General features: G+C 52.2%; 2 protein-coding genes across 2 annotated transcripts; both read right to left on the minus strand.

The window, feature by feature from the left end:
• Positions 1-9,010: 9,010 nt before the first annotated feature.
• Positions 9,011-13,708, minus strand: CBX2 (chromobox 2). Its single transcript, XM_065416252.1, has 6 exons — positions 13,637-13,708; positions 13,479-13,522; positions 12,428-12,493; positions 11,670-11,723; positions 10,910-10,979; positions 9,011-10,378 (listed from the first exon to the last, which is right to left on the minus strand). Exons 1-6 carry the CDS (start codon positions 13,706-13,708, stop codon positions 9,011-9,013), a joined length of 1,674 nt encoding a protein of 557 aa, XP_065272324.1.
• An 18,453-nt stretch (positions 13,709-32,161) lies between these two features.
• ENPP7 (ectonucleotide pyrophosphatase/phosphodiesterase 7) lies at positions 32,162-42,014 on the minus strand. Its single transcript, XM_065416175.1, has 5 exons — positions 41,774-42,014; positions 39,617-39,762; positions 36,715-37,335; positions 35,433-35,670; positions 32,162-32,250 (listed from the first exon to the last, which is right to left on the minus strand). The coding sequence occupies exons 1-5, from the start codon at positions 42,012-42,014 to the stop codon at positions 32,162-32,164; spliced, it is 1,335 nt and encodes a 444-aa protein (XP_065272247.1).
• Between the last annotated feature and the right edge of the window lie 28,255 nt (positions 42,015-70,269).

A 70,269-nucleotide genomic window follows, 5' to 3' on the forward strand; every position in this document is an offset into this window, starting at 1 on the left:
GAACCTGGGCATTTAAACCCGGGGTGGTTTGCTGCCCCCTGCCGGTGTCTGCGGCGCACCCTGGCCGCCGAATCGCCCTGCGCGCCGCGGCCTGTCCCAAGAGCGCGTTTGCTTGGCTTTACCGCGCAGCGCAGCGCTGTGCTACCGAACCGGAGCCAGCCCAGCCCAGCCCAGCCCAGGCGCACGGGCCCGGCCAGGCAGCAGCTGTTTGTTCCCGGGGCTGAGCAGGGGCAGCCCTTGGGTTTGCCTGAGTTACACCATTGCGTGTTGATCACAAGGTCAACCTGACCCTGGCCCGCTTCCCCCCGTGGTGTGGCCGGGGCGATGGTCCAGCCGGCGCCGCCTGCAGGTGAGCACTGTGCCAGGGGCTGGGGTGATGCTTTCTCCTAACGAGCCCACGTTTCGGGCTCTGTCTGGACGGGAAGCGGCTCCCGTTGCCAGCGCCTGCCAAGCGCGCGCCGCTTGGTTATTGTTCTGGTGCTGGTTTGCGTTCCGGGGTGTCAGAGTGGGGCTGCCGGGCTGCCTCATTCCTGCGCGCCAAGTGCCACCACCTCGGTATCTCGCGCGGCGGGCGCTGCCGAGCGCTGTTGCGGAGGCCTGGGTGGGACCAGGGAGCAGGACCTTGCAGGGCCTGCAGCAGAGATGCTGCACATACCGGCGGCCTTGCACGGGAGATGGAGGCTGCCGGAGCTGGGGGATCGCTCCATGACCTCGCTGGTCAGGAGTCCGCCCGTCTCACCATCACTGCGTTGGGCGCCTGGCAGGCATTGGTCTGCCTCTCTGGGTGCCTGTAAACCCGGGTCTCAAGGGCCTGGCGGCTCCTCTCCAGCCCCTCGCAGGCAATCCAGGCACAAGGCAGCGGGGTTTCCAGCTCAGTGGGAGCTGGGAGCCCAGAGCTCACGGCTCCTGGAGGGCGGAGGACATCAAGCACACGGCACACGGAAAGCTGACTGTGCAAACAAGCCCCCGAACGCCTCACCGGACCCCTTTGCCAGGGCGCTGATACAGGACGCAGCCTGCCGATTTGCCTGGTGAAAGACCCGGGGCTCGCTCAACCCCGGTTTGTACCCCAGCCTCCCCTCCCCTCCCCCCTCGCTTTCGCGGGGCTTGGGGTCTGGCTTTGAACGTCCCATGTCTGGGTCCCGGAACGCACAAGACAGACTGAAAACCTCCCCGCGGGGCACCCAGAAATCTGTCCTTTGTATTCAAATCTTCATGTACTGCGGGCCCAAAGAAAAGCAGGGGCTGGGCTGGGCTTTTTAGCTGTGTCCTCATTAACCTCCCTTTGCTGCTCCGCTGAGTGAAAGGAGCGAAAACCTTTATTATTGTAGCTGTCAGCATCTGTGCGCAGTGGCGGAGAGGTAGAAAGGGCCACACAATGCGGCTTTTCTCCTGGAGGTCCCAGCAGGAGACTCGCCTTTCAGACACGTTTACTGGCCTGGGAAGGGGGGCGCTGGGCACTTGGGGGGTTAGATTTGGGCAGGGGAAGAGCCAGGCACCGCCGGGAGATGCCCGGGGAGGGGGCAGAAGGACGGAGAAGGGAGGCCCTGCTCTTGCCGGGGCGCTCACGTACAAAGGTCACCTGCAAAGGATTCCAACCAGGCGGCGTGACTCGAAGCCTTCAGCCAGCTCCGGGTGGGCCCCGGGTCTTTCCTCCTCCGGAGTCTTCTCGCTGCGGGCCAGAGAGTCCAAAACAGGAGCGACTGGGACTGTTTCCTTCCTGCGTTGCCGAGTCAAATCCTGGCCCTGGAAACGTCAAAGGAACAGCAAGAAACCGGAGTTACCAACCCCCTTCCCGCCTGGGAGCTCGCTGCGACTCCCAGCAAAACAGCCGGGGCCCGGAGCTGCCCGCGGAGCCCCCGCCAGCTGGGGGGAGAGGACTCCCCGCCTTGACTCCGCCAAGGCTGAAGCGCGGTGGGGAGCGAACTCAGTCCACGCCGGCCCGCGAACGGGAGCCCAGGCTGCCTGGAGAGGTCACATCCCGGGCAGAGACACCCCCGCCCGGACAGTCTCTTTGCGCAGGCCGGAGGGAGCAGCCGCGGGCCCCAGGCTCTTGCTGACCCGGGCTCCCGGCTGGTTTCATTTTCGCTTGGCTGCTGCGCCCGGCGCAAGGTCCGCGCTGCCGCGGCGGGGTATTTTAAGAGGTGTTCTGGCGCAGCGCGTGCAAGAGAAGGCCCCGTGTGCGCCCGGTGCCAGCGAGGGGCAGCCCCCGGCTCCCACCAGGGTTACCCCCACTCCGGGGACGTAGCGGGCTCTCTCTCTCCGCCCTTGCGCTGCATTAGTGTCTCTTCTCCGGCAGCCCCGCCCTCCCCGGGCAGCCAAGCGCCCGCCCGCCCGCCCGCCCCCGGGGGCAGCCGGCTGAGCCGCCCCGTGCACAGGCTGCAGGAAGGCGCACGCGGGGCGCGCCCCTCTGGCTGCTCCGCAGGTGGGAGATGCGCGGGCCAGGCTCCCCCAACGCCCCGGAGAGGGAACGAAACTTGGGGGAGCCGCGGAATCCCGCGGCACTGCCGCGGCCCAGGGCTGGGGCAGCGGGGTGCTGCTGGCTCTCCCTGGGCCCCGGAGCACTGTCCAGTGCCGCTCAGCCCTTGGCCCCAGCCCTTTGCGCCGCCAGCGCAGCGTACGCGGGGCCAGGCGCAGGAGCAGCCAGGCGGGGGGCTCAGAGACCAGCCGCTTCCTCCCGCGGGGCGAGCGCGGTCTTCCGCTGGAAGCCCAGGCCCCGCCAGCCCAGCGAGCCGGCCGCGTTTGCTGCGGCTGGGAAAAGGGGCCGGGGCGGTTCCGCCCCCAGGACGCGCATTGCGTTTTCTAACAGCTGACGAGTAATCTCAGGGCGCCCCCTGCCCCAGAAGGGCTGGGAACGGCGAGGGCAAAGTGCCTTTGTGCTCCAGGAAGCTTCCCCGCTCAGGTGAGCGAACAGCTCCTGCAGGAAGAGCTTACAAAGCATTACCCAGGCTGTCCCGTGACAGGCAGGGCCCCTGCGATTAGCTCTCCCCTGCTCCAGCAAAAACAGGGTTTGATACTTGTAAGTATAAAAACCCCTCCTTGGAAGAGGGAAACACCTTCCAGGAGCAAAGCTTCCAGCCGCCTTCCTACAGCAGCTGTACCTGCTCTCACCTTTCTTGTCGGGTCCCCTTTAAGAGCACAGGGGGTCTTGGGAGGCAGTCTGGGGTCTGAGTCTCTCTTGCTCTCCTAAGAAGCCCCACAGTGCTGCCGCTGCCCCTAGTCAAGGTTGGTCAAAGAGACGGGCAAAGGTGGGTGGTGGTTGGGGTTTTAATCAGAGACAAGGGATCAGAACAAGGCTTGGGATGATGCATAGGGGACATACCAAAATCGTGGACAGCCGCCTCTTCTCGTGCATTTGGCACGCTGGATAACTGAGGGGGGACGGGCCTCTCCACCGGAATTCATGGAGTAGCAGCTTTACTAGCAAAGGCCATACTCCTGGGGCTAAGAGTTGCTGATAAAGGGATGTAAAGCTGTACATTGGTTGGAGCCCAACTTGCCCTGCTCCTTTGGTTGACAAAGCACGTGTCCCTGATACCCTCTATTGTGCAGGGTGCCAAGCCAACCTTTGTGGGCCCCTCCCCTTGAACTCCAGAAAGGGCTGTGCCATCTTAGACCAGCTCTACATTTTAGCCCCAGCTGCATTAGGGATGATGCAGCATGAGTGGGAGGCTGGTGGAAGGTGCTTTGTCCCATGCTGCTGCAGGTTGCTTTTCCTGCTACAGCCCTCCCCCACCTCCCCCACAGAACATCACCTCTAGTGCCCAGTGACCTAACACAGATTCAGGGACAGCTAAACTCCAGGAAAGCTGATTCCCCCCTTCCCTCTCTTTGCAGAACTCCTTATCTTCCTCCACATCCTAATCAGGGTGGTTTGTTCCCCACTAAAGAGGGTATAATGCTTAGCTCAGTCCGGGGGATTTGCCTGGGAGAAGTTGGAGCAAGGCGACTGACTTCCAATTCTTGTGTTCTAGTCCTAGTCTGCGACTGACTCCGTCTGTAACCTGGACAGGGAAAGGTCCATATAATACGATGTCTCTCGGCTGTGCCAGGAAGCTTAATGTCTGAAAAAGGTGGTGAGACAGTCACCTGAAAAGTACAATTACACACTCCATCACCCCACGCTGCACAGTAGTTTGAAAAGTTTAAAAAAATATTTATTGATATACTAACATGAATGAAACCATTATACAAAGTTGTCTGACACACCAACTTCTAGTGTTTTCCTGCAAAATAAATTAAAAGCAGCCTATTGGTCTGGAGCCTACACTAGCATTAGTGTCCAAAAATACTAGAAAACATCACAAAATGCAAGGGAGCCAACTCTAGGGTCACCAAGGGAACCCCAACCACTGCCGTGAACACACTGCAAGCTCAATGGGCAGGCATTGTCTTCAGGGAGGCAGCCCTTATTTAACGTGGGCTGGGCTGCTGTCTTGTTTCCAACAAAGAACTCAAGCATTCCCCAGGTAATAACATATCCAACGCTTGTTCTCTAAAAAGCAAACTGCTGTAGTTTAAAGCAATCAGAAGTGGCATACAGGAATGATTTGGCTTTTTAATAATAAAAAATAATAAATGCAAATCAGGCAGTAATTGGCACAGTTACAAGAACAATTGTTTTCACACACACCTCCTCGGTTTCTTTTAGTAAAACCTTTTATTTTTAGGTCTAGAGTCCTTCACATCTATGTCAGTCTCAGAACCAAAACAAAAAGAAGAAGCTCCCAAGAACTCCAGTTTTTTGGTACAAAATATATATATAAAAATATACTAAACTCCTAAGGAAGATGACTGAATTGTCCACTTTTTCCAGTCCAATGAAAAACCCCTATACTTCACCAGATTATGCCAGGATAAAATACTGTTCAATATACAAATACTGCAGTACTATTCCCTTGAGAAACCCCTTAAGACTAAAAATAGTGACAAACCTTTAATTGGTTGTTTGACATGCAACTAAAACACAAACTCATAGCAGCAAATTTTTTAAAAAGGTAGACTTTGAAGACTAATTTTATTGGTAAACACAGTTAGCACCAGCTTTTTAAACTTCAGTCCACAAAAGATTAAATTAAAACGCACAATTTGCCTTTGAGAGGCTGACTTCAAAGTTAAACTTTCACTCAGACACACACACACACACACACACACACTTTGTTAAGGGGAGTCAACACATTTAATGCCAGATTAAAGGGGGGAGGAAGAATGAGATGAAAGTAAGGTGTTTCCAGATTATCACTTTCACAGTCTTTATAACTTTGGGATTGAAACAGCTGGTTAACAGAAAGGCACAAAATGTTAGCATTGGCAAAGCAGGTTCCCACTTCTACAGGAGGGGGAAAAAACCCAGTTTTATAAGTGGCTGGTGCTGAAAAAAAGCCAGTTTCCATTTGTATTAAGTTTCCAGGGCAAAAGTCAAGAATCCCAAGAAAACATCACCCAGACTCTGAAAGGCAAGAATGCCTTTGAGTGGGACCAAGCCACCAAATGTGAATTAGAACTGGAATTCTGAACAGGGACATCTTACGTAGAGCTTGTCTAGGCTGGAGGACTTTGCACCGTAAGTACACAGATAGTGGTTTGCACTGGTTGTAAACTAAGATAGGCATGCAGCACCAGTGCAAACCAGTACCCACAGTCCAAGCCCCGTCCTACACCAGTGCAACCCTCTTGACGCCCCAAAGTACAAACATAGGCACTGACACTATAGGAGTAGGGATGGAGAAGCAGTTTTCTATCGTCTTAATACAGTCCTATCAACTGGCCCCTCCCCAGACCAGCATCAAATGCCATTTTTCACTGGCCATCCCAGGAGGTTGTTTACACAGATCCATCACCAGCCTTATTCTAAGGATTTCTGGGTTCATCCCTGTGGAAGCAGTTTCTTCCCTCTCCGTGTTCAGATGCCAACCTCAGAAAGGAGGGTGCAGTTCCCTTTGGACACACACCAGCTGCTACCATCACCAAAGCAGGTGTACCTGGGGGTCCACATAAATGCTGGGTGCATCCTGCTGAGGAGGAAGGGTCTTCTCCCCTGCCCCCTCACCCATGTCCTTGCTTTTCACAGGACCCTGGACTAACCCAGCTTTGCATAAGGGCAAGACAGCTGTCAGTGACCTGTACCATGGGCAAGGCTGGGACAGCACATTCCAAAAGGCACATTGTAAGTTACTTTAGTTTGGATTTGCAAAGGCCAACTAGTAAATATTTGGTGTGTGTGGAAGACAGCCAGACACAGCCTTTAAGATATCCAGACCCCTCTTGTTCATTACTGAAGGAAAGGATCTTCCAGCATTCCCATGTCTGGGGCTTCAGAACACATGTGGTAAAGGCCACCACAGGGGTACAGGCTTCTGAACCCACAAGCTATTTTTTTCTTGAAGTTCTCAAAGTCATAGTAGTTAGTTTGGCTGCATTTGAATTATGAGGTCAACTGAATAACAGACGCTACTTTTTGGCACCAGGGAGCTCCAAAGAAAACTCTCCTTACAAACCCTCCTCGCAGACAAAACTGGTCTGACCCACATGACCCCTTGTCCCATGCACTTGAGGAGGACAAATCCACCTGGGTAATGTTCAAGGCAGGAACCATTGCATAAGATTAAAGGCTTGTCAGCTCAAACTGGACCCAAGCTTAGGTTTGTTAAAAACGAAACCTAAACCAATTAAGGTTTGTGAATTAAATACAAAATCCAGTGGAACCTTCCCTGGCAACCCAGACACCGCAGTACCAACAGCAATAGATTATCAAACCTCCCTGACATTCGCTACCCACCTGAGAGACCAGCATAGCAGCCAGCCCAGGCCCAAAGGAACTAGCATTTTAAATGCCTGACCACATCAGAGCAGTAAAACAGACTTTAAGAAATATACGTGTGCCTATATTCACCTAATGGAGCTTCAGCCTTTGGCTCTTTACGAGTTGACAGCAACTCTTTAGTAGCCCAGCCGCTACTGACATTGCAGGTGCTCCAGACTGTGGCTGAGTAAGATGCATGTCACTGGGGCAGGGATGTAGTAGATGAACCCATCCACTTTGAAGCGGCACCTAAACACACTGACCCGCCAGCCCAGACAGTCATCGGCCACCCTGCTGCCGAGATCGTTCAAGGGCTGCCTTTTGCAGGCCTGTCCTTAGAGCACGTGAAGGTACCAGGCTGCCCCTGCCACACACCCAGGAGAGTTCCAGATCACTACAGTCGCAAAGGCTGCATTCAAACCGAGTTCAGCAAGAGCCTCCTTGTCTGCCTGAAGGGGGCTCCATCCAGAGCCTGCCAAAGGCTGTCCCTGGGGAACTGCTGCTTGAGAGGCAGTGAGGTGAGCGCTGTCCTCACCCCAGCCACATTGGGTCCCACCCTAGGAGGCTTTGAGCACCCTCAGTTTCCACTGAAATCCATGTGAATTGAAGGCACTTGGCAGCACCCAGCGTGAGCCTCGCATGCACTGCCTCCACAGCGCTCAAAGCCTGCTGGCAACGGGAGCTCGGCAGGAATTTGGATCCCACAAATGCTGTGTTTTAACCCTCACTCATTCCTAGTGGTAGCATCAAGACAAGGCTAATGGCACATCAGAGCCTCAAGCTGCCCGCTCTCCCATGCCTCATGGCACCTACAAACCTCACACCAGGGAGACAAGTTTTCTCCCTTGTGCTGGAGCCTCACAACGGGTCTCTTGTAGCAGGTGGCTTTAGGCCCTGGGCTGCAAAACATACACACAGCCCGAAGGACGCGTGTGCATGCAGCAAGTTAAATCCTGCCACAAGTATTTCCATGCACCATGTGATTTAATGCTCCCAAATATGCTGTGTGGGGGTGTCTGGAGACGCTCCGCCAGGACCAGTGGCTGATGGATGCAAGGTGAACTGTTAATGGGACAAGGAGGCGGCCTGGATTTGGAGAGCACTAAATCGTCCAGACTGGTTCCCATCCCTGACTTCTCTTCTTTCACGCACACAGAGAAATTCACAGCAGCAGCTCACACGACTGATCAGCCGCCAGCTCATGCTGTGCACCCCAAACGTGCCACATTTGGTGTGAATGCAGGCTGTGACGCCCATTCCCACCACAGCGGGGCTGGGTTTGCCAGCAGCAGCAACAGTTTGAGTCTGATGGCCCCTTGCCCCCCACCTCCCTTCTGAACAAGGGAGGATTTTGTATAAAAATGTAAACAATATTTCCATTTCATTTGCAAAACATCACAAGAGAACTAGCCGTCACTTCACACTCATCACTGGGAGCAACCTAGCCCAGGAGGGTAGCTGGGCTTAAACGAGTGTCCCCTGAAAACCTCCACATCTCCAGGCAACCCCCCGCCCCGCAGCATGTGGAACACGGCTGTCTGATTTGGATTGAGTTTGACTGTCCCAGGAGCTTGTGCTAATGCCTAGAAGGAAAAACAAACAAACAAAAAAAACCCTCACTTTTTCTTAAGGAAAAGCTTTAGCCTGTTATGTGGCATGACCCCATAGCCCTCTCCCCAACGGTCAAGGTACTTGCATGTTCTGGTGTTGCAGGTACCTGGTGTTCTGACATTTCAAGTTGTACAGCAAAGAAATCCAACCACAGAGAAACCTGGCTTACCAGTCACTTGCTAAGCACTTTTCAGCAGCCAGCCAGCCAACCTTAATCCCCACCGAAGAACCACAGCATTAGCCTTACTCTGGTGCCATCTGCTATAGTGGTCAGAAAAACAGAATGGCCTTTGGTAGCTGTTAACAGGTTTCACTGTATCCTACTCCTCCCAGCCCTCAGAGAAAATCTCTATTGGCTCCAGGAAGCCTCCACAGATGACCGGCAATGGCAGAACACTTTGTTGGGGGAAGCCGGGGTGCTGTTTAATAGCCAATTGCTTATAGGGGCAGGGACACCTGATTTTTGCCTCCCCAAATCTCATTGCCATCTGGCATTCACTTGAAGAAAAACCCAATGAAACAATCAGGTAAAGTCAATGGGAAAGAGGCATCAGAAGGGGCTATGGGAACCCATCCCCCCACCTCGCACCTCCTGGTTCAGTAATGTCTAAGATTGAAAAACCCAACACTGGTGGGAGACTCCTTGACAGTCACTGTAATCAGGTTGGCTGTCACGTCTGTGACAAAGACGTGTTCGATCAGGCTGCGGGTGGGTTTCCAGTCCTGGCTGGTCTGGATGGAGACTGACATGTTCTGGCCCATACCAGGAAACGAGGCAGAATCCCGATCCGAATCGGAGCTGGTCTCCTCTTCGCCGGTGCTCATTTCAGACAGGGCTGCTGGCTTGCGGTTCTCTGTTGTGGGGTGCCCCTCTTGCGCACATGGGGCACCGCCTTTTGTCACGTCTCTTTCCCCAGCAGCTGCTCTTTGCATTGGTTTCTCATTTTTGCAGGTGTCCACGCCTGGCGGGAGCCCAGTGTTTTGTGCATTCAGCACTGTGCCCACCCCACTGCCCTTGGCAGCGGCTGCCCCCACATTCACAGCTGCGGCGCCGGCACTTTTGGCCAGAGTTCCACAGACATGCCGAGGGAGGCTGCTGCCACCTGCTGAACTCGGCCCATTTTTGACACTCTGTAAGTTTAAAGCTTGAAGGTTCAGCTCCTGATTGGAAGTCAGCTGGTTTCCTGGGGCAGGCGAATTCACAGGTGCCTTGCTGCCATTGGGCAGGGTCTGAGCCCCAGCAGGGAAGCCCGATTTCTGATCCCCCCCAGCACCACTGCCGAGTGCCTTGGTTGCTTTGGATCCTTGCACATTCAACCCAGGCTCCCCAGCGCCTTTCTGGTTTCTCATTTTTAAGTCCAGTCCTAGGCTACTCTTGGTGGATGCCTGTGACTTGAGTGCCAGCCTCCCTGGGGCTGGGGCCTCTGCAGAGCTCTGGTTCTGGGACATCCTGTTCATGTAGTGCACGATGGAACTCTGCCAGCTGATCCCGTGGTTTGGGCTCCCAGAGGAGCCCTTCAGTATATTGGGCAGGTTCTCGGCGGATAAGCCCCCTGACCCAAGCCCACTCAGTGCACTCTGGGGCTCTTTCACATTAGATTGAAGCACAGCAATACCTGAGCCCTGAGCGTTGTGCTGGGGCTGCAATTTCCCCGTCAGCTTAGAACCTCCACCCGTCTCCTTTCGGGTTGTTTTCAGCACCTTTGCCAGGTTCATGGTCCTTCTGGCTGCCTTCTGCTCCGGAGGCAGAGGTTTCCGCCCACGCTTCTTCCTGACAGGGTCTTTTATTTCCGGCTTCGCAACCAGAATCTGAGCTTTCTTCTGTGGCACTGGGTGAGTCTCTCTGCTCCGGGGACCTCTCTTTGCCTCCAGGTCACTCTCATCCTCTTCATCAGAGGAGGAGGAAGATGAAGAGGTGGAGGATGAGGAGCTACTTGACTTGATTTTTGGAGGCACCTCTGGTTCCTTTAAAATAAAAATAAAGAGGGAGCAGGAAGAACATCTGCCTGAATTAAGATAGCCAGCTAAGTTCTTCAGCAAGATACGAATTTGTTACCAGTGACCCCACAGATCACTGCATCACATGCACCAGTCCCTGACTGTGCGCAGGCCTCTGCTCTGCAAAGGGCTAAAGAGCCCCCACTGCACACAGGCCAAATCTAATATATTGCCCTCAAATTCCATGTGACTCACACTTTTCTCTCCCCGTCATTGCTGATTAGCAATTACCAAAGTGTCTGGATAAAGAGACGCTTCCCCTATCCCTGCCCCTTATATGCAACCTCAAGACACATTCCTGGGTACATTCTGCTCTCGGAACAGTGTCTCCTGGCAGCTCTGTGCCCCCCCATTCTCCAACGGAAACCCAAGACGTATGATCCATTTCAGCAACACTCCACATTATGACACAAGAGGTTGTAAGGGGCCTTTCAAGCAAAGAATGTCCCAAGAACTGCCATCACCCCCACCACCCCACATATCACCACTGTTACTCACCACATGTTTCCTGGGCCTGCCTCTGGGTCGTTTGCCCCTCTTCCGATTCTGCACCTCTTTCTCATGTTCCCTGCAAACACACCAATTGAGGACAATGCTGCACCCATGAGCCAGCCTAGTTCCTCTCTGATCAGCAGAGACCTTGTTTGAAATGCTGCACAACTCAGTTCTAATCCAAGCAGCAACGGATACTCATGAGTGTTATACTTGTGACAAAGATACAGCAGTCTTTCCTGGAGAGCTCCAAGCCTACCGATTTCACACTGACCCAAGCTGTTTGTTATGGGTTTGGGAAAGCACCCAGGTCATTTTGTAAGTGCAGTGGGGGGAAGGAATTCTCTCTGGGAGTCACAGAGTAGCTCTCTCAGCCGTAGAATATGTAGAATATTTACCCCATAGCAACAGATGCTGGTTACTGGACTAGAAAGTCTGTTATTGTAGATTGTGTTTCAAGTTCTTATAGCAGCCAAGCTGGCAGCATGGCAGAAGTTGCCAAGCTCTGCACTGCCACACAGGAAACCAATATGATGAAGGAAAGAGACCTCCTAGAAACAGGCTCCCAGCAAGGTGTGGTGGCAAAGAGGCATCGCTGTCCTCTACCAGATGATTCCCTGTGACACTAAGAGGCCACAAAAGGGCCCTCTGACTGTGAGGCAAGATGCCATATAGGAATGGAAATTATGGGATAGAGAGGAGGTTATAAGAATAGTGTCTCCAGAGCAAAGTGATGGCTGACTGAACACCAGACTATCTTACTCACTTTTTTAACTGCTGCACCGTATTCAACAGGTCATTGTGCAACCCACAATAATACCTAGTTTTTTTTTAAAAAACAAAGTGGATTTAGAAACCAGCTATAATTAAGGCCAATCATAAAGTTTAGCGTTTTATATTAGTGCAAAGGCAAAACATTTGCCAGCACTGTGACTACCGTAGCCAGAGGGCTATATCTGCACCCCAGTGCACAAAGAGTTCTAGTTACCTTAACTAATCATGCAATCAGATTGCAGAGCTGAGCTCCATAGACGAGTAGAGAGCACCGTTTCTCGAGCCCCGCCACGCCACCCAATCACTGCCAGGGGATAAGTATCACATTCCTCCAACAAGTATGTTTTCAGTGGATTTTCAAAATAAGTTTGTTTCTGTAATTCCAGAAACTGCCTCTACCTGTGCATGCAGCCATACACGAAAATACAACCAGTGGCCCAGACCTTTAGATTAGAGGTCAAGTGCATTCAGCTCTCAATGCTCATTTCTAAGTTAAATGTCTGTGTCGCATGCTAGTGCGGTCACATTGCACAATCTATGTAAAATACATTCTGATCTCGGGCCCCAAATTAATCACATTTATAACACTTGGTAGCTGTCTATGAACCTGAACTGTCGGTTTAGAGTATCATCAACTTTCAGGCTGATGAGCTCTTCAGTATGCTGTTTGCAGGACAGCCAAAGACCAAATGATCGATTAGACATTGTTCATCCAACAACAACAACCAAAAGTATTTATAGTTTGCTCACTTCTTTTGGAAGGCAAGGAGCAGCCTTGGATCAAGAATATTCTCTTCAGGTTCCCAGCTGTTGTGTCTGGAAAAGAAGAGCAAACACATAATAGAGAACAGCAACATGAAAGCATTTTTTAAAAGTTTGGACTAATATATGGAATATCATCTGTTCAAAAGAAGCTCACATGAGAGCCGGTAGGATCGATTTGACTCTGAGAACAGTGCCCATGTTCCAACCAAAGCCACATCTTTGAATAACCCTAAAGTAATAATCCGGCAGGGAAAGTCGGAGTTCTGTTACAAACGCTGCAGACAATGTTATGGCCCCAGCAGAAATGGCAACACTACATAGGATGCAAACCTCATTCTCATCAGAGTGCACCGCAGAAGATGCTCTGGAGAACAAACGAACAGAAGTGACTCTGGAAAGGGAGTACTGAATATTTTTTTTGGGGGGGGGGGGGAAATAGCCTCCCCTCCCTCGCCCAAGGGTCAGAAAACAGAGACGGTCTAGAAAAAGTGAAGTGTACTGATTGACAGGGGGCAAACCCTAGATGAGCCGAAGGATTAAGGATAACAATGTGTGTGCTGGGGGGAGGGGGCTTGAAAGGAGAAGCGGCGCAAAAGCACGGAGAGGGAAAAGGGTTTCCAGGAGCAGCTGGCGGGAGGAGTAAACAGACAGGGTCCCCTCCGGGCTGGCAGATCCCCTCCCTTTCTGGGAGAGGCGCAGCTCCACCGGCATCCAGGGGAAGCTCAGGTTTCACCCGGCAGGCGAAGCGTGGACAGCCAGGCAGCTCCCCCGGCCAGTCCCCACCGGAGCGGGGCCCGCTCGGAGCCGCCTGCCCCAGCCGGGGGGGGGAGGGGGGGCGGCCCGGGAGCCGGGGGCGCAGCATCAAGTGTGCGCCGAGGGGGGGCGGACGGACTGACGGGGACACACACACGCAGACACACTTATTTGTAAACAAAAGGACGCGGGGCCGGGACGCGGCGCCGCCGAACAAAAGCAGCGGGGAAGGGGCCGGGGCCGGGGCCGGGCCAGAGCCGGGTGCGCCGCGCCGCGCACTCACTTGGAGGACCAGCCTCGCCACTTCACCAGATACTCCAGCTTGCCCTGCGGGGAGGAGAGAGAGAGGCGGTTAGCGCCGGGCCTGCGGGGAGGATGCCCCGGCCGGGAGCTGGGGCAGGAGGGGGGACGGGCCGGGGATGCCCGGGGCCGGGCGCCCACCTTGCGGAGCCGCTTGCTCAGGATGCACTCGGCGGCGAAGACCTGCTCGCCCACGCTGCTCAGCTCCTCCATGGCGCCAGCCGGCTCCGCTCCCCGACCCGCCGCGCCGAGCCGAGCCGAGTCGAGCGAGCCAGCCACATACAACGGGACCCGCCGGACGGAGCCCTGAGGCGCGCCCCCGACCGCCGCGGGCACCCGCATCCCGCGCTCCCGCGGCGGGGCACACAATGCAGCGCGCGCGCCCGGCTCCTCCCCCACCCCTAGCTCAGAGGCTCCCCAAATTCCCAGGGAGCCAATGGGGAGGGGAGAGAGGGGAGGGCGGAGACTGGCAGCTGGGGAAGGGGATGGGGTCAGGCTGCTGCAGAAAGGAGAGTTATTGTCTCCGCGCGACCCCTCCCCTTCCTGCCCAGCCGAGGGGATTTGCTCCCCCTGCCCCGAGGATGGAACTGGGGGGAGGGGCCTTTGGCCCTGGCAATAATCCCAGGCGTCATAATTTAACAGCCCTTGGGTTTCCCCAGCGCCCAAAGGGCCCCAGCGACCTTCCTGCAGCAAAACCGACTGTGCAGGGAACAGGGAGGAGATGCAAAAGTAAAGGCTCCAACTCCAAGAGCACCTACAGACTGGTCCCTCGCACACGGTGTAAACCAGGGGTTCTCACCGCAAGCGGTCTGTGGCTGGTGGCCGCGCTGATCATTTCCCCCTAAAATACTTCATTAACTGTAGGAAAAACAAATAACTAGGCACATACACATGTCCAAATTCTTGTAATTTATCTTCATAGGGTTTTTTTGGTGCCATGATAACAATAATGTACAGGTTTCAGAGTAGCAGCCGTGTTAGTCTGTATCCGCAAAAAGAACAGGAGTGCTTGTGGCACCTTAGAGACTAACAAATTTATTAGAGCATAAGCTTTCGTGGGCTACAACCCACTTCTTCGGATGCATATAGAGTGAAACATATATTGAGGAGATATATATACACACACATACGGAGAGCATGAACAGGTGGGAGTTGTCTTACCAACTCTGAGAGGCCAATTAAGTAAGAGAAAAAAAACTTTTGAAGTGATAATCAAGATGGCTCAGTACAGACAGTTTGATAATGTACAGTGGTCTCTATTCTTTACTGGACCTAAGCAGAATAGAAACACAAATAAGGTGCTTTGAGCATTCTTGTCTTTTTTCTTGTTTCTTTTGCTCTTTTGGTTGCTTTTAAAAAAAGACCTGCTAGCTACTGTGTGTGCTTGAAAAGTGATATTAACAAACATACAAATTTCTCTTTCACAGTGGACTTACTCAGCCCTGGCAAGCCCGGGGACAAATTAAACACTGGATGGTGAGGTGGGTACAGAGGCAATGGGGACCAGGGGTAATGGGACACCGAAAGAGGCAGTGGGGGGTCAGGGGTGAAGGGGGGTGAGCTCAGGGCCAGAGTCTGGCACCACATCCCGGGGATGGAGCCCGAACCCCCTTGGCTAGAGCCTGCTACCCGCCACCCCAGGGCTAAAGCCCAACCCCCAGGAAGGTGGGGAACTCATTGGCTGCCTGCTCCTCCACCTTGTGTGTCTCCAGAGGAGGTCAGGGTCCAACCACTGTTGGTGGCCCCTGCGGAGGGGCTGCTGCTTTGCCCCCCCCCCTTTCACCGCCCAGAAGGCCGTGGCCACAAGAAAAGTCCCTGGTGGCTGGATGCGGCCACGGTGGACACATTTGAGAAACGCTGGTATAAACTGAGTTATACCCTCAGCAGAGCTGATTGGAAAATGCAAAAGAAAAAAATCAATTCTGCAAACATTTTTGACATTTTTAAAGTAGTTTTTGTTTTGCAGGGTTTGAAATGGGTCTAGTTTTCATCTCTCTCTATTTTTTGTAGTATCTTTAATTGAAATTGTTTTCAAAATGGCTATCAAAACTTTTCATTTATCAAACCCAATTTTGATAATCATTTTGATTTTTTAAAAAAAATATTAAAAATTATGGAAAAAACAGAACACTAGATAATATTCAAAAATGTTTGGCTAGCTCTAACCATAAGCAATGGTTTGTTAAAAAATAAAAATATTATTTAACAAATGAAGAAAGGGGAAATTAATTGATAGTAATGAATATAAATCAGGAATAATGAAAAACTGATAAGAGAAGCAAAGGTACATAAGGTGAAGTCTATGGCCAGTAGAGTTAAAAACAAGGAGTTTTAAAAAATATTTTAGGAACAAAAAGAATTCTGACAATGGTACTGATCCACTACTGGATGGACATGGTAGAATTATCAATAGTAATACAGAAAAGGCAGAAGTGTTCAATAAATATTTCTGTTCTGTACCTGGGGAAAACCAGATGATATAGTTTCATTACATAGTGATGACAACTTTCTTTCCATTCCACAAGAATCCCAGGAGAATATTAAACAGCAGCTACTTAAGTCAGACATTTTAAAATCAGCAGGTCCAGTTAACTTGCATTCCAATAATTTTAAAAGAGCTGGCAGAGGAGTTTGCTGGACCATTAATGTTGATTTTTCAATAAGTCCTGGAGCACTGGGGAAGTTCCAGAAGACTGGAAGAAAGCTAATGCTGTGTCAATTTTTAAAAAGGGTAAACGGGATGACTTGGGTAATTATAGGCCTGTCAACCTGACTTCCATCCTGAGAAAGCTAATGGAGCAACTGATAATGGGACTTAATTCATAAAGAACTAAAGGAGGATAATGTAATTAATGCAAATCAACATGGATTTATGAAATATAGATCCTGTCAAACTAACTTGATATCTTTTTTTAATGAGATTACATGTTTGGTTGATAGAGGTAATAGTGTTGACGTAACATACTTAGACTTCTGTAAAGTGTTTGATTTGGTACCCTGTGACATTTTGATTAAAAAACTAGAACAATAAATGGATTAAAAACTGACTCTCTGATAGGTCTCAAAATGTAATTTTAAATGAGGAATCATCAATGAGCAGGCGTGTGTCTAGTCGGGTCCCACAGAGTGTGGTTCTTGGCCATGCACTATTTAACATTTTTATCAATGACCTGGAAGAAAACCTAAAATCATCATTGACAAAGTTTGTAAATGACACAAAACTGGGGGAGTGGTAAATACTGAAAAGACCAGGTCATTGTGTTACAGCAATCTGGATCACTTGTTAAACTGGGTGCGAGCTAACAATAAGCATTTTAATACATCTAAATATAAATATGTACATCTCGGAACAAAGAATGTCAGCCATATTTACATGACGAAGGACACTACCCTGGGAAGCTGTGACTCTGAAAAAGATTTGCGAGTCGCGGTGGATAATCAGCTGACCATGAGCTACCAGTGTGATGCTGTGGCCAAAAAAGCTAATGCAATCCTGGGGTATAAACAAGGGACTGTCTAGTAGGAGTAGAGAGGTTATTTACCTCAGTGTTTGGCACTGGTGCGACCATTGCTGGAATCCTGTGTCCAGATTTGGTGCCCACAATTCAAGAAGGATGTTAATAAATTGGAGGAGTCAGAGATGAGCTACAAGAATGACTAAAATGATTAAAAAACTCTTCTCCAGGTCAGCTCTGTGTAAGGTCGAAAGCTTGTCTCTCTCACCAACAGAAGTTGGTCCAATAAAAGATATTACCTTCCCCAGGTTGTCTCTCTAATGTCCTGGGACCAACACGGCTACAACACTGCATTTAATAGATTATGGACCAGATTCTTATCTCCGTTACACCAGTGCAGATGGAGTTATTCTGGATTTACAGCAGTGTAGATGAGATCAGACTGACCATGTGCGTACTGTTTTCTCCCAAATACAGAACAGTGCCATATCCGTAAGGCTATTTTACGTTTAGGACATTTTTTGTAGCACAGAGCAGTTAGCTCTGAGACTAGAATCTAACATTATCAGGGTCAGAATTCTTGGGAAATCCCTGGAAGCAGGAAGAGGAAAACAATCATCGTTATTTATGTGCTGTGGTTGGTGGGCAGATTCTGAAGCTCTCTGTTCATATAACAATAATATGTAATTCTCCTGCTTTGAATGTTATCACATTTTTTTGGTATTTGGTTTTTTACAAATTATTTAATTTGTCAAGGTTAAGCCACCTCAAAAGAGCAACCAGAAGCATTTTTGTATCCAACATATGATGTATGAATAGAGAGGGGTCCAAAATCTAACAGAGTGCATTTCTTTTTTGTTACTTTAGTAAAGTAAGATACATGGGCAATGCATCTTAGTATTTAGCAATATTCAGAGGGAAAGAGCTCATACCCCTGCATGCAGGGGCTGTGTGCTGGCACGATGTAGTCTTCACACTGGAATATTATACATCAGCTCAAGTGACAAGCCAATCTGAATACTCAGGAGTGAGGAACGCATAGAAGTATAACAGCCTCCATCTGGGTGGCAGGCAATATGAAAAATTGAGTCCTGGGAATATGCATGTACTCTTAGCCTTACGAGCACTCATTCCCTTTAATCTCAATTATCTGTCTCGGTATTTGTACTGCACTCACCAGTGGAGTTTCTGAGCACTTCACAAGTATGTTCATGTAGAAATAACAATCTTTTCTTTTGTCCTTCCCGGCCTGTCAGAGAAAAGGCATGTTTGCATGCAGGTGTTTCGTTTGCTTATTTTTGTGAGTGTGTTTATTGAGACAAAGCTAACTCAAAGAGATGAGTTTTGTGTTTAGTTCTGCACATGAGTGGAAGATCGGTGGTTAATCGTATCTCTTTCTGGGAGTGAAGGAGAGCACCCTGGGCTTGGGGGCATCCAGATCCAGTGACCTTTTTCAGAGTAGCAGCTGTGTTAGTTTGTATCCGCAAAAAGAACGGGAGTACTTGTGGCACCTTAGAGACTAACACATTTATTGGAGCATAAGCTTTCGTGGGCTACAGCCCACTTCATCGGATGCATCCAAAGAAGTGGGCTGTAGCCCACGAAAGCTTATGCTCTAATAAATGTGTTAGTCTCTGAGGTGCCACAAGTGACCTTTTTGTTCACTAACTCTGCTTTATCCCTCATGTCCAGAATGATGCCATTGCTACAGGAATAACATACATCTCTAGAATGCCTTTCACTCCAAAGTGCTTTACAGATTTAGCTGGCACGCTGCTCAGTCTGCATCGGGATTATTTTACCCACCTCTGGAGCAAAGTGCTGGCTCTTCTGCTGCTCTGTGTTCTTGCCTGAACTGAAGAGTTGTTCTGTGCTTTGAGAAGGGTTGGGTCCAGAATCACTGCTTCTGAAACTCGCTGCAGCCAGGCTGACATCTGTATATTATGGATCTACAGTTGGTTTTCTGCTTTTCCTCTATTAGTTATTTTAGGGACTTGAGAAATCTCATCTGTGTTAATTTGTACAGTGATTACGCTATACTCCATTGTGTCCACCCACGCATCCCAGTAACACTGCTGGTCAGTTTGCCCAGCCTGGAAGCCAGAATGGTGATGGCTGAAGGCAGTGGCTATTTTATCAATCTACTTTCTGTACAAGAGATTGCATGGAGGCCAGAGGGGTGTGGAGAGAACAGGGGGCTCTTCCCTGTGTTTCCAGCTGGAGGCCTTAAAGAATCTGTGTGTTGCTAACTCTCATGAGTTTATCATAAGGTTTGTGATATTTGGTGTTTTCTCTTAAAGCCCCAGCTTCTGGAGTCCTAGGATTAGAAAAGAATCTCAGCTTCCAAAACCCAAGTTTCTAGCCCTCATGATTGCAAAGCCTGAAAAGATGATCCATGCCTCCAAAGGCTCATCAAAAGAACCCAACATTTATTATTATATTTTAAAATCTCAACTTTGGGAGGGGGGCTGACTCTCAGTTTCTGAATGCTTGGGGCAGTATAACTTGCATGCTGGCAATATAAGTCTCTGCCCTTTCTGGACACTTGGAGTTTCCATTCAACATTGTAACTGTTTCCCCTTGGAAATTAGCCACTTGAGGTTCAAAACAAGTTTTTTTAACATCAGAAAAGTCAGAAATTGTCTGAGAGCACCCTTCCCCCCCGCCTTCCCACTGGGCTCTTACCTCCAGCTCCCTCAGGTATCTGGGGAAAATACATGGAGGACAGAATCAAAGTACACCTCTACCCCGATATAACGCTATCCTCGGGAGCCAAAAAATCTTACTGCGTTATAGGTGAAATTGCGTTATATTGAACTTGCTTTGATCCACCGGAGTGCGCAGCCCCGCCCCCCGGAGTGCTGCTTTACCGCATTATATCCGAATTGGTGTTATATCGGGTCGCTTTATATCGCGGTAGAGGTGTATAGTCATAAGGCATGTGGATGTTTTTCCAGCTGAACAGAGGAACCACAGAAGAGAATTAAGGTCCATGCACAGTTGAATGTTGGCCTTCCTGTCCAGACAGTCAAAGAGGGCCAACTGCAGTGGTAGTGGTAGGTTTTGTGCTGTGGGGAATGGGACATAGATCACCAAACTCATGTCACAAAGGCCACCAATACTAATGCCTTTCCATCTCTGCTGCCCTGGACAGGCCCAGAAATGGAGACCTACAGGAGAAAGGCTCAGTACCTTGCTGCCAAACTCTGGAACTCCCCAGCAGGCCTTGGGACATGGCTTGTAGCTGTGGTTTCCCTATGAGTTCAATGCTGTTTTATACATTTGTGAGAAACTTTGAAAAATGTCGTTAATGACTGGCCTGTCACATTCCCCAGCTCCAGCAGAGCAAAGTGACAGTAAAGCCAATAAACTCAGCAGTCACTGAGAGAACTTTTGGCATCTTAAAAATGAGATTCAGACTCCTTGACTAATCCAGTGGAACATAATTTTATAGCCCTTTCCAAGTATGTCAGAAATCCCTGGAATGTTGTGTATCATGCCTCATGGCCGTAACGCAGGCCAATTATCTTATGGCTGGGCCAATGTGCATTTAGTGTCAGATGAAGTCAATGTCTCTGAAGATCAGAACCTTCCTTGTGGAATTAATGACACTTCTCCTGGAGAGAGAGGAATACAGAGTAGACTTAACAAGCAAGACCTGTTTAAACTAATTAAATAGTCTGAGTGGCAGCTTTGTTGGGAAGATATATTTTTTACACAGAACAACTTTACTCAGAGTGGAATGGCAATTGGAACATTGTGAAGCAGTAAAACAATGTGGGACTTTTGCTCTGCTTCATCCTATCTCCAGCCTCAATGCTGGATCCTATTGTAGTGCCCACAAATTAAAGCTGCAATTAAAGTTTCAGCACTAAGTGTTTAATAAATTAATTTCATTTGTTACTTTATTTCTCAGCACCAGTATAGGTGGGAGACTTTTCTCTCCTTGCACCCTGTTACTTCATCAGGGTGACAAAATATTTTGTAGCTGATGAGTGGAGGGAAGAAACTCAAATTTACTTGTGTGCAACAGAACCAGCTTTTGGAAAGGGGGAAAGCCTGTGGGAATAGACAGCTCTAAGATGGGGGAAAGGGTCCTAGACACAGACAACCTCTGGAATTGAGGTAAGGTCATAAATGCTCTAGGATGGGGGAGAAAGAAATCTTACAGTACATACATGATTTTATGATGATGTACTATCTGTTCCTGATTGCCCCCCACAAATATGCTTGGCCCTATACAAACACAAGTGAAGGCTCTGTTCTTGCCTAGAGAGCTTACACTTTGGAAACACCCAGCATGCCGACAGACGTGACAGAGGGGAAAGTGGTACAACAAACAGGTCAGGTTGGCAAGTGTGATGGGTTTTTGGCCCCACACAAGTATAGAAAGGGTTAACCTGAGCAGGGGAGGTGAGTCCTCCAAGTGGACCAGAGAGGCTGTGTGAGGCACAGCTTACCAGAGAGAGGCTGCAAGGACCAGCCAATCAGGGCCCAGCAGGCTCATATAAAAGGAGCTGCAGAGTAGAAGTCACTTGCTGCTGGGAGCTGAAGGAGCCAGGACTGTGTCTCTAGCAGGCTGAGAGTCCTGTGGCACCGTGGACAGAGCAGTTGCTGGCAGAGACTGGGGGAGCGAGAGGAAGCTCCTGGCTGGCTGCTAGGACTGATAGGCTGAGGCCCTGAGGTAAGGGGGAAGAAAGTGCTGGGGCCCATGGGGAAGTGGCCCAGGGAAACACACTGAGCCGTTGGAGGGGCTGCAGCCATCTACAGAGTCCCTGGGCTGAGACCCAGAATAGTGGATGGGCCTGAGTGTCTCCCCCTCCCCACAACTCATCACTGGGGAAGTGGCTGGACAGTTGGATTGCAGTATTATTCCCCGGAAGGGGGGAGCACAGATGGTGACACGGCCGGATGGCTGTGGCCCTTGGAGTGACATGGGTCCGAGAGCAGATATGAGAGTGGGAGAGGCAATATCCGGAGAGGACATATCAACCTGCGGAGCTAATCCCCAAGACGGCCAGCAGGAGATGCCCCCATGGTGAGTCACACCCCATGACAGCAAGAGGCAACTGGCCATGCCCCAATAATACAGTGTTTTAATAACACAATGGTTTTTATTTTTATTTTTTAGAGACAATATCTCCATTATCAGCCACCTCGTTCCTTGTTTGCATCATTGTAGAGGTGGGATGTCAGGAGGGAATTGAACGAGGAGAGGGCAAATTGTGTTGGCACAATGGAAACATGGGTCTCTGGGAGAAAATATTGAAGGGTCTGAGTAGTGTATAGGACTCGATCACTCTTCCTTTAAAGAGTGTGTTAGCCCTTGAGTGGGCCCTTCCCACCTTTCCGTCTCTTATTGCAGAACTTAACAACGTCCATACATAGCTAGGCCTTGTGTGTTTGTATACCGCTAGTAAACATGCTTATTTGAGCCCCAAGGGTGTCCGGGGGACTTCCTCCTAGTTGTAATCTTATGGAAAGAACAGGGAATCCACAGGATGCATCTTTTATCCCCTCCCTTGATTCTGTTTCTAAATTCAAGTGTGGACTTCAGGTTATGGCATCTGCCATCCCCCTGGTTTTCACATTATGAGATCTACTCTCAGTGGCGCTGGAAGTAGGGGGGCTGGGGGTACTGCCACACCCCTGGCTTGAAGTAGTAATAACACCAAATACATGGCTTCCATCATCAGCACCCCTCACTATAAAAATTGTTCCAGCACCCCCCCATCTACTCTCCTCTGATCGTTATTGTTACTATTACGGTAGTGGCAAGAACAGGCCCCATGGTGCTCGGTGCTGTACAAACAGCGTACTGGCCGGTCCCTGCCCCAAACAGCTTTCCAGCTACATAGACCCGGACCGATGCAGAATGGAGGGACAGGGTAGAACACGCACTAGCATAGTGCCAGGATTTTTTTTTTTTCTCCAAAAACATTTAGTTCCCCTGGAGTTAATGGGTGTGCGAGGAGCAGCACAGAAAGCGCACACTTCAGCACGGCAAACGCGTGCAAGGAACTTGTTGCGATTGCCGTGGATTCTGGTCTCCTCTTCTGCCCAGAGGTTTGTTTTCTACAACATGGCGAGGGGCAAACTGGCTTTTGGAATGAACTCCCACTCCTTTGTGCTTTGGCCTGGCATGGAAGGGGGAGCATGACAGCTGCCTCCGGATGAGAGTGTGTGTGTGTCCAGTCTATCCTTTCTGTAATGTCTACTGGGTCAGTATTTTTGAGTAATCGTTGGGTTAAAAACAACGGGATCCTAAGAGATGCCGAGCATCCACAATACCCTCAACTCAGCCGCTCTCAGGATCAATCCCTGTGTTCGTTCTGGATGAGGTGAGATGCCATGGCAGCCATGTTGGTTGTGGGCATAAGGTGATTACTTTTCTGAAGGAACCAGCCAATCGGAATGCAGGGATTTGCATACTGCATTGTCCCTGAAAACCACACTGCAGCTGTGATTGTGAAACTTTAGTTTCCATGGATCCACTGGCCAGAGTCTCTAACTATGCAGCACCTTGAGCACGGACGGGCAGAGACCAGGTCTGGGGAACCCTAGGGGCACTTGGAGCATGTCCCCAGGCTGGTCACTCTAGCAGGCAGCTTTCCTGTGCAGGGTGGAAGTCTCCATGCAATACAGATGTGTACAGATATTCTTGTTGTTACATTTCCATCTTGGAGTGGGTTGGAGCCCTGGGCAGCAAACCTCTTGCCAGCACAGGAGAGAGAGAAAGCAAATGGAGTGGAAACGCATAGCAAATCGGGATGCAATACACAAGAGGCCTCTCCCTGCTGTGTGACCCCCCCCCCCATGAGGGACGGGCAAGTGGGGAACAAATTACTCTGTGATAGGAAGGCTGGTGGGAAAACAAGACTCTCCAAAATTCCCAGTTGAATCAGGAATCTCAGGGGAGCCCAATGTGCTGCTGACCCGGCCAGGGCCTGCTGAGGGCTCCGCACACTAGCCCAGTTGAGTTCCACGCTCTCCAGCATGGCCAGCCAGGTGTTTGTGCTTTAGCTGAAGTGTCACTTAACAAAACCATAAACTACGTGAGCTCCAGAGTGGAGCGAGGGGCCAGGCGAGTTTCCACAGCCCAGGCTGACAGCAGCTCTGGAGAAACGGCCCTGCCTGCATGGGAGGAGAAGAGGCTGGGTTAGAAGCAAAAAGAGGCTAGGACAACTTTAACCCCGTCAGCCCCAATCAATGCAGCAGAACCTCAGGTGGGGTAAAGCAGCATTTCTCAAATGTGGCCCCCAGAGGCTTTTCTTGCGGCCACAGCCTCCTGGGTAGTGATTGGAGGGGGGGGGGGGAGCAGTGGACCCTCTCCCGGGGCTGCCAGAAGGGGTTGGGTCCTGTCCCCCTCTGGAGCCAGAAACGCCAGGGGAGCAAGCAGTTGGTGGGAGTTTCCCCACTTTCCTGGAGTCAGTGGGGCTCAGGCTTCCGCCCTGGGGTGAAGGCTTCAGCCGTGGGGCTTCATGCTCCAGCTATGCAATGGCAGGCTCTGTCCCCCGGCCCTGGCTCACAACTCCCCCCATCGCCCCTGGCCCCTGCTTATCCACCTTCCCATCCAGGGCTTAATTTGTCCCCCAGCTTGCCAGGGCTGAGTAAATCTGCTGTGAAAAGTGATATTTGTATGTTTGTTAATATCACTTTTCACTGCCTCCCAGCTAGCTAGCAAGTCTGCTGCTGTCGATATAATTTTTCGCAAACATATAAATATCACTTTTCACAGCAGCAGACTTACTAGCTAGCAAGTCTAAAAAAAAAAAAATACCCAAAAAGCAAAAGAAAACAAGACAAGACAAGAAGATGCAAAGCACCTTATTTTTTGTTTCTATTCTGTTTATGTCCAGTAAAGAATAGAGATAACTGTATGTTGTTGTTGAGTTTGCCAAAAAAAAAAAAAAAAAACCACCCTACATCAATAAATGACAATGATTTGGACATGTGTGTGTGCATATTTATTTGTTTTTCCTAAAGCTAATTAAGTATTTTAGGAAAGTTTGTCAGAGCGGCCACCAGCAAGAGTTGGTGGCTGTGCTCTGAGACCACCAAAAAATAGTTGTCTCGAGGCCATTGACATCGGTGGAACCATATAAGATATATGCACCAGCTGTGGGTCTGCCCATGTCTTCCTCTCTGCTCTGGGAAATACGCTGGGCTCGCAGGGCACTGCTTCTCAAGCATCTGAGCCCCGGGATGTGAATATGTCCAGGGCAGTGTGGGTTTGTTGCATGTGCTGGTGCGGCCAAAGCCAGGCAGTCTGAATCCGGGTCTCAGTCCACCCGGCCTCAATGTTCAGGACTGGCAGGATTTCAGGTCCTGTGTTCTGGTTTAGATCCATTTAAAGCTGCAGCATTTTATTTGTTACTGACTAGCATTGGGAGCCCAGGGAACGCCTTCCAATGTAAACCAGTCACTTCAATCTGAAACCCGAGAGCAGCCACCCAGCATTACCACCAGAGGGGCAAGAACCCCAGGTAAGGCCGAGTTCCATAGCAACCAAGCCTACAAGTTTAACATTCAGTGAAAAGTTCCTGGATGTGGTTTTATTAGAAGTTTCTCCCCTGCCTTCTGACCCTGCAGCTGCTTCCTGCAGGGGTTAGAACATTGTCACAGTTGTTGACATCAACACAGCTCGGGAGCCATCGCCTGTCTGCAAACAGTATTGCAGCACATCTGAAGGGGTGCAGTGCAAGCCGCACCGGCGAGACCCCCTGCAGCAGAAATCCTTGGCACCTCACACGGGTTTCCCCAATTGCTCCTTGTTTGGCCTGCGTGTAGCACCCCCCTTCCCAAAGCTGCTGCAGTTTAATGCTTTTCTTTTTCCTCCAATCCCTTTATTCTTCCAGTCTCTTTCCAGAGGGATCTGTTCTGCTGGAAGGTATTAATGGCAGCCATCAATCACAGACCTGGTAAAAAATTGATGGGTGCACTAAGCAACTTCATTCAGGCTAAATGAGGAGCAGTTAAATGCCCCTTTGTTTAGTGATAGTTAAACAATAAAAGCCATTGCCCACGGCATGGCAAGGCCTGGGTAGACGCTTAGCCATGTAACCTGAGGGGTTTTCCTGGAGACTCATTGCAAATGCAGGAGATGGGGCATTTATTTAATTGCATGCAGCTGTATGTGTCTGTGGGAAACCAGAAAGCGGGGAGAAAGCAAGCAGAGGAGCAGAGAAGCAAGGTGAGGGTGGTCCTAGGAGGAAGCCAACAGGGAAACATGTCATGTTTGAAGCTCTGGGTTCCACTCACTCTTCAGCCATAGGGTCTCTGCCTTCAAGGTCTGTCTGGTACACTTGAGGGTTCCCTTGCAAAGTCCCTATCACCTTGTCTGGAAGTTTCCAGTCCCACTTGGAACAGGCAAACAGGAAACTTGTTTGAAAAGGATTTAGAAAATCAGGAAGTTGGTCACTATAAGAAGCTGTCCACATGAGCAGGGCCCTACCATTTTCACGGCCGTGAAAAACATGTCACAGACCCCAACATCAGCCTTGCCCCGTGAAATCTGATCTCCCCAAAATCAGCCGGGCTGGGAGGGACAGGACTTGTTCTTCCCCTGCACGGCTGCTACGGGGAGAGATCAGACCCACCTCCATAGGCAGCACAGAAGTGAGGGTGGTACTGGAGCAGGGCTCCGGACTGCTGACCCCCGCCCCCAGCTCCTGCCGGGGCTCAGGGCGCTTGAGCTCTGAGGCTTTCGCACCCTCTCCCTGCATAGCTCCTGCCTGGGGGGCTGCTCCCCCCCTGCGGCTCCTGCTGGGAGGGGCTGCCCGGGGTCCAGGCTGCCCGGGGTCCAGGCTTGGGGCTTCCACCCCCTGCAGCTCCTGCCTGGGCTCAGGGACTGCCACCCCCGCACAGCTCCAGGCCCCACAGCTGTCTCCTGCCTGGCTTGGGGCTGTCCTCTTCTCCCCTCCCCCCCCCAGCTCCTGCCAGGGCTCCAGGGCTGCCACCACCAGCCCCCCTTGGCTCCTGCCCAAGCTCTGGGTGCTCTTGCTTGGGGATGCTGCCCCCCCCCCACATGGCTCATGCCAGGGCTGGGGGCACCCGGGCTCCAGCCTGAACTCAGGGCTTCCACCCTCTGTGGCTCCTGGCTGGGCTCAGGGACCTGCTACCCCCCTCAGCTCTAGCCCTCACAGTTCCTGAGGGGGGCCCGGGTTCAGGGCTGCTGTCCCTGACGGCTCCTGCTTGGGCTCTGGGGCACCCAGGCTCAGGGCTTCGGCACCCCTCCATCCCAGCTCCTGCCATGGCTGGGGCATCCATAGGCCCATGCGTTAATCCATCCACTGACTTGCAGCTAGAAGCCCCCAGCTGGGGCGCTCCCAGCAGCACTGGGGAGATCGGACCTACCTCTAGGAGCCTCCTCCAGCTGCAGGAAACTCTGCTGGGCTCTGAAGACAGCACAGAAGTGAGTATGGCAGCCCTGCAACCCCCTGACAACAGCTTTGGGACCCCCCACCCCCCCTGCACAATCCCCTTTTGGATCAGGACCCCCATGGTAACAACACTTGAAGCTTCAGATGTAAACATCTGAAATCATGAAATTGATGAATGTTAAGATCCTGTGGCCATGAAATTGACCCAAGTGAAGGGAGAATTTGTCGGGCCCGGCCCTACAGATGAGATGGGAAACTCGGCATGCACAGACGCAGTCACAGCTGGCGTCATTCAAAATGCTCGCTACACCCGTGTGGCCACGGCCCATACAAACATCCCCTACTCTGTGCTCCCCTCGGTCCTCCTCTCTCCCACTCCAGACAGCTACATTAGCCATATACACCACTGCGACCACCGCATCGCCACCCCCCCGAGTGCCACGCAGCACCTCCACTCTGGAATCCCGGCAGACCAAGGCGCAGGACTCCTGGGTTATATTCCTGGCTTTGCCACAGACTAACTGTGTGACCGTGAGTCAGTCAAATCACTTTTCTGTGCCTCAGTTTCCCCATATATATTAAATGGTGCTGATAATACTGTCCTGTGCAGAACGGGAGAGTGACACTACTATAGAAGCTGCTAATCTTTATTATCACCATTTGGTTTTAGTATTTTTATTACTGGCTCTGGCCCATGTTGCTCCCCCAGGAGGAACCTCTGCATCATTTGCATAACGGGCTATTTCCACTCCGCAGTGCAAGCCCGACCCCACCCCCAGCACGTTTTCTTCCTGTTGTGTGCGTCTCTGGTTTCATCCTCTTCGTGGGTGAAAGCAGCTCGGCCAGTCACTATGGCAACAGATGTTTATCAAGCCCCTGAACCGAGGCACAGGGCTGGGGAGAGGCAGTGTAGCATTTGCGCTGGAGCCAGCAATGCCCCAGCTGGAGGTGCAGGGCAAGGCTGCGAGGGTTTCCGAATGCAGCAGCCGTGTCCGGCTCCCTGGCTCCCGAGCCCGGCGAGGCAGCACGAGGAAGTGCGGTTTCCCGTAGGGGCTGTTCATACTGAAGGTACCTCAGCTGCTTGGCCGTAAGAAGTTGGGCACTGCTGTTGCTGGCAGTCTGTCCCGCATAGCCCTGGGCACTGGAACCGCTTTTGTGAAGAGCAGGGAAGTTGGCCAATTCTCTGGTCTATCCCTGTGTCTCTCAGGCCATTCGTTCCTGCCACATCCCGTGGGAAGGCGTCCTGGTTCAACATGCCCAGTACTGCACCCTTCTGGCCCTTCCACCCCCACTGTACAGTCACTAGGCCTGACTCTCCTTGGCTGACGCCAAGGGGTCCCAGGACTGGTATATGACACTCTTCCCTCTGCTATGAGCACCCCCAGGGCAGTGAGCCCCTACCTTCCAGTGCTGAGCTACCCCTCTTCCCCAGCAGCCCCAGGGGCATGGGGCACACCGTGGCAGGGCAGACGTGTGCCGCAGCCATTCTCCACTGCTGCAAAGCCCCAGAAGAGCCACCAAAGCCGGAGTGCGATTTAGGGGAGCCATAAGGGCTGCCCTAACCTGCACTGATTCCTACAGCCCCTGACTACGAGGGGCAAACTTCCTCCTGTCTGTCAAATTGTCCTTCCGGAGAGCCATGCCTGGTAATGAATATAGTCCTAGCTCAGTGTCCCTACAAGCCAACGCTGCAAACTATCCTGGAATCACTTCAACTGCTACCAAATGCAGTCACTTCTGGGGTGGAACACAGCAACACCCCTCACAATTTTAGGACAGAAAGCAAAGACCAACTGACAAGCTGCCTGGTGATCTACATCAGGGGTTTCACTAGAGTAGCCTCGCTGATGCAGTTGTAATGGTCTGAATTTCCTTAACGATGACAGGGCCGTAGAAGAATCCCACTGGAACCAATCTGGCTTGTGGCATGTGCTGGGAGGAAAATGGGGCAAAAACATGATCTCTGCTCTGAGGGAGAGACAGAAGAAGAGATCTGAGGCTGTGGAAAAGAGAACCAATGGAGAGTGCAGGGGCAGAGGCTGATGGAGAAGGACACACACCTGTCTGCATTGGCAAAGAGAAGAATCTTGGGGTGCACCACCCAGGCCATCTGCAGCCCCAGGACTTTGTTGTTACCTGCAGATTCATCAGCTCTTTGGAAGTTCTCCTGCTGCTGGGAATGGGGAAGGCAGGAGATTCCCCCCACTTCAGTAAACTCCCTTCTCCCGTGAAAGGCAGGTCAGACTGAAATCAGGCCTCTGGGCTCATGTTTATTGCTCCTTCGTCCGATTTCTGACTGAGCCAATGCACCAAATGACAACGCTGAGTCCAGGAGTTAAGACTATACCCCCTCCAGTGCTGGCACAAAAATTACCTTCATTATCGTCCTGGTCATCCCAGCAGATGGCCTCAGCCCCAAGGGACCAAGAGTCCAAAATGATTTCCAGGAGAGAAGGACTCAGACCGTGACGGGGGAGGTTTGGGGTGGTATCTGCCTGGCACCGAGAAGGAAAGGTGCCAGGAATGTAGTGCAGGATAAATATGGTGACTACAGTAGTGTTGACCTCAGGCAGCTGGGAATCAGCCTCAAAGTCAGGAGACTGTGTCAAACATCATGAGATTTTTAAAAAATATTGTTACAGGCTGGCCGGCCCTGTAAGGTAAAAGTCTGGCTCAGCCTTGCCTGTGCCTACCGGCAAGCCCCCAGCTGATGGTGATATGGCTGTGATAATTAGCCAACCCAGCTGCAGGGAATCGGGAAGGACCCTTAAACAGAGTTGGGAGTGCAGCGGAGAAGGTAGGTTTCTCCTGCAGGGTCAGACTCCTGGGAGGGCCACCAAGACTATTTCAGGGGCTGCTGAGAGGGGTGGAAGAATTATTATTTGGAGGTTTAGCTTGTGCCTTCAGTTGCCCCTGTTATTCCCCAGAGGGGGACTGAACTTCATGTGACATGGCCCCAAGGCTGAGCCCAGGAAGGCCAGGTGAGAGGCAGATGGCCTGTGGGAGGTGCCAGAGACAAGGGCCCCCTGTGGCATTGTACCCCAACACAAGGGGGTGCTCTGGGTGATGAATACACTACCTGACAAAGGCATGCGGGGGCCTTTTGATTTGTGTTTGGGCTTTTGAGCCTTTCAGGGTCACATTTGCACTCCTGTGCACAGATCCATGGGCTTTCAGTGTTCAGCATTTACGTTTAGCGTCCAAAGTGCTTCACGGTCATTCGCTCTCCCTCAGCCGAGTGGGGCCCGATGTTTGTCCCCCTGAGGCAGGGAGGTGGAGAGACTTGGCCAGAGCCACACGGCGAGTTACTGTAGTGATGCCTGGTCCATCAATAATCAAGTACCGTAGCTAGGAAAGGGGCGGCTCTCTCTGTGCTGGGCTCGGGGCAGCTGGCTCTAGTGCTGGGGGATGTGTCTGAGAGGGCTTGCTCTGGAACCCTGCGTGGGACTATTTTAAATCCTGTTCCCATCCCGACCCGCAGTCCCCACCCCACCTGCTCCTACATTGTTTCTTGCATTTTTATCCTGCTCCCAGCTGTAAAAACCTTAGATCCCGCAAGAGAGACAGATTTTCTCATGCTACTGAAAACAACAAAAACAGTGGGTTATAGACATGGAATTCAGACATAATTTTATCACTAAAAGAATCAGACAAATCTTGCTTAAACCATTTAGTGTTTTCGTGCAAATTACTGCAGTCTGGGGTTTTTTTGCCCACCCAATCCCACCCGCAATAAAGTACATTTTACCCACTCCACTATTACTGCGGCAGGCCCTGCGTGATCCCAGTCCTGCCGCAGGTCTCTGACTTGCTCCCCATTCTGCAGTGAAACCGGGATTGGCTGTCTTCTCCAGATGTTCTTCCCCGGCTCTGTACACAGGGCTTTTCTTCCAGGGCCACAGGGAACTCTCTGTAACTGTCAAAATATGAAAATGCAACAGCACTTTTACCTATTCCACACCCATGCAGAGACTGTGGCAAACAGCTCTGGAGTTGGGAGTATCTGGGCTCCAAGAGTGTGAGATAGAAAACCACCCTTCTGTTGATGTGACCTACAACACACACACTGCCTCCCCCCCTCAGCCCCCTTCCTCCCAGTCCCCCCCACTCACACACACCCTGGCTATGGAAGAGGAATAACAGCTATCTGGAGAGAGGCTCAGCACTAGCTCCTAAACAGTGAATGAGCCCGGCAAGGAGCTCTGGATGGTGCAACTCTGAGAGGGCAGTAAATATCCTTGGCAGAAAGTAACAACCTACAGCACAACTCCACCCAGTGCAGCCACCAGCGATGGCATAGCCAGAGCTCTGCGGAGGGAGGAGAGGACTGGGGAGCTGTCCCTGTTAGAACCAACTAGTCCAGGGGTCAGCAACCTCTGGCACGCAGCTCGCCAGGATAAGCACCCTGGTGGGCCGGGCCAGTTTGTTTACCTGCCGCGTCGGCAGGTTCGGCCGATCGCGGCTCCCACTGGCTGCGGTTTGCCATCCCAGGCCAATGGGGGCAGCGAGAAGCCGCAGCCAGCACGTTCCTCGGCCCGCGCCGCTTCCCGCAGCCCCCATTGGCCTGGGACGGTGAGCCGCGGCCAGTGGGAGCCGCGATCAGCCGAACCTGCCGATGCGGCAGGTAAACAAACTGGCCTGGCCCGCCAGGGGGCTTACCCTGCCAAGCCGCGTGCCAGAGGTTGCTGACCCTTGGACTAGTCTATGGGTCAGCGACTAGTCCAAAAGGGGGAGAGAGAGCAGGGCAAACAAGGGGCTGGGCAGCGAGCAGTTCCACTGCCCTTCTTGGCATCATTTGAAGGAGCTACTCACCTCTGCATAGCAGGGCATTAGTATATCCCAAGCCAGAGTCCCAACACCATGGCAATTCCCACCACCAGCTGCAGCTTCTTGGGGTGAGTGGAGAGAGCACCAGATCCTACAAGTCCCAAGGAAATTCAGGTTAGTTTGAGTGGCTTCTGCCTGGGGGAGAAGCAGGCCCTCCTGAGCTGTGCTGAGCAGGGCTGTAGTGCCAGGCAGCTAGGGACACGGGGCGTATGCAGGGAGCGGCTTAGAACCAGCGAGGAGAGCAAGGCCATAAGCAGACCCCAGGGCTATGGAGCTGGATCCGTGCAATCTGCAGGGTGGATCCTCTCTATTTCTATTCATGTCTTCTGTTTTTAGTCACTTCTCATTTCCTGAAGATTTTGCTTTAGGAGCAGAATATTTTAGTTCACAAACACATGCCTGCCCATACTTTCCACATTCTGAAAACACGCATGTGACAATATATTCCATGTATGCAGCATTGAAATAGCTGGGGGGTAGAAAGTGGAAATTTGCCATGAATGTAGCCCGAAAATTTGGTGTGGGGGATAAATGTGCCTGGACAGCTCTGCTGAAAATTCGGTTTGTTTTGATCAAGGTACGAACCATGGGATAGCTCCCTCTCCAGCTGCACAGTGTGTTTCACCAAGGGTTCTTGCTATGCTGTTGAAGCATGCACACGTGGCTAGCTTAGGCGGACAGTGACAAAAACTTGAGTGAAGGTGGGAACGTGAATGGGCAAAGGGCTCCGCTAGGACCTTCCATCTTTCGCTTCACATCTAGGGAAGGGAGAGCTTCAGGGTTCTGAAGTTATCCAAGGGAAGGGTTCCCTCTTGTCGACCTTGTGCAGTGCAAGGGACAGTGTGTCCAACTGGTGCACAACCGTGTAAATCCACATGATGGATCCTTTTCCTTTAAAAACCGTAGCCAATGCCATTAGCTGTGTTATCAGATCTCCAAAGCTGTTTTGTCAGAAAATCCCAAAGACCGAGTTGCTTGTACTATCTCAGCTGTGCTCCCTTGTGCACAGACATCAGGGCATATTCGACAGACCTGGCCCTTTTCTGCCGAATTGAGCTCCAGAGTCTCAGCTTTCTTTTTTTTTGCTTAACCGTCGGGGTTAATAACAGAAATTTTGAGACAACTAATGCACTAGCATCTCCCTAAGTCTGCAGCGAGCCAGGTACAATAGCACTGAGGGGTCCGAACTGCCCAGCCCACTCAGTGGGATCACTCTGTGCCTTGCGTATGGCAGAGTATTTAATTACAAGAGTCCATATGCTATCTCAGATAACAGGATGAAATAGCATAGGGTTTTCTGCACCTGTAGTACAATATGGTACACACATTTCTATCCTGGTGGTTCACTTCCTGCACCAATTTCATTGTCAGAATGGTCCAGGCTATCTTTACAGAGTGACGTAAATGTGTATATGAGAAATTCTCTTCTCTTTCAGGTATATATTTGAATTACTAATCAGCAGCTCATGTGCTACCCAGCTCAGGGGCGGCTCCAGGCACCAGCCTAGCAAGCAGATGCCTGGGGCGGCCGATGAAGAGGGGGGGCGGCACGTCCGACCATTCGGCGGCAATTCGGCGGCGGGGCTGTCACTCCATCTCTGAGCGAAGGACCTGCCACCAAATTGCCGCTGATCGCGATCGTGGCTTTTTTTTTTTTTTTTTTTTTTTGTGTGCTTGGGGCGGCAAAAACACTAGAGCCGGCCCTGCCAGTGCACCAAGCGTGTGCCTGGGGCAGCAAGCCGCGGGGGGCGGCCTGCCGGTCACCATGAGGGTGGCAGTCACGCTGCCTTCGGCGAGGTCCGCCAGTCCCGGGGTTTCGGCGGCAATTCGGCAGCGGGTACGCCGAAGTTGCAGGACCGGAGGACCTCCCGCAGGCATGCCACCGAATCCGTGTTACCAGCGGACCTCCCGCAGGCACGCCGCCGAAGGCTGCCTCACTGCCGTGCTTGGGGCGGCAAAATACATAGAGCCGCCCCTGACCCAGCTTGCTTGCAGCCCTCAGCACAGCTGTCCTTAGGTGCAGTTCAGAGGCTGCAGTGGCTAACTATGAAACTAACTTAGCTGCAAAATCAGAGGGTCTACACAAGCCTGGCAACGTTCACTCCGGCTCTGTTACGCTTGTTCTGTAGGTATCATTGAGCTCTTCATAGGTCTGATTTTAATGAGTGTTTCTAGCTGGGGAAAATTCCAGAGTGTTTCTGTACCAGTGGAGATCGGCAGTGGAAATACGAGTTTCATAAAGTCTAAGGCCAGAAGGGATTATGAGCTCATCTAGTCTGACCTCCTGTATATCACAGGCCATTACATTGCACCTTGTTACCCCAGCATTGAGCTCAATAACTTGTATTTGGCTAAAGCGTCTTCCAGAAAGGCATCCAGTTTGGAGCTGAAATCACCAAGAGATGGAGAAGGCACCACGTCCCTAGAGTAGACTCGGTGGGTGGGTGTGTTTAACCACTGTGTCGTGTCTAACCCTGCTCGGAGGACCTCTGCCCAGAAACCAGTGAATGTGTTTCTAGTGTAATCAAGGCCTGTTTGCCTGACAGGCGCAGAGGAATGCATGCACAGCACCGCAAGATGCCAGGTTTCCAGCCTGCTGCCTGCTTACCCCTCATTCACACATGCTCAGTTCCCAGGGGAAGGAATTCTGGTAAGTCCTTCCTGCTAATGAAGGGAATGTCCAGGACAGATTTCTTAGAGAGACACTTCTTGCCTGGGGGAGGAGAGATGCGGGTGGGGAATGAGAGAAGGAATAAGAAGCGGCAATGAAGGTGTTTTGCCACTAGGTGTCAATGTTCCAACAAGAATCCGTCAGTAGCTGGTTTCTCCAACCCGGAGGTGCCTTGGAAAGCAGCTGGATAATGTGCCTTTGGAATGGCTTAACCTTAAACAGTGCCTGCCCCTGAACCCGAGAGACAGAGATGCAAGTACGTCCCCCACAGGGACAGGGGCACCCTCTGGTTACCTGGAGAGCCCCAACAGTGGCACTGGAACATTTTAATAGTGGGGAGTGCTGAAAGCCAGCCCCCTTCCCCCTGTCTGCCCCCTCCCCCCGAGCAGGGGCCGGGAGCAGGGCCGTGTCTCCGGGAGGGGGGGACCCAGACAGGGGTAAGGGGGCTGAGTCTGGGGCCGCAGCTGGGGGTGGGTTCGGGGCCGGCAGCCAGGACCCGCATAAAACCTGGGGGTCCTGCAGCACCCCTGCACCTCTAGTTCCCATGCCTATGAGCCGCAAGTGCCCAGAGCACTGTGCTGAATGCGAGAGGAGTCGGTCACCTGTCCCAGGATCGGAGTAACCGGACAGCATGGGCTGCATGACGCTCAGGGACCCGTCATGTGGCTCAGGGGTGATCCCCAGCAGGTTGCAGAGGAGGGCATAGATATTCACGCTCTCAAACGGCTCCACCTCCAGCCCCTTCCTGAAGGCTGGTCCCGCGGCCCGGAAGATGGTTTTCATATTCATATCTTCATTGTCAAAGCCATGCTCCCCCTTGTTAAACTGGACTTTGATTCTCTGCAGGGAAGAGAAGTCTCAGTGAGTACCCAAACCTACAAGCCCCTTAATTTTTACTTAATCTCCTGAGACCCAGACCAGATTCTGGTGGAGGAAAAGCAGAAATGCTGCTAGAGTGTATCCACCCTTGGTACTGGGTATCAGGCAGCCAGATGTAGGGTCCTTTTAGATTCATTCAGTGACAGCGAGGGCCTGAGAGCTCCGGCTAGAACCTGTCTTAAAGAAGGTCGGTTCTGTGCAAGCTCCCATCATAAAGATCAGTACATCTGAATCCTGGCCTGGAGCTCATCCTCTGCTAGTCCTGCCTGCCTCCCCCTTCCCCCCCGGCTCTGCCAGTGCACCTGAGTCCCGACCTGCAGCAACCCCCTGTCCCAAATTGTACCATGTTGGGTGCTGTGCTTTGCTTTGCTGTGCGGGCATTTAGGATTTCCCCAAGTGGGACTAGATTTGAAGGAGGTCTTTGTTCAGTCTTGGCAGGAACAGCAACTTGATGATTTGGACCTTGGTCCCTTTTCCTTAAGGTAGGTCTACACTGCAAATGAAGGTGTAATTGTAGCACCGGTAGGCATACCTGCATTAGCTTTAATCTAGCTAGTAGTGAAGTAACAATAGTAGTGAAGGCATTGTGGCACGGACTTCAGTGGGGGCTAGCCACCTGGGTATGTACTCAGGACCCTCAGCAGGGTTGTACTAGGATAGTTGGATTAAAGCTAGTGGATTAAAGCTAGTTCAGCTCTGCCTACCCACCCTATAGCTACCCCTTACTTTGTGGTATACGTGAACCCTGAGTCTAGGCTCCCAAATCAGAAGAGACGTCCCTGAGGAATGCTCTGTTCTAACCTTTGGGGTTGGACAGGGAGCAAAGACTCTGCTTTCTGACATGATGGGCAAGTTCACTGCACTACATCTGGGTTCCCCTTTCTGTTTTCAGGGAGGGGAGCATACCTGGAGCCACCAACAGGAGACGGATGCAGCTGCACAATAAGGAAAGAGGGTGAGAAAGGCAAGTCCAAGTTTAGACACGAGAATGTGTTTGCAGCTTACCCCATGGATCACATATCCGGGGTCACTGTACACCATCAGGGGAGTGAGCCTGGTGTTGTTTGCATAGTGGAATCTCTTGGGGAACTCTTCCTTCTTGTAGACACGGAGCTTCGGGTGGGCGTTTTTCAGGGCCTGGTACACCTGGTCTAGTTTATTTGCTTTTGGCACCAGTAGCCCGTTTGGTCCATAATCCAAGAGTTCAAACTGGATGTCTTGGAAGGAGAAGTTCTGCACTGTACGGAGGTGAATTTCATTCTCCTTTATGACCGTTTCCATCCCGTGGTCAGATGTGATGATCAGATTGAGTGTCGACTCCAGGCCGTTATCCTTGATGCTTCTCCTTAGGTAGCCGACAGCTCGATCCACCTGGCTGACCATGTTTTTCCTCTCTTGGGATTCAGGGCCATACTTGTGTCCCGTGGAGTCTGGCTCCCCAAAGTAGAGAGTGACTAAGTCTAGATTGTCTTCCAGGAACCAGTTCATGACCATGTCAATGTTCTGCATCCACTCAGTTTCATTGCTGTAATTGTGGAAAAGGGACTCCACTTTCTTCACATTCACCTCCTCACCTTGGTAGGTTGCTTTCCCCCCAGGGAAGAAGACAGAGCCCGTCTTTAAGCCCTGTTAGCCAGAATGACATTTCAGGCCAGAAACTTCCCCCAGTTACTCACTTCAGTCTATCCAACCACCTGTGTATCCCTTCCTTCCCCCCAGCCACCCACCTCCCCTTGTGCCTCTCCTGTGTCTCTAGTAAGGTTTTCCTTATTTGCCATTTAGAAGAGTGATTAGTCTGAAACACACCCACCCCAACATTGCTCTGCACTGGGTTTTTTCCCACGGATGTTAGTAACACTACGCTGTCACTTGATAATCAGCGGCGTATTCGTGTATCCCTTGGGTTCTCTGGCCCCTCTCCAGTAAAGCACTTCGGCATGTGTATAACCACTCAGCCACATGGCTGGAGTTGAACAAGGTATAAATAGTCGTACCTCTGCAAGGGCCGAGTGGGGGGATGGACTAGATGACCCCTTGTGGTCCCTTCTAGCCTGGTATGATTGTAGCAGTCTAAAAGGGCTCTTCTGAAGTAGAAAATATTTGAGCCCTGCCTTAGGTCTTGATCCAAAGTCCACTGAAGTCAGTGGGAATCTTTCCATGGACACAAGATCACATCCTAATGCTGCCGCCCAAAAGTGGCTGGACAAGGCTCTGAGGAAATGAGGCCTGGCCTTTAAATAATGTATTGCAGGTTTAAGGTGTAGTTTCCAATGTTCACAATCCAGCTGCAGCTTCTTGTAGAAGATGTGGATAACCTGGAGAGCTGCATTAATGGGACCGAAATGTACCTCTTAAACTGATTGACTTTTCTGCTCTTTGTAACGGAATGATCACAGTTGTTGCAGCCGCTTTGTTGGGGCAGGAGGTGTGTGGTCTACCTGGCCTGGCAATGGCAGGGAGAGGTGTTAACATGGCTGTGACCGATCACAGGTTGCCCTTTGCCTGCTGCACACAATTGCAGCCAGGAAATGTCAAATCACGTCTTGGGTTTTATGTTGTTTGGGTATTTTTAAAATCAGGCTAAATTGTGAGTTTACCTGTTATGCAATAACCAGATGGGGCCCTGAGGGTGAAATGCAGTGGACCACCACCAGGTCTATGCACCAGTTCAGGACCACTTAAGTCCCACTTGAGCCCTCAAATGGGATTTAAGTGGCCTCCTAGGGGCTCAAGTGGGACTGAAATGGTGCATAGGCCTTGTGGTTTTAAGTGGTGCATAGACTTTGTGCTGTCCCTCTGCCAATGGTGAATTTCACCCAGTCATGTGAGCATGTTTCAATGAAGCTGGAAAGGCACACGGTGATGTTAGTAAAGTTTGGAAAAGCTTTGTTTAGGTGAGTTACTTGGATAATTCAGATGTCCCCTTTGTTGTCTTATTCGATGGATGTCCCTCTACTTTCAACATTCTGGCTTTTTTAACCCACATTTATCATAGGATATTTGCAATGTGTTTAAAAAATACAACATCCATTCCTAAGTGGGGCTAAAAGCATGGTGAGTAACATCAGGGATTCTGCCTTCCCTTCCTGAAATGTGGCTGCACTAGGCAGCATGGAATCCCAAGAGAAAAAATGAGGTTCTCTCTTTGGATGTTGTTGCTGGTCATAGCACCAGGAATAACCATCTTCTGAAAATGGGGCAGCAGAGGGGGCACTGGAGTGAATGAAAATGTTACAGTCCAGGGGAATATTATACACGTTGTGGCAAAGCAAGCAGCACAATACTGGAGTGATGATTTCACTCATCTGGACTGGTGATGAAACTCAAACTTCTAGGGCCACATTTCCAAAGGGCTGCTGAACTGTGCTTGCAAGATGGCAGATATACCTGTCTGTATGCCGCAGACCTGTGTGTGTGTGTGTGCGTGTGCAAATTGGGTGGAACTGGACAGTTCGACATCTTTCTCCCTGGTTGCACGTGCACAGATTTCTGAGTGTGCAAGCAGCCATGTTGGCACAGTTGCTGGGTGCATTTCTGGAGGCCTTTTCAAAAGATGGGCACTAACATTCAGGAGCTGTGAAGTTCTCAAGGGTTCTAAGTAACGGTTTGGAGTCTCCCACTCCCTTGTGGGTCAGTGAGTGTGTGTGTGTGGATGGTCTGATGGATGGTGCACAGGACTGAGTCTGGAGTCCTGGGTTCTAGTCCTGGCTCTGTCACTGATTCACTGGGGGCCCCTGTTCTCAAGCTGAAGACTGGGGATAATGCTTCCCTTCCTGCAGGGGGCTGTCTGAGGACTGCCTCTGAGCCCCGTGCAGGAAAGGTGCGAGGGAAGGACAAAGTGCTGCTGGTTATTCTCGTGAATGCCAGGAAGGACCGTGAGCCTGAGAAGGAGGCTGCAGCCACCTACCTGTCTCTGGGCTGTGATCCAGATGGGCAGGCTGCCGTTGTCCCACCACTCGGAGACCCCCTGTGTGTGGTAATAGGGTAACTTCTGGCCGGTGCTGGTGTTGTACCACATGTTGTGAACCACGCCGTGATTCTCTATGTACTTCCCTGCCAGGAGAGAGACGGGGGAGGTGGGGGTGGAGGCAGGTTCAGGGTAATGGCACCTGTATTGGCCTCCACCAGGGACACCCACTTAAAGGTTTCCATCTCCCAGCTGGGTGGAGACCCGAATCGCTTTCCCTCCTGACTGGGGTTTTTAAGGCTGTGCAATCTCCTGCCTTACCCTGCGATATTCCCAGCAAGCCAGACTGCCTAGCAGCCAGCGCCTGCACTTGGCTGTCTCTCCAAAGGCTATGAAGTGTATTACCAGCAGCTGCGAGTTATCCACAGCTCTAAGCAAGCACATTTATTCCCATGGCAAAAGCATTACAGAGAACACATTAAACCCAATAAAAGAACCTACCTGCATGCTAAAAAGCTTACCAGAGGTCACCCCAAGTCCAACCCTGGCTCTGGTAGGTGTCAGTCCTTCCAAACCCACAGCTGGCTTTTCCCCCGGTCACCAGTCTATCTCTGTTTCAGACTCAGAACCAGAACAGCCGCCAGGGCAGTTCAGCCATTTCTTGATACAACTCAGTGCTTTGATCTCTGGAAACAGGTGCTTAGCAGACACAGCCCTCTCCTCAGGGTGGCGCTCCAAAAGGCAGGGTTTTGCATAACCAGAGGTGGGGAATTTGTATTGATCTCCCCCAGGGATCCACTTACCCTGTATTGTCCCCAAAGTCCTGTCTGATCTGGCCCATTTTCAGTAGAGTCTTTGGCACTGCCATACCTCACGTCACATCTCTCCACCCTGAGAGGTTACATATAATCCCAGCCCACAACTATACATACATGTTGCTTTTAATGCAATGGACCCCAAAGATACCGATACTTAGTTCAAGAAGGTTTTTCAGGAATATTGCAGGAAATTGCCACATCTGGCACAGGTGGGAGGCGGGTTCACATAGGAGGCTGCAGATGGGCAATTGGTCAATGCCAGGCTGATACCCCACCCCCTTCTCTCTCTCTCTCTGTCCTCCCACCCCCCAGCCTAGTGATTCGCCAACATGAAAGCAAACCTCACGAGGAGCAGAGGGTAGGCAGAGATATGCAGAGGGAGCGTCTCACAGGGAATTCCTCCCAGACCCCTCTGCCCTGCTCCAGACCCAGAAGGACGAGCACAGGGCACTGGGCCCACTGCCCTCCCCACCCACCACATAGCAAACAGCAGCAGCGGGTGGAGCCTTCTGCCATCACCACTCTCAACCCCGCAGCTTGTTTAGCATTTGCCGTACTGCTGTTGGGTTTAGTCCCCTTCATCCTACCTCCTGCCACTGCTCCTCTTGGCTGCCCAGCATCCCCCTCCTCCTCCATCAGGTTCCCTCTCTCTTTACCACTCTGCTCTCCTGCTGCGATAATCCATTCCTCTCCCTGACCTCGGCTCTGAGCGCATCCAACAAAAAAACTACAACTAAGTTTTTGCGATGAAAATAAAGCAAACCTATGGGAGATGGGAGTAACAAGCCCCATGCTTCCAGCATGCAGGTCCTTTGCTTGCTCCCTTCCCCTTCCTTCAGCTGGCTTGGTCTTGGACTGGAAGGCCTTGACAGCATGGGTCAGGTCTCCTGGTATGTTTTGTACAGTCTCCATCCCAATGGGGGCCTTTGGGGGTTTCTGCAATCAGATGCCCCCCAATGCACTGAAATGGCCACCGAACTGATGTGATTGGGACATCGGTGCCACTGCAGTAGGAGCTGAGCAGCTACCTTGCCTTTAAGTGCAGCGAAATCCATCTTCAGTGCCCACCCAAGAGGCCAGCAAAGAAACGTCTGGTGAGTGCAGTCAGCCCCTTTGCTGAAGGCTGAACAAATGGGCAGTGGCAGCCTTGGGGATGCTGTGAAGTGGGTGCGGAGGTCACAGCAGGGGTGTCATTAGTGCAAGTTGGGCTGTGTCCTAAGTGCATGAGAAGGACAAAACAGAGGAACCCTTCTATGCTGGGGGGTTTGATCATGTCCCTCTCTGGCCCCTCCCCCCAGCCTGCTCCCATCTCTGCCTGAGGGGATTTACAGGCGCTTACCAGTCACCAGGGTGAAGTGGCATGGGCTGGTCAAGGTGACGAAGGCAGGAGTCATGTAACGTGCCTTGACCCCATCTCTCGCCATGGCATCCAGATTGGGGGTCTCCACATCCTGGTCGTAGTTCCACCGAAAGCCATCGAAGGAGACCAGCAAGACTTTGCTGCGGTTGCCTCTGTCCTGCAGAGGGGCACAGGCTCCTAGCGAGAGAACAGCAAGCACCAGCCCCAAGGAAGTAAACATCTTCCTGCCTCTGTGCGGAGAGAATAAAACAAATCCCACAGAACCAATGCAAATAAGGAGAAGCAGGGAGCTAAGTTCACGGCCCTATCTTATCCTGCAATTGTTGGGCTGCATTCCTGGTGTTATCAGATGTCACCGGTGTGGTGCTCTGCTCTGTTCAATGTTGATAACAATCAGCTGTGTGTGTGTGTTCCCTCTGTGTGCTGCCCCGGCTCTGCGCAGATCGTGGACACAGCAGACCCCGAGAGAACCCCCAATGACCACAGACTCCGATAAGGTACGAAGGCCCCCGGCCAGGTTTATTGTCAAACAAAGCACAGTAATAGTTTCTGTTCTGGTGCCATCCTGGCACATGTTCATCCTATTAGTACTTGATACGTGCAATTAGCAGCCTTCTTCTTGCCAACATCTGTGAGCAGGGCCTGCCTCTGGCTCACAGCTTAACTTTGCTTTATGTTAGCAAAGTCTTGACCAGGGGTCTCAAACACGCGGCCCGCAGGGCTATTTTCTGCGGCCCGCGAGCCCCTCGCAGCCCCCCCGCCCTCCCCCAGCATTTACATAGAGCCCCCAGCAGCTCCCACTGGCCGGGAACGGGGAACCGCGGCCAATGGGAGCTGCTGGGGGCGCTGCCTCAAGCAACAGCAACACACAGCCCCTCCGCCCCCCCTTCTCCACGTTCCAGCCTCTTCCCAGAGCGGCGCGGGGGCAGGGCAGGGCAGACAGGCAGGCAGGGAGCCTGCCCTGCCCCCGGTACACGCCAGGCCAGATCCTGCCCCCCGAACCTCTCCTGCAGCCGAACCCCCTGCCCTGAGCCCCCTGCCGCACCCTGCACCCCGACCCCCTGCACCCCAACCCCCTGCACCCCAACCCCCTGCCCTGAACCCCCTGCCTCACCCCGTACCCTTCCTGCATCCCAACCCCCTGCCCTGAGCCCCCTGCTGCACCCTGCACCCCGACCCCCTGCCCTGAACCCCCTGCCGCACCCCGCACTCCTCTTGCACCCCAACCCCCTGCCCTGAGCCTCCTGCCGCACCCTGCACCCTACCCCTTGCTGTACCCCTCACCCCTCCTGCACCCCACACCCCAACTCCCTGCCCTGAGCCCCCGCCACACCCCCACACCCCTCCTGCACCCCCTGGGGGCAGGGAGGGGGCAGAGTTGGGGTGGGGATTTTGGGGAAGGGGTTGGAATGGGGGCAAGGAAGGGGTGGGAAGAGGCAGGGCAGGGGCGGGGCCTCATGGAAGGGGTGGAGTGGAGGCGGGGCCGAGGGTGGCGGTGGGGAGGTGTCAGTAATGCAGCCCTCAGGCCAATGCACTAATCCTCATGTGGCCCTCATGGTCATTTGAGTTTGAGACCCCTGGTCTTGACCATTCCTTTAGTTCAGGCCTCAGACCGGGCCTCTGATACAAGGGCTTATGTTTCAGGGCCTCATCTTACTACACCTGACTCCGGCTAGAACTTCCTGCTGCATCGAATCGTTTGCCAGCTGCTTGGGTTTGACTTATTGAAGAAAACTGGATTATCTGGGGACCTTTCCCCAGCAAACCCCCAGGGGCTCTCCTTCGCCTCCAGCGCATTTGGTTAATTGAACGTGAGGGCTTGTTAAGGTGGCTCAAGGCTGCCTTGCAGCAGGCAGCTGGATGATGAGCAAGCTTCCTCTGCACTGCTCGGCTCAGGCACCTTCCTCCCAACCAGCAGCCCCCACTGCTCCAGGCTGACCCCCCACTGCTGCTTGGCTCCCCGCGCTCTGTCCAGGGGGAAGTGTTGCTTGCAGTCCATGTGATGGGGTTGTGACAGTCTATAGCAGACTGGCAGGGTGTGCCTGAAACACCCCCCCTCCTAGCTAGCAAATGGCGATGCTGCAGGGAAAATGAAAGTGGCTCATCACCACAGCCAGATGCAAGGGAGATGGGAGTCACCTGTGTGGAGGAGCCGGGTGTGCCGGGTTGTCACCCCTGGGATGCAGTCTGGGGGTTGTGGGAACCACAGCGCCCCTCTCCAACACACAGCTGGGTTGGGGACACAGCCAGCCTCACCCGGGCCCCGTTATCACCCAACAGGACAGCAGCTGGCAACACTCACTCAAACTGGGCTACCTGAGTGCCAACAGCAGACCCCTGCCAGTTTCCCAGCTCCCCAGGCACCCCCCCCCGAGCATAAATCCAAAATTATACCATCTTGCACTGCACAGGGATCTGTACAGTGTAAGCTCGTTAATATGTCTGCTCCCCTCCCTCAATGTGGAGAGGAATATGCACAATACGCTTGGGTTAAACCAAGCTGAGATTTTCCCCAGACACTTCAGTCAAAGTCACACTGGTTTAAATTAAAACATAAACAAGTTTGTTAACTATAAAAAGAGAGATTTTAAGTGATTATAAGTGATAGCAAACAGATCAAAGCAGATTGCCTAGTAAATAAACAAAACCGCAAACTAAGCCTAAGATACTAGAAAGATAGGATATGAATTAGCAAATCCTCACCTGGCTGATGATACAAGGAGGCTGGCAGATTCTCAAGGCACAAGCTGCATTTTCTTTGCAGTTTGGGATCCCCTCCCCCATTCCAAGTCATTTTCTTTCCGAGCTTCTCTCAGGTGTTGAGTTGTGGGGGAGTGAAGAACCACAGAGGATGTCACTCCCCCAGTGATGTCACTTATATAGCATTAGCATATGGTGGGAACCCTTTGTTCCAAAAACAGTTCCCAGCCCAGTTTGTGGAAAAATACAGGTACCCAAAATGGAGCCCAGAGCCCTGTGGGCTGGTCACATGCCCCTGCAGAGGCATAGCAGCCATTACTCACAGGAAGCCTAAGCTACTTCACAGCCCATTGTCTTTGTTGATGAGCCATTAGCACTGTCTGGCTTCTTCGTTGTATCTGAACAGCTGGTTGGGGGTGTTTTGCAGAGTAAGCCCATCTGAAACACAGATCCATAGTCAATTTTCATAACTTCAGATACAAAAATGATACATGCATGTAGCTAGGATAATCATATTCAGCAAATCATAACTTTTCCAATGACACCTCACATGACTCATCTTGTACAAAATGCATCATAATTACGCCATCATCATATCATAATAATATTAGTAGGATGAATACGGGGTGTCGTGTCACGCCGGGGTCTGAGACAGCCAGGTCCTGAGCGAAGGAGTGGAGGAGCCAGACTTGGTGCATTGCAGCCCTTGTTGCTATTGTGGGTACCAAGTTCCTGCATGGCCCGGGGACAGTCGAGCGTGGCTGGAAGGGGCTCATCAGGCTGGAGCTGAGATAAACCAACAGGGAAGAGGAAGCTGTTCTGACCAGGGCAGTCTGCCAGCCCGTGCGCTTTCCCACACCTGACCCCGAGGCTGTGGTGCCGCATAGCTTTTAAAGGCACTTTTTCTCTCTCTTTGTGGGCTGTCCATCCACCCTCACCACATGGGGTGATCAGTGACTCACAAACACCAGAAGATGCAGAGTTTGGATTCCAACAGACCCCTTAATACTTCCCCTTGGAGCTATACACTGGTGAAGAGAAGGTCTTTCGCCCCAGGGACCCTGCAGTGCCATGGGCCCCATACGTGGGCCCTAAATATCACATCCAGGATTAACTTAATTGTATCCATGTCCCGCTTTTAAAGACAAACTTTCCCTCTGGTCCAGTGTCTTGGTTCTGAAGAGGCCAGGTCTGGGCCCCTCGTCCCAGCTCCCCATGTGCACAGCTCAATAGCTCCCTATCTTATGTGCAAAGAGGGACCACGTCATCCTGTCTTGAAATACCCCTGCCTCGGAGCAGGAAGCACGCACTGAGCCCTGCTCTAATATGATGAGAAATCATCTCCCATGGCACATGTCTCATGGGACCCTTAAAACTAGACGGCACATAGCAGTGGCCAATGTGCTGCGGGCAGCAATCCTGCTGCTGCCCTGAGGAGAGGAGTGGGGCTGGATGACCTCAGGGGTCTTTTCCATCTCTTATTCCTATGATCTTCAAACTCCCCTGGCCCCCCCGCCCTCTCCATTTCAGGATCTAGTTCAACACTGTCCCCTTGTTTTTGAACTATCCATGGCCTTGCCCAAGCCACTTCTCCTCTCTTGGCTTCCTCTGTTCATCAAGCACTGGCTGTTCTCCGTCTTGCCACACAGTCCTCGCTGCCAGTGCAAGAGCTTTCTCCTCAGCAGGTCCTGGCATCTGGGGCAACCTGCTGCTAACCAGCCACCTAACTTTACATCCCAGTTGAGAGTGTCATTCTCTCTCCTGCATCTCCTTCAGCTTTCCCTCCCTCCGCTATTTGTTTCACTTGCAAAGCATCCTGGAGACATGCAGTGTGTCTGAAACACACTGCTCGATGTCACGTGGTATTGCACGACCCGGTTCAGGAAAGGCCTGCTGGCTGTCCATGCACCAAGCCCAGCAGAGCTGCAGCATGCCTGAGAATGGACCCTGGGAGAGACTGATGTGGACAGACTTGCTTTGCACCAAAGGGGGAAATCCTGACCTGGGAATTAAACCACGATAGAGCCCTGGGAGCCTGTGCTGCTCCCCACTGTTGGGGGAGATGATGGAACTGTGGTGGTGTGAGCATCGCTTCTGTTTGTCACTGCCCCCCTGGAAACACCGCAGCATGGCTTCGGTTGTCTTTAGCATCATCATGGGAATGCATCAAACAGCACAGCCTCTGAGCCTCCTCCCCGTTCCACTGCTGATGGCCATCGAGGGGATGAGCCACCTTGCAAGTGCTAATCCCTGACTACAACCTTCAGCACTACTGAGCTTTATGATATCAAACCTCCACTTGATCAATTGCATTGCATTTTATTACTACTTTGGAGCATTATGGTTGTTGCTGACTCACTTTGCAGCAAACGGGGGATTAATGTTTTAATGGGATTATATAAAGTGGGTTTAACATCGTGCAGTGTCCCTGGGGAGTTATCGACCTTTGTGTGTTTACCCCATCCCGCCTCGTTCATTGGGTTCAGGTTCCTCCTGATTGCTTCACTTCCTGGCTGCTGAGTCTGGCTTTTCAGTTGCAGGGTAAAAGCAATTTGGCATGGCTTTCTGATTCCATGGGAGGTTCTGGGTCCCGTGCTCGTCCCTTTGGTTTTCTCCCCCATTGGTGAGTTATCAGCTCTCAGTCGGTTGAGTCTCTTCTCCATACCAGCGAGGTTCAGCTCTATGGCTCCTAGCCCCCTTGCTGACACCAAGTATTCTATGAGATCATGTGTGGTAGATATTGTACAACTAATGGACCAGCGTGAAACATGACTCAAACTCAGGGGCTTCCATTAACCCATGTGTTTATGATGCCTCCCTCCCTCCCCCTTACATTTCCTCAGTTGCCTCCTGTACTGATGGAGTGCCACCTCTGAGACCTTCCCAGCCATGATCTGTCCTTTCTAGCCCACAGTGATCTCATTGTCTTGTTTTGCAGACACCATCTAGTCTGCAGCTGCCAGGTCTCTCTTCAAACTCTAATATGGATACGTCCCTTGTATCCTGAAAGGACTCAGTGTCAGGACAATAGGTGAACATATGCTATCTACCGTAGGGTTTGATATGGCCACCCATCACCCTACAATCAGAGCACCTCACTACTTAGTATTTGGAAGCAAAACCAGCTGGGTCTGAACATATTCATGTGTCAGGGGGCTGCTGGCTGCTGGCCCCCTGGGTTTTTTAGGTTGGCCATCTCCCAATACCAAAAGAAAGGGGAAGACCACACAGAAATCGGGCTCTTGAGACGGACAGGGCCCAGGGCCAATGGGGAGAGGCCATCGCTCCAGGTTAGCCCTATTGGCAGGGCAGGCAGGTCGATGAGGGAGCCAGGAGCCCAGGGCAGAGCTAAGGGCAGAGCAGCATCCAGAGTCAGAGGAGCTGGAGCCGGAGCAGCACAGACCAGCTGCACCAACAGGGAGCCAGGGCGGAGCCGCAGGGGGGGCTGCAGGGCCAGAGCTGGGGTAGCAGCTGCCAGCCGTGCCGCACATAACACCGGAGCTGCGGAGCTGTGACTGGGAGACCGAGGAGGCCCTGGGCAGAGGGCCCAGCATAGGGCCAGACAAGAGGGCCTGGAAGGCCAGACTCGGAGCGGGGGGAACGTGACCCTCATGGGAAGCCAATGCTGGGGAGAAGGGTCCTGCCACCAACAGCCTCAGGGCCTGTGGCCACCGTCAGAGCAGGGGTCTGTTTTTGGAATACAAATAAAGGGTTTTCTTTTTGTTAAGAAAGTGTATTGCTGTCACTGCAGCACATCTTTTACAGTGTGTGCTTTGAATAATAAAGATAAACCGAAGGGAAAGCACAAAGGGCAAGGTGTGTCCAAACAGCTTCTCAGCTCTGTACATCAGTCAGCAGTGGAAATGTCCAGTTCCCCCTCCATTCCACTGCCAAGGCATCCGAAATCCCCTGCCCCTCAGTTCCTGGCGTGATGTGACCGTACCTCAGTGACTGGCACCAGTGCTCTACAACACCATTCATAGCTCGCCGTCTGCTGTGGGTCTCTGCAAGCCGGTAACATGGGAACATGCAGTTCTGCTCCCTGGTGCTTCCTGCTCCGGCTGTGATCGGTGCACGTTCCGAGTGAACGGATGGGTTCAGCAGGCCATTACGGTCATGTAGGTCAATGAATGAGCAAACGGCTCACCTCTGGCTTCTCATCCTCTTGCTCTGGCATTAGCTCCACCAGGTGCCTTGGGTGGGTCAGAAAACACCACTGAAATGTCCACCAGCATCTCATGGAAGCTCTGCCCATTTCCTGAAAGAGGAGCCGAGCCCAAGCAAGAGACGTTCTTCAGTGGTGACTCCTCCGTGCTGCTGGCTCCAGTTGCTGGGCGCATGCCGACCAAAACAATGGCTTGGAAAGAAATGTTGGTGGCTGCGAAAACTTCCCGTGATGTGGGGGGTGGACAGTCAACTTTTCCCACCCTGTCCCTGGACCAAAGGGTCAGAGAAGCCCCATTTCAGGAGCGTGTTAGGTAGTCTGGAATATGGTTGGTTGGACATAGTCTGCATACTGCAGTGTGGATGCTGGAGCACCGGGGTGGGGCCTGGGCTCAAAAATTCCTAACTTAGGGTCACCAATGAGTGCAGATGCTCAAGCACTGGGCTTTCAAACCCAGGGTGCATGGACTCAAGTCCCATGAAGCCTGGGCTTACATTGTGGTGCAGACATGCCCTCGGACAGTTTGTAAGTCGTTTTAATGACGCTTCCCTGTTCCTGGTCTCCCCCCATCAGCCACCAGAGATTTCGTGCTGTTCTTGCCTGTGAGCAACCAGGAGTCTGGGTGGTACTAACAGCTTACTGGGGCTCACATGTTACAGGGCAATATCGCTTATCAGGCTGAGAAGGAAGCCAAAATATTTGCAGTGCTATTGCGTGACTGAGTCAATGGGCTCCTGTGCTGACAGCTGTCACCTGGGGAAAGTCCTAATCCCTTATCTTGGGGATTACAGCAAGCAGGGAAGGAGTGAGCTGGGACCTCGGCCTTGGTGGGCTAGGGAGCATCTGATAATGGATGTTTCTAAAAAGCTTATTCAGAGATTCAGTATCTGGGGAGCTTCAGGCCCAGATAAAGAACGCTACCTTTGGCCCACTCTACATGGGGCAAGGTCACAGATGTCTGATTAATAAGGCTGGTGGGCAGAATTAACTCCGATTTATCTTGGCTAATCTTAAAGCCTGCAGGCCCAGATTGTGGGTGTATTAGGTTTATGGAGGCCTCAGGGCCCATCCTCCCCCCACCTTGCACACCCCAGTCCCACTGTGGATAGCAGGTCCTCCTCCCTGCTAGCACCAGCCTGGTGTCAGCTGCCTGAAAGGGGCGGGGGAGGAAGGATCTGTGCACTAACTCCCTCCCCCTCCCAGCCATGGTCAATATTTAGTTCTAAAGTAATCAGAGAAGGAAGTCAGTGTGGAGGGAAGCTAAGCTATGCCTCTGAAGCATCGGGCATCAGCTGCAGGATAGCCGACTAGATGAGCCATTGAAGTGATCCAGTACAGTAGGAAGGCAGCATGGTTGAAGAGGGGCTGGACATCAGGAGACCTGGGTCCTAGTCCAAATGCTGTCCCTGACGTGCCGAGTGACCCTGGACAAATCAGTTCCCTCCCACCCCTTTGTCTATTGTGACGGCAAGCCCTTCAGGGTGGGGCCTGCCTCTGGGTCTGTGTTTGTACAGCACCCAGCACCACGGGACCCGGGCGAGGTACAACTGTCGAATGAATCATAACAATAACGATGGGCAAGCAGGGGCCTATCAGGACCCCCTTGTCCGAAAGGTGCCTTTGCTCTCGCGCTCAGGCCGAGCCGTTTCCAGACACTTACAGAGAGTTCAGTGACTCTTGGGGCAGGCACGGGCCTGACTTCTTCCCAGCCCAGAGGTTCCTTTTGGTTTTTATGTTCCGCCTATGCGATAGCCAGGAAGTTAAACCCACAGTGGGGCCGGCTAAGCAGGGTTGCTTCTGAGCGAGGGCTGGGCCGGGGCAGGCTGCTGTCTCCCCTCACAAGGTACCAGCATTTCCCGGGGCAGAGAAACCCCTGCTGGACTAAGCTCGGCACTTACCCCAGGCTTGCTGAGGAATGGGGGTGTCAGAGGAAGCCCGTTTACTCCAATGTGCTCTCAGTCAGGTATAGTTTGGGGGCACGTTTCCTTTACTGAAAAAGGACATTCAATGCAGACAAATATAGTGATGCAACGTGAAGGTGCTAATTGAAGTACTCAAGAGATGGGAAACTCGAAATTGTGTGTTGTGGGTGGCAGGCCCTTATTTCCCAGTCTTTGCTCTGACTGACAGCCCATGAAATACATGTGCTGAACGGCCCTCTCATTCCTCCCACCGTGGAACCCCGGACGTAAGATTTGCCCCATTTATTCCAATGTGGGGTTAGCCACTGCTGTGAAACCTGAGTGCTTTGTTAGAGGACAGAAACGGGCTGCATGTGCCCTGCCCCATAGTTTGCATGGCCCTAATGCTGCATTAATACTTAGCCCTGCCATGAGTGCAGGCGACTGGACTAGACGACCTCTTGAGCTCCCTTCCAGCCCTATGAGTCTATGATTAATGTATCTCATTATTTGCCTTTAGGAAGATAAAACTGAATGCAGCTGAGAAGTAGTTGGGTCAAGAGCAATGACTAACAGCAAATGGTGTCGCCTGACAAAGGGACAGTAAATACAAAGGTTCCTCCTCTGTCCCTGGGTGAGTTCAGGATGGTGTCCTATGTCTCCAGAGCCTAGTACACCCCTCTTCAAAAGGACTCAAGCAATGGGGCTTCTCTTGGGAGAAGGTTCCACAGTGGGACAAACCTCAGCATTAGGGATTATTTACCTATTTGCCAAGTCTCCCTCGGGCTACCCTAAGAAATCTCCTCCCCTCCCTTGGCTTCACCATGGAGTAATAATACCGGGGCAGAATAACCGTACCGTGCCACCCAGGGCTTCTCAGGACCCGCCAGGCCAGACACGCTGGCACCAGACACCCTCACAAGGGTGGTTCTAAAGGGAACTAACTGGCTGTTCCCTTCCAGTTCCCCCCACTTTATCATCCAGAATCCCTTGATTCCATGGAGTCTGCCCTAGCAGACAAAGAGGTGGAGCTGCCCAGCTCAGCAGAGAGAGGGGGAGAAATGTCGGGGAAGTGCGGGAAGAGAAGGTGAATGGGAGAGGGAAAAGGAGAATGAAATGAAGGAGGGCGGAAGAGTGAGTGGGACCAAAGGAAACAGAGAGGGAGAGATGCCCCACTCTGCTCCCAAACGCGTTTGCATGAATCCCGTCTCTTTCATCAACCAGCTGCAGCTTGGACATGACGGGCAAACATCCGCAGTGCTCCTCTCGGCTCCTGCCACGTAATTAAGCCCAAGAGCACCACGGGTTTGGATAAGCTTGTGAATGTGAGTGACATTTAAATATCTCCAGCCCTGGAACTACACAGACTCAAGCCCTAAACCTGCTTCATCTAGCTCAGAACAGCCTGAGCTGAGCACAGCTGCCCTCCGCTGCCCAGCAGCACCTCCCGCTGGGCTGGTTTGGGCTGGTGCAGGCATGGCCAGTGCTGGGATTCCTCCTCCTGGTGCAGGGTGGGGAGTTGGGTGCAGCTGATAGGAGCAGGGCGGAGCTAGTGTGAATTGGGTGGAGCTGGTGGAAGCTGGGCGGAGCCAGTGGGAGCTGGGTCGAACGGACTGTCTGGAAGTTGCCCTTTGACATCAAACTTGAGCATGAAGATTGTACAGAATTTAAGTTTTGAAACTCGAATGACAAGGCCGAACAGACTCTCCTGCCCCAGGAGCCCAGGGGCTTGTGGTCTGGCAGAATGCAGGGAGGACAGGAAGCTGAAGGATGAGAGCAGCAAATCCTGCCGCTTGATGCTTGTCCGGGAGGCAGAGGTGAACTTGAACCCACAGTGTGTGCTGAGCCCGGCTGGAGGGAACTCTTATTAGAAGAGGCTGTTCTCAGGGGAAACACACGCCCCATTCTGCTCACAGCCACTGCTGCCCAGGGACGCTTGTCACTGCTCTGTGCACGGTCAAGCTGCTTGTCTTCCCAGGGGAGGCCAAGGAATTGGGATGCAATTAAAGTAACTGCAGCTGATGAGCTCAAGAGCAGAGCAGAGACAGTGCGTGTCATGAAAAAGCAGGAGCAGCCCCCGACCCGGCCTGCACCCTGAGACTTGATGGGGGAGAGAGCAAGCCAAGCAGCCTTGCGGAGGTTTGGAGAGGCAGGAAAATCCCGGAAGAGGCCGGGCTTGGAGGCCTTTCTGCACCGGAGTCCCCGGCTGAAATACACAGGGACCAAGAGCTCCACTAAGCCCAGCAGAAATGCCACGAGAGCATTTCAGAGAGCAGGCAGGCAGCATTTCAGAGAGCTTTTGTTCAGCTTTGTCCCAGTCAGCCACGGGAGCCATGGACTCGACTGCTAGCACCTGCAGGACAGTGTACAGGCACGGATGCTGCATCTCAGTGGCTGAAGCTGATCCTGGAAGGCAGGGGGTTGTGTCTTACCCCCCACAAAATGTATCGTGGGCATTTGCAGAGTCCCAGGGTGAGCCAAGTTGCTTTCCTGGCAAACACTGAGCCTGTTTGCCATCTCCTGCCCCTCGTCCCATCTAGAGATCAGGGCAAGGATGGGGAACCCTGACATGTGCAAGAAATTGGGCACTTGTGAAAGGTTTGGACTGGACAGGTCTGCCCCTCAAACCCCGCCAAAGTGAGGCACAAATGGCTAAGGACAGTCAGTGCACAAAAACAAACCTAGGGGCCTGATTCGCCATTGACTGGCAATCTGTCAGCATCGTGGACACCTGTGCAAAGCGGGCATGCCCTAGGGCCCCATTAGAACGGGGTGTTTCACCCCCCCACACACACACTTTGCACTGGGGTAAATGATCACATGAGGCGCAGAGCAAGGGAGAACTGAGCCCAACAGGACGCAGTCGCTGTGCCCCAGCCTGGCCACCAGATGACACTGTTCAGCTACAGATCAGGCAGGCAGCCAGCGTTCCTCGGGAGAGCCCCCTGACTCCACGGCTGGTAGTGGGGGGCCAGTCTGAGCATGGTTTGCCCTTCCAGGGGGGTGCCTGTTCGTGGCCCCTGTGGGGCTGAAGCCCAGCCTAGGCTGGAGTCATCCAGAGACAGTGAAGCAAAAGGACTTGCTCTGGGGAGATCCCAGGTCCTTGGGGTGCTCCTCCAGCCCCAGATTTCGCCAGCAGCCTGTGCTACAGGACTGGTATTTGAGCCGGGTTCGCTAGTGATACATCCCTGGGCTCAATGGAGAGCCCTGAATTTTCAGGACCCTTCCTTTTCACAGGGCCTTTTTTCTTCCCCATGTGGCTGCTTGAGAAATCATCCATGAGGTGGTTGATTTCCAATCTGCGGCCTCCTCTCCATCCCCGGGGCATTAGCATGGGCTGGCTCTGCACCTGGGCAAGGCGTGGAGGGCAGGCGTGTCATCTGGATGTGGAAGTAGCGGGGTGCCTGGGTGAGGCCTGGGTGGAGCGGCTGCGTTGTTCTGCTAGTGAGACCTGCTGGTCTGACTTAAGCCAGGGCCAGCACTGGAACAGGAAAGAGGAGGGAAGTTGTAACACACTGAGAACAACTCCCCAGAGCAACACGGCGTGGGGTGGAGGCAAGTCTATGTCTTTGGTGAGCAGTATACAGGGCGGATGCACCAGTGCGTGTTGGGGGAGGGCACAGCCATTTCGGGAGGTGGGAGACCATCCCCACCCAAAGGGACGGTCTGTTGCTGCACATTCTGCTACAGCCAAGAGGGCTCAGTGGTGGATCCAGCTCCTGGCACAGCTTTATGAGCATGGCTGCCCTTAGGAGCAGGATAATTGTTTGGGTCAGAAAAGGTCCCTCTCCCCCTGCATCTGGCCCCTTCCCGCCACGCTTCTGACACCTGTACCTGCCTCCCTTCTCCTCCTCCTTGCTCCCCTCCCCTGCCTCTTTCCCCTCCCACCCCAGCATAATCCCTCTCCCCCTCGCTCACATTCTGAGGTGCTCTCCCCTTTCGCCCCCTGACCCACGTGCTCCCCTCCCCAGCTCAGAGCACTGCTCTGGAAGGAAAATCAACCCCAGCAAAGCATCCAGTGTCCCCCACATGTAAGGATGGATGCTCAGTTCGTCGGGCCAGGGCCTATGTCTCCCCCATGTTTGCACAACATGGGGAGGATTGCACGGCTTCACCCTCATAGGTCCTGGCCAGGCGCCTCCTCCTCAGGCACTGACCTCCTTTCCATTTAGATTGGGCCTCCTCACCGCCTGTCCCTTCCAGGGTCCCACAGCTCTGCAGGAACCAGGCCGCAGATCCCCCGTCTGGTCTGGGGCACCCCAGCCCTTCCTACAGCTCTGCTTGTGGGTTTGTTCGGGAGCACCTTGTCTGCCTGGACTGGGTGCAAACGGGGCGCTTTCCCTTGCCCTGGAGGAACGGGGGGCTGAAGCCAAATGGGGGGACGAGGTGGGTGAGTGTGTCAGCAAGTTTCATCCTCTCCAGACAAAACCAACAGATCATGTCCCTCCAAGGTCAGTGCGAGGGCTTGTCAGTCCAATAGCCGTAATATGTGCTGTGTCTCCCCGCCACCCCAAGCAGCCACTGCACAGTGCACTGGACATGGGGCCAGTAGCTTCCTTTTCACCTCTTGCCCACAAGCCCTTTCACACTTGACACCATGCACGCCACCTTCCCATGTGCCTCACCTCCCTTCAACTCACTGGCATGCATCATTCAAAAGCCAGAACATTATTGGGCATAAAATATTTACTGAACTGTGCTTTTTGCAAATATTCCCCTCCAGTCTTTTCCCTTCTGTTGGGAGCAGACACTGCTCTGCCTGTGATCTCAAATGGCTTCTCTTAAATAATACAACCGGGAACATTCGAATACCCAGTAGCCATTCCCCTTCTCCTGACATACCCATAAATATAACAGTGTCACCAACCCATTACAGCTACACTAGAGCCACTGTAGCATGAGTGGCCATTAACACTAGTCCAGGCTGGTAGCCAGCCACCTGGCAATTCTGAAAGGGACAGGTAGGACCCCTAGACATGTCTGAATGGCTCCATTGTTTAAGGCTATCAGAAATGGGACTGTTATATAAATACATGAGGCAGTGCTAGAAATAACAAGGGAGTTTATCTTTCTAGTTATTCATTTTTTTCCTTCCTAAAGAGGCAGCTGCAGCCTGGTGGATGGAGTGCAGGGCTGGGAGCTCCAGTCCTGACTGCACGGGACTCGGGGCCAGCTGCTCAGGCAAACATTCTCAGAGGTGGCCTCTAATTTTAGATGCCTCACACATTTTCTGGGAGCCCGACTTGAGCCACCGAGGGCCATATTCTCAGACACACTGAGCAAGCACAGCTCCAGCTGGAGTCAATGGATTGGCATGTGCTCAACCCCTCCTAAAAACAGGCCCAAGGTGTCTGTCTGGGCACGCAAACGGCACCCAAAATTAGAGGCCAGTTTTGAAAAATCTGGGCCTTAACCTGTGTGTGTGTGCACATGCGTGTGTGCAGTATGCATCACTCTTCCCAGTGCTGGCTTGCAGGAGTTCTGTGTGAATGAGTGGTTCTTCCCACACAGGTTGTGTGTCTGTGTCTGAGTTAGTGGTTCTTCTCACTGGGGTTGCACATGCGGCCAGTATCCGCCCTGCACATTTCCCTTTGAGGCGATCCCATTCCCCACACGGATTGTCTTGGGCTGAGAGCAATTCTCTCGCGATTGGGATGTGGTATTTGTCTGCACGTTGTCCTGACCCCGCCTTTCCCTGCACTCTCTTCATGACTGGCTGCCCTGCCCTGCAGTATTTCCCAGCAGACCCCCCTTGTCTCCCATGACCTTTGGAGAAACAGAGAAATGCCGACAAAACTTTGCCAAGAGCAAAGGGATGTAAGTGTGGAGCGCCCCGGCTGAGGCCCTGCTTTCAGGCGCTCCTCTCTCTTTTCAGGGCCTGCTCTGTCCGTGGTGCTGAACTGGCCAGGGGTAATCCCATCCCTGCCAGCCTCACAGCCCTGCCGCAGACATGCCAAACCTGCGGAAAAAACACAGAAATTGGGCTTGGTTTGGGCTTAATTGGCTTGTGAGTTGCTTGTTGGCTAGTTTTTGTCTTGTGGCTTGTTGCTTGTTTTTTTATCAGCTCCCGGCAAGCGGGGGCAAACAGGGGCAAGGGGGGAGAGAGTCGGGGTGCACAGCAGGCCCACCACAGTCCCAGACTGCGTGCCGGGGGGATCTAGTCACATTGAGTGTTGAGGTTCTTAGGGATTGGCTTGTTCTGGCCTTGTTTTGAAATGGGATTAGCTTGATTTTTGGCTTACTGTGAAAGTCGGGTGCTTATTTACCGCGTGAAAGTTGGCAACTGTGCCCTGCGGTCCCCCCAAAATCACACTCCTCTCTAAATGACCACAGACTTAATGAACCTAAAAGAGAACCTATGCAGTGCGGCCTGCAGGCCCCAGTGATGCATCCATGACCTTTAGAATGCAGACGAGCTCCGTCCCCTTGTGCCATTTCTCCTCGGTGAGTCAGAGCCTTCGATAAAGTCTAAATGTGTTTGAATGGCATGTGCGGTCACTCCCTATTGATTTGTCCGTCTCTATCAATGTGTGCCCAGAGTCATAATCCGTGATAATCCCCACTGTGGAAGGGGGAGGCGGGTCAGTGGAGGGCAGAGGGATCAGCCTTTCCATAGACCACAGGGGGACATTCATGTTTGGAAAGGATTGCTCCTCTCTGCAGTTCTGTCCAAACTTTCTGCAGGACGCCTGGACTTTCCCCCCTTCCTGGAGTCTCTGGAAGGGAGTCAGATCTGCTCAGAGAGCGAGAGAGAGAGAGCTGCAAACTGCACCAAAGAGAAATGCAAATAGAAAACCTCTGCAGTTAAAAATGATGCCATGTTCCCCTACTAATCCTGATGTGATCTCAGCAGCCAGGGTCGTCTTCCTTGTAGGAGGATGTGATCTGAAATGGAAACCGCGAATGGGGAACAGCAGCTGGAGTTGCTCCTGCCTTGATGGGACTTGGCCCATAGGACTGTAAATCTAATATATTAAGTATCTACAGAAATATCCCCTTGGTAACAAACCATGTCACTATGAGAGGGGGTTGTCTAGGAAGGAGAACAGCTTGGAAAGCAATCATAAGGAAAACCCATTGCTTCTATTTATAAACTAGATTCATTCAAATGAGACCCACCTAGGCTCTTTTCTGCTTGAGGAGGTCCAGGCAAACTCAAGAGTTGTCAAACAGGCCAGATGAGTGGTCTGTCTAGTGTCCTATCATAGCTCTTGCAATGGTCAATGCTGAAAACTATAGAGGGAAGGTAAAAGACCCTCCCTCATCTATCTATCTATCTATCTATCTATCTATCTATCTATCTATCTATCTATCTATCTATCCCCATACACCCCCGCTATCTATCTATCTATCTATCTATCCCCATACACCCCCGCTATCTATCTATCTATCTATCTATCTATCTATCTATCTATCCCCATACACCCCCGCTATCTATCTATCTATCTATCTATCTATCTATCTATCTATCCCCATACACCCCCGCTATCTATCTATCTATCTATCTATCTATCTATCTATCTATCCCCATACACCCCCGCTATCTATCTATCTATCTATCTATCCCCATACACCCCCGCTATCTATCTATCTATCTATCTATCTATCTATCTATCTATCTATCTATCTATCCCCATACACCCCCGCTATCTATCTATCTATCTATCTATCTATCTATCTATCTATCTATCTATCCCATCCACCCCGCTATCTATCTATCTATCCCCATCCACCGCATCTATCTATCTATCTATCTATCTATCTATCTATCTATCTATCTATCTATCTATCTATCTATCCAAGCACCTAGTGGTGCATTGTTATAGTGGGGACAGGTTTCTTCTCAGTCCTTTCTGATGATCACTTAGGCTGCTTACACCATAAGAAGCGTGAGGTTTGCTGGCCTTGTCTTAGCTAGTGTAGCTTGGATGCCACTTGCCTCACTAATATCTTGTAGCAGGGAGAGCCAGAGCTTGTTTATATGTTGCATAAAGAGTATGAAGAGTCTCTACAGCCCCCACTGCAAAGCCTCGACCAGATGACGCACCCCTCTGCTGCCCGTGGCTGGGGTGTACGGACTGTCCTCATGCCTGAGGAGGGGAGCTGAGTATCAGGTTGCCCTGACTAGGAGCCAGTGGCTATGGACTGGGGCCAGGTCAGCACTGTGTCACATCCCATTTGTGTAGCGGGGCTGTGAAGCCAGCACAGCCAGCCACCTGGGGGATTCGCCTGGCACACAACTGGTGGCATGGCTCCCCCTGCATTCCCTCCTGTAGCAAATGTGCAGAGGATGTGGCTGTGGAAACAGAGGCTGCATGTGGCCCCCAAGGAGCTGTTCAGGCATCTGGGAATTGTTGGAGAACAGAGGCAATTCCCTTGGGCCATGTAAAGCCCTGAGATTGCTCAGACTTACAGGCCAGGCTGTGCCCAGAATACAAGCCAGACAATACATAAAGCCACCTCTGCCTTCCCTTCCCCCTCTTCCTGAATTGAGCAGAGAAATGGGGACCCTCGTCTATTTCTTCCATCCTTGTTTAGGATCCTCTCCCTTTCCCAGGATTGTGACTATTTGTGCTGTTTTTCCCTGGCCTGTTTCCATTCCTGCTCTGGGTTTCAGATGTTTGGGTTTCTGGGTACAGGTGGGGTTGTGCCCCCATTTCACTGAGCACAAAGGGAAGAGAGCTTATAGCAAAGGGAAGAGACCAGTCCTTGTAACAGAAGTAAATTCTCATTCCTTATGAATGGCTAATTGATTTCCCTTTTTATTGGTTTCATTCTCCCCAGGGTGGTGCTGACAGCTGGACTTCCCAGAGATCTCCGCTCCTGAGCAGCGAGTCAGTGATGGTGACAGGCAGATCCTGAAACTATCGATAAACGCTCATTGGGCGCTGGAGCGTGGTAAACTGCTATCAACCTCAGTGGGTTTCTCTCTCTCTCGCCAGTATCATTTTTCTTGATGACAGCATGTTCAAGAAGTGGTTTGTTTTGCTGGATTTTTTTTTGTGGGCGGTAACTTTTTCTTCTTTTTATGCATCAGTGGCTTTCAGAGATCCCTCCCTAAAGACGAGACGAGAAGGAAGACAACATGGATTAGCTCCTGAAGCACCCTCTGCCCTGGCCTCCCAAGGAGGGTTGTTGCTGCACTTAGGGCTGGGTTCACATCGGAGCTTTATCAGGATCTGCATCCTTCCTCAGCAGGCTGGCCCAGTGCTCTGCTCCCTGCTCAGCCGCTTAGTGGGCTCAGGTCTTTTTGAACTGTCTTTAATGCTGAAGTGGCCCATCACTGCTTGGTCTCTTCCTACCCCATGGCTTAGGGATGGCTGCTTGCACTGCTGCATTCAAATATCCTTCTTTGACAGGGTATCCAGACTTGTGGGTGGCGGGAGCAGTAGGTGTGATATATCTCGGCTTCTGATACTGTCTCACATGACCTTTTCATAAGCAAACTAGGGAAATATACTGCACAACTGCTTGGAAAACCATACTCAGAAAGAGTAGCTATCACTGAGTCACAATCCAGCTGGAAGGGCATATCGAGTGGGATCTGGGTCTGGTTCTATTCAATATCTCCATACATGATTTGGATAATGGCATAGACAGTACACTTATAAAGCTGGGAGGGATTGCAAGCACTTTGGAGGACAAGATTAGAGTTCAAAATGATCTTGACAAACTGGAGAAATGGTCTGAAGTCAATAGGATGAAATTCAATAAGGACAAATGCAAAGTACTCCACTTAGGAAGGAATAATTAACTGCACAAATACAGAATGAATATGACTGCCTAGAAAGGGGTACTGCAGAAAAGAATCTGGGGGTCAGAGTGGACCACAAACTAAATATGAGTCAACAATGTAACACTGCTGCAAAAAAGGGAACATCATTCTGGGATGTATTAGCAGGAGTGTTGTCAGCAAGACATGAGAAGTAAAAAATTCCTCCACTCCACTCAGCATTGATAAGGCCTCAACTGGAGTATTGTGTCCAGTTCTGGGCACCACACTTCAGGAAAGATGTGGACAAATTGGAGAAAGTCCAGGGAAGAGCAACAAAAATGATTAAAGGTCTAGCAAACATGACCTATGCGGGAAGATTGAAAAAATTGGGTGTGTTTAGTCTGGAGAAGGGAAGACTTAGAGGGGACATGATAACAGTCTTCAAGTATGTAAAAGGTTGTTATAAAGAGGAGGGAGATCAAATGTTCTCCTTATCCACCGAGGACAGGACAAGAAGCAATGGATTTAAATTGCAGCAAGGGAGATTTAGGTTAGACATTAGAAAAAACTTCCTAACTGTCAGAGTAATTAAGCATTGGAATAAATTGCCTAGGCAGGTTATGAAATCTCTGTCATTGGAGGCTTTTAAGAACAAGTTAGTCAAACTTGTCAGGGATGGTCTAGATAATACTTATCCCTGGCTCAGTGCAGGGGATTGGACTAGATTATCTATTGAGGGCCCTTTCAGCCCTCCATTTCTATGATTCTGTTATTCTTGCCCTCTAAATCTGTGGGACCCTCTAACAGAGTATTATCCCCCGGCATGGGACGCTCTCCAGCAAGATTCAGAGTAGCAGCCGTGTTAGTCTGTATCCGCAAAAAGAACAGGAGTACTTGTGGCACCTTAGAGACTAACCTTAGTCTCTAAGGTGCCACAAGTACTCCTGTTCTTTCTCCAGCAAGAGTTTCAGCAAAGTTGAACTGCTCAAACTTTATTGCGACATCATGAGTTGCATAAGAGCCAGATCAAGTGTGTGTGTTGGGGGGAGAGCAGGGGATCGGCCATCACACATCAGGGTCAGCACCATCTATCACCCAAACAGCTCTGCCCCATTTGAAATGCTGGAGCTGGCTAGATGCTGCGCCGTCCCCTAGCTTCCGACACCAAATGAAATTCTCCAGCTTTCATGCAGGTTCCCAAGCAGATCAGTGTGTGATTGTGCATGTGACTGAGGTGCACATCAGGGGTGTCAGTGTCAGTGCCTCTCTAGCTACCGCTTTCCCTGCTTCATGGCAGGGCTTCTTGGACCTTTGTCTCTCTGCGGTGCCGCTCTAACTAGCCTGCTGTTCTGGGTCAGGCATGGAGGGAAATGTCTGTCGGTGGTTCTGGCCAAGGGAATAATTGAGCCACTTTTCACCTTTGGCCAATCTAACGCTGTCCATGTCTTGATTTTTCTCTCAGTAGATCAGGAGCACTGTGGGGAGCCCTGGGATTCACATCTGTGTCCAAGCTCTTCAGCTGTCGCCTGGATCTCTCTCTCTCTCTCTCTCTCTCGTTCGTCTCCTTTTTTTTGTTTTTAATGGGGTGATACTTTCTCCTGGTCTCTGTTCAGTTCCTGCTTAAGATCCCCCAGGGATTTGAGAAGAAGCTGCTGTTAGCCAAGACATATCCATTGGGTTTCACTGCAATCCCTGCAGCCTCTCGCAGGTACCTGACATAGAGGCACGCAGCCAAGATCGCTCCTTCAGAAAAAGCAGGAATTAGCTCCTGGCATCCTCCAGGACATCAGTCCAGGAAACAGCCTCCCCCCCACTTCTCTTCCCTTCCCCCCCTGCTCACTACAGCTCATGGAGACGCCCCCCCTGGCTCGCGGCCCTGCAGCACCCACTCACGGAGGTCTCAGTAGCATTCCCATTAGCTCAGGGACACTCCCTCTTAGTCCTGCCCTAGGACAGGTGGACTCAGATGACAGGTTGCTGGGAGCCAACAGGAATTCAGGTGGGATCTGGCACCGTTTTATAGGGGGCCCTCATGGAGCCATCCTCTGCCTGATGCTAAATGTGCTCTGGCTCTGTTTGTTCTGAAGCCCAGTGTTTCTAGGTGAGGTGCAGGAACGTCAGTCCACGCGGAGGAGGAATGATTTCACTGTGGATGCTGTATGAGGGCCCAGTTCTGCAGGGTGCCGGGCCGTCTCTGTTCCCCAGGCCTGGGAGCTGAGTTGTCATAGTTGGGGGAGATGCAGTGAGGTGTAAGTGTAAGAAGAGCCTGAGGCTTTGTGCAGGTGAGACCCAAGGGTCCTTGGGCTGGGAATCCCCCAGTACGGGTTGGAAATTTGGGGAAGGGGCCTGAAGCCACCAGCCTCTCATGTTATTTCACTGTGCCTGCCTCTGGTCATAATGGATCTGTAGCCAGCAAGGACTGCACAGTAATGAGTGAGGATAGAACTCCGGTCCTTCTGCTTCAAAAGCACTCACTACATGAGAGCAGGGAGACCCTCCTTAGCAGTATGAGGGTTTATGACACACACTTGTCCAAGCCTGATATTCCATCCAGGAGAGGGCAGTGTTGAAACATCCACCCCCGCCAGTACATTGCTTGGGTCTGCCCAAAACCTCAGGGAGCAGAGGAGCTCGGAGGCCTTTTCCTCTCCTCAGCAGGAGCAGATTACTTGAACATTCCTCCTTCCCTCCCCCTTGTCTGCTCCTGCTCCATACGCCACCCCTTGGCTTCCACCACTGCTGCCCAGGAGCCTGGAGTATTTGATTTCCCAGTTCGGCTGCAACTCCCTCTGCACCATAGGTGAGCCCAACTGCTGTCCGAGCAGGCAGAACTGTTCTCTAAGGAAATACACTGGCCCCTCTCCTGTCCATGGGGTACACGTCCGTATCATTCCTCCACGGGGCAGGCTGCAGCCTCTGCTGGGAAGTGAGTAGGGAAATAGCCACTCTTGCCTCTTTGGGAGGCGGAAAACACAAAGCACAAGCTGTGGAGACACGCCCACACCCCCTAATCACAAAGAGAATCCTACACCAAACACGCTCTGGCCTCGCTTACACCTGTGACCATGAGGCGTGCCTGCCGGGAAGTGAGTGGCGTTTCACATGAGTGGAAGCTGTGGGAGTGCGAAGACACTTGCACAAACAAGGAATGGGAGAGCAGCAGCCCTGGTTCCGGTTGTGCACAAGCACCACATGCTCATTCCCCACCCTCGTCACACAGACCCACATGAGGTAGGATAGCAGCAGCCCAGGCGTGTTTGGTGCGTAATGATCACATTCCTGCACACACCGGCACTCGCCAACCCAGCAAACGCCCTATTCCAGTTGTCATGGAAATTCGCAAGTGTCTGTTTGAGTTTCCTCAGCACAGGGCTCCCTGTTCCCAGCAGTTTGCACATCAGAGAGGCTCTCACGGCACTAATGCAGGAGCAGCTCTCATTAGGTGCTGGGAATCTCTGTGGGCAGCCGCCACTTCCCCCCGACAGGCTGGCACTGAGGCCTGAGTGGCACAATTTAACCTGTCAGGCTTCTTTAAGCCGGAGAAGGTGAAGATGTTCACAGCAAACTGAAAGGTGCGATTAATCAGTGCAGCTCCCCAGAGACCCTGGGCCTGTCAGGCACCAAAACATCACCTGCCTCCCAGCAGGGGAGGGCTTTTTATTTCTCTGATTTTGTTTGGCCATTTTATTTTTGTGCAGGCGACTGGGCTGTGGGAGAGCGTGGCTGAGCAGCAGCGGGGCATGAGCACAGGGAGCCAGGGCTGTGCACTGGGGAGCTGGGGGCTGATAATGAGCCGCTGTGATTGATGGATGCAGCTTGGTGTTTTTCATGCATTGGCTACAAAGCATGCTCCTTTGCTTTCTTTTTTAGGGATGGGAGACTGAGCCGGGGCGAGTGTGTGAGGACGAGTCCCCCACTTCCAACCCTAGGGGGAAGGGCCCAGAGCACAGCGTCCTCCTCGCTCCGTCTCCTCTCCATAATCCACCCCCAAGAATAGCTATTTCATGGTTTTCTTCTTTATAGCGTTTTCCCTTTTGTGATGTTTATGGGGCATGGGATTGGAGCTGAAGCATTTGCTTAATTGCTGTCAAGCAAGGAAATGGGTCATAAAATTGCCAGGGGAAAAAATACATCATTTGGGGGAGAAGGGAGGGCAAGAGAGCTGGGTAAGAAGAGGGAGCGAGAGGACGAATGGGAGAAAGGGTGGAGGGGAAGAGTGAAAGGAGCAGCTGGAGGGCTCTGGTACAGGGGAAGAACTGGATGAAGTGTTGGGAGATCTTTCTGTCTCTGGTTCCAGCAGCGCAGAGGAGGTGATGGGACCATCCACATTGCCCTGTTCTCCCTCCCCAGGGAGCACAGGCTGTAAGTAGCTAAAGCTGACTCACTGCTCTGTGCACTCCCCAGGTGAACCAAAGGGGTGAGATAACTGATTTTGCCCCAGGTGATTAACCAATCAACAAGAAAACCCAGCACATCAGTCTGGAGAGGTGAGAGTTCTCACCCATTCCTGTCCTGGGCCCAGGTAGCAGGTAAGGGCTGGAGGGAAACTTTCTCCTGTGGGGAGCAAACACTTGCAAAGAGCATTGTAGGTAAAGCATGTTGTGCTGAACATGCCCCTGGTGTGCATGAGACCTGTTTACAACAAGGGGGACTGGGTGAGGGAACCCCCGCACCCCCCCCCGCCCACCCCATCTGCTACTGCAACCAGCTAGTCAAGCATTTCCTCTTGCTGGTGGCTGAGGTGGGACTAACCCCTGTGCTTTCTAACATGAATCATAGAATCATAGAATATCAGGGTTGGAAGGGACCTCAGGAGGTATCTAGTCCAACCCCCTGCTCAAAGCAGGACCAACCCCAACTAAATCATCCCAGCCAGGGCTTTGTCAAGCCTGACTTTAAAAACCTCTAAGGAAGGAGATTCCACCACCTCCCTAGGTAACCCATTCCAGTGCTTCAGCACCCTCCTAGTGAAAAAGTTTTTCCTAATATCCAACCTAAACCTCCCGCAATGATGCCTTTGGCGAGAGCCCTGCCCCAGGAGGAGGGGGCTCCACCAGGCCCCGATGAACACACGTGTTGGGTGCACTGCACAGGGCACCATCTCAGGGAGGCCCTGACCACTGGATGCCATTGCGACCTGGTGCACGGGGTCACACTGCTGCTCAGGTGGGGCCCAGCCACCCCTCTGTCCTGATGTGAGGGTGGCCAGGCCACACTTGAGTAGAGGTGGGGATGCCCCAATTTCCCTAGTGCACAGGGCCCATCTCTCCATCTTGCTGACTGCCTGGAACCCTCGTCTCTCATCCACGAGAGTGTCTGGCCTGCGGCGGCCCTGTGGGATGTACGTATTGCGACCCCAGTCAGCGGGTGAGGAGGAGCAATGCGCTTGGCAATAGCCATGCCCCACAGACGGCCAAACCCTGCACTCATGGACAGGAGACCCCGGGCTCACCACGGAGTAGCTCAGAGCAGGATTTAGGCCTGGCTGAAGGCTGTGCATTGACAGGCTGTGCCTACTGGTGTCTCTTCTCACTCTGGGCTGAGCGGGGTTCATGTGGCAGTGCTGGGGGGCTCTGTGCTGACTTCGGCGACTCGCTACTAAATGGGAAGCTGTGAGGACAGTTGAGGTCTTAGCCTGGCAGACGGCTACGACTAGCTCTGTGCCTTATCCAGTCACCGCAGGCTAGCTAAGCTTTATTCCTCTGGGCTAGCTGTTTCTGGGGGTCAACTCTTTTGCCTAGAGTCCAGGTGCCTGGCAGTCCTCACATACACGGTGTCCCCCATCCCCACTGCTCCTCAGCCCAGGACTGGATTAGCCAACTCCCAGGGAGCCCCGATGGCCTAGCAAATCCTTGCCTTAGCTTCATCTTCTGACTGGGCATTGGGTCCAGGGGCCTGGTGTCTCTGGAGGCTTGGAGGGAGGGAGCTGTGGGGGGAAGCTGGTATCCAGAATATGTCCTGCCCCTTGCTGGGGGCTGGGGGTTCTGAGCCTTGGCTCCTACAGGGTGGGCTCCTGGTTTGGCCCATTGGAGCCTCCAGTTAGACTGGCTGGTCCTAAGCGTCTCTTCCCCTCAGAGCTGGGTCAGTTACAGGCCGGGAGCAAACAGGCTGCAGTGGCTCCTGCCGGAGTGAGATCTGGGAGACGATGACCCCCCAGCTCGGAGGGTGTTAGCTTCCCTGGGGGGGCTTGACACACCCGAAGGCGTGAGGCCCAGGAGGCCTCATGCCTGTCACCCTTGCAAATGGGGGTGCTCTGCTCACTCACACCAGGGTGGCATCCTCACTCCAGGCAATGAAGATTCACCCTCTCTCTCTCCAGAGCTGGCTGCTGCCATTCAAACCTGCTGGCCCATTTCTAGGACTCTTCACTCGCATCGCTCTCTTTATCTGCCTCCCTTTCTTGTGTCTGTCATTACTTCCCCGAGTCTAACCCTCCCCCCTGTCACCCTCGTTGGGCAGCTCCTCCCTCTCCCCATTATTGCAGCCAGGACTCTCGTTCCCATCTTTTAGTCTCAGGCCCGTACAGGAAAGCGCTCTGATCGCCATGGTGCGATAGCAGAGCCAGAACTTAATTTCACAGCATTTTCATGTAATACTCCATAAAACCCAACAAATTTGCTGGAGTCCAAATCCATCTCATTATGCAGAGTCATCGAAAGAGAAGCTTTGAGAGTCGGGGACTCGATGCTCAGCTAGAGGATGATACAGAAGAGAAAAATAATTAATTAGGTGCTGCTCTGTATCTTTGATCCTCCATTGCAAGGCACATTAAATAAAACGCCTGGCTCATGAATAAGTGCTGCACGGAACCTTTATTTTTCAGCTCCACTCAGACGATTCAAAATGAATCTGGGGGGTGGGGAATCCCTACCCCAAACGTATGCCCCTTTGCTTTGCTAAAAGGTGCATGAAGGGCCTTGGGCAGAGCAGGGCAGGACTGGCGGGGCAGCGCTGCGGGGACTGGAAGAGCTGTGTGGGAGAGGAATCCAAGAGGGTGCTAGAGGTCAGGATTAAATGTGCCCTGCTCTGCTTTAATGCCTCCTACTGACCTTCCCTGAGACCCCCTATTGGCATGGCCAACCCCTGGGAGGGAAAGGAAAGGGAATCCTTCCTTGGTGCATCTCAGGCTGGGTGCAGAACTGCTGGGCAGGGACAGCAGGTGCTGGGGAATGAAGCAGTGATGGGCACAGCCAGCCCAGGAATGGCTAGTCTGGGAGTGAGACATTTAGTCAGAGAACGGGGACTTGGATGGGGGACAGGAGATTTTGTCTCTTCTAAACCAGACCCCAGTTATTCCCTCCCTATACACATCCCTACTCTGCCAGCTTCGCCTCCCCTCCTTTCTGCCACCACTCTGCCAGCCCCACGCCCACAGAGGAGCAACGTGTGTCCCACTGCACCTGTGCTAAGTGTTGAGGCAGGTGGGTGAACTCTGCTCTGCAGAATCTCTCTGACACCTGCAACAGGGAGCTGCCTCCGAGTAAACGTTAGCCAGGTGAGCAAAGCCTGGGGGAGGGGGTGCACACATGGGAGAATAACAAATCTTACACCCTGAGTGTCCATCCTGGGGACCCACCCAGGGACACAGCCCCTCTTCCAAGGACTTTAGGGGTTGCTGTGTTGCAGGCAGGAGTTTGTATTTCACATGTGACAATATGAATCGGTTTCTCGCAATAGCTCACACTTGGCCAGTTTCCAAGGCATTTTTAGAAGAGGAAACTGGACTGGGAATCATCTGCTCTGTTGCCCATAGAGCTGAGGGGCCCTGCCCTGAGCCTGTGAAACCTGCAATCCACATGTGGCAAGCAGCTGAGCAGTCTCCAGCCAGCAAACCAGTGTCTCTCTGGCTGCCTTGGCCAAGGTTCTCTGATCACGTCCTGCCAGGGCTGTGGGCTTATCCCCAGGGTGGTGACATGAAAATAGAACGGAGAGACTGGCAGACTAGCCAGCGCCTGATGGTCTCACTTTCCTTAGTCTGAACAGTTCTTGACTAAGCGCCTGGCGGTGTGGGCTGGGCTTTCTGGGGGATGCTCTGTGAATGGGGTCCCTTTGAAAGAGACCAGCCAAGCAAAGACAAGGGGCACCTGATCTGCAGTGTTATAGGCAAATTCCTCCCAACATAGCTTTGCCAGTGCACCTGGAGCCTTGCTGTTCTAGCCTGGGGGCCCAAACTGTCAGTCCTTCACTGCCGCCCCTCCTGCCGGTCCAGTCCAGAGCATCCGGCAGACAGTAGCAGATCTAGCAGAACGTTGGTGGTTCACTCTCCCCGGGGACCAAGCAGAGACCACTGAGCTCATGACCTGTCGCCTGGTTTTCGTTGTATCAGAGCATGGGGCAAGGCAGCTAGGGAATGCTAACGGCTGGATTTCTAGACTGCCCACCCAGAGCAGTGTGTTTGGGGAGCATCGCCTTAGGTATGGAACTGGACCCAGACAGATCTGCACCACTGTCTCCAAAGGCAAAATCTTTGGTATTAACCCCCCCCAAAGGCTAAGACACCAATTCTGCCATCCCCACTCGGGTAGAGGAGTGAACGAGGCCCCTGAAATCAGTGTGTTGCACTAGAGGAGTTGAGAACGCTTGGCATTTTGTCACATTGTTTGCAGGGGTCAGCTGGGGTGGTGGAGAGAGTCCGTTGGACTGTTCTAATCTTTGCTCTCTCCTAACAAAGCCATGTTCCCACTGGACAGCCTCCAGGGCTCAGAAGAGTCCAGGCAGAACTGCAAATTCCTATCCAGCCCCTCCCCCCCCCCCCCCGAATGAATTCCCAGGGCTGCTTCTCAAGCTGTTTCTGGTTGAACCATCCGTTGCAGGAAGGACCCTACTTAAAGGATGAGAAATCTTCCAGTTTCGCTTTGCCTCTCCTGGGACTCTAGCCCTTACAAGCAAGACAATAGGAAGAGGAAACCGAGCCAAGCAGCCCATGGAGTGAGTCGGGGTGGGGGGCACTGTGGCAGTTTCTAATGTGGATTGAAGAGAGAAACAGGAGCTAAGAACTCTTGTGCCTTTCATCAGAGGGTCTCTGAGCACTTTACAAAGGTGGTGTTGTCTCATCTCCATTGTAGCTATGGGGGAGCCAGGGTCCCACAGCAAGGCAATGGCAGATCTGGGCAAGGACCAGGAGTTCTGACTCTGAGTTTCACCTGCTGTGATCAATAGATGATGCTACCTCCCAAGTCCCGTGGAAGTGAGGAAGCCGGCTGTCTTCTGGGGTCAGCTGGAGTGCAAGGTAGGTAGATTGAAAGTGTACAGGCAGAGCAATCCTGCTTCACCCAATAGAATTAATCAATCTCCAAGCCAATGGGGACACGCTCATCTGGTCTTTACTTAATCCATAACCCAAAAATCCTCGAATTATTGCATCTGTTCAATACAGAGGAAATTAATTACCCTGGGAAATAGGCAACAAGTTGCCTTTCTAATGCCCCTTATCACATAATCAAATCTACAAAGTGCTTTCGCAAGCAGCTACAGCAGCCGCCATGGGATTGTTCGTAGCAGTCATTAAATAATGAGCTGCCTCCCCCATCAATCTGGCGTGATGCTGACAGTTACAGTAAACCCATGGCCAGGCAAGGCAAGGGGCTGCAGAGCTGGAGTTTGGGGGGCTGTCAACCAGCAGCGGAAGAACTTCCACTGAAGCAGCCCGCAGGGCAGGGTGCAGCGAGCAGGGAGCACCTGTGGGTACGAGATGGGACTGGGGCCCAGGTGCAGCCCCCCCTTCTAATTCTGCAAACAGGCGTCTCTGAGGATGTGTGTGTTGCTCTGCCCACCACACTCCCTCCTGCACCAGTCCCATCGTAAGAAAGGGAGAAGCACAGCACCCCTGGCCTCATGCTGGAGGATGAAGAATAGCCAAGTTATAGGGGTAGCGATCAACGCCTCCACTTGCATTAGGGGTAATAGCTACACACGGGCAAGACGTCTCAGTCTCTCCGTTCTTGCAGCATACACAGGAGAAGGACCTGGACTGGATTTTGTGTCCATCTGGCAT

Source organism: Emys orbicularis, chromosome 13 (genome assembly GCF_028017835.1).
Source record: "Emys orbicularis isolate rEmyOrb1 chromosome 13, rEmyOrb1.hap1, whole genome shotgun sequence".
NCBI classification, from domain to species: domain Eukaryota; kingdom Metazoa; phylum Chordata; order Testudines; family Emydidae; genus Emys; species Emys orbicularis.

Coding starts and splice junctions, on each gene's coding strand:
- CBX2 (XM_065416252.1), bottom strand. CDS start 13,708: ATGGAGGAGCTGAGCAGCGTGGGCGAGCAGGTCTTCGCCGCCGAGTGC. Junction 13,523..13,636: donor TGAGCAAGCGGCTCCGCAAG/GTGGGCGCCCGG, acceptor TCCTCCCCGCAG/GGCAAGCTGGAGTATCTGGT. Junction 10,980..11,669: donor ACGGTGCAGCAGTTAAAAAA/GTGAGTAAGATA, acceptor GTGTGTTTGCAG/GGAACATGAGAAAGAGGTGC.
- ENPP7 (XM_065416175.1), bottom strand. CDS start 42,014: ATGTTTACTTCCTTGGGGCTGGTGCTTGCTGTTCTCTCGCTAGGAGCC. Junction 35,671..36,714: donor CCGGATATGTGATCCATGGG/GTAAGCTGCAAA, acceptor TCTTCCCTGCAG/AGAATCAAAGTCCAGTTTAA. Junction 32,251..35,432: donor TTACTCCGATCCTGGGACAG/GTGACCGACTCC, acceptor TGGGACTTGTAG/GATCTGGTGCTCTCTCCACT.